We start from the raw sequence: 68,121 nt of genomic DNA, 5'->3' as shown, positions 1-68,121 counted from the left end.
GATGCTACCGTCTCTTATGACCGATAATAGCTTCTGGATATCAGAACAGCGACTACTCGCATCAAACTGGACAAAGATTTTTTTCTTTAAGGAGTCCGACGCGAAGGATGTACTATTTCTCTGAGACCAAATCCAAGTCATTCACGTGAAGAAAAGATGGAGGTACAGGAGGTGGAGATCGGGGTGCCTTGTGAGAATTTGTCAGCGAGTGAGTAACCCGGCTCTACCATCTGTTCTATTGGCCAACGTGCAATCACTGGAGAATAAACAGGATGAGCTCCATTCAAGACTATCCTACCTGTTAGGGGTGTGTATTGGAGGCTCACTTTTTATTCCCGTCCAAAATGACAGCACAAAGTAACATAAAATGTGCCCAAACACGGAACATAGACAAAGAGTGATGCGTGTAACAATATCCACAATTCCAAAATACACAGAACACAAACAATCTTACACAAAGACATGATGGGGAACAGAGGAATAAATACATATGGATTGGTTGGGGAATGAAAACCAGGTGTGCAGGGAACAAGACAAAACAAATGGATACATGAAAAATGGAGCGGCGATGGCTAGAAAGCCGGTGATGTTGACCGCCGAAAGCCACCCGAACAAAGAGAGGATCAGACTTCGGCAGAAGTCGTGACACTACCAACCGATAATATACAGTTGGCTGGGCTTTCCGTGCATCAGCAGGACAGAACAGCTACGTCTGGTAAGACTAGGGGTGGGGGTGTTTCTATTTGTCTAACAGTCTAAGGAAGTCTCAAGGTAGAGTACCTCATAATAAGGTGTAGACCAGCGGTCACCAACCTTTTTTTCATCACTAAGCCAAGGACCCTGGGACTTAATGGGGGCCCCTCGGGTACTCCCTGTTCACCCACGACTGCGTGGCCAAGCACGACTTCAACACCATCATTAAGTTTGCTGATGACACAACAGTGGTAGGCCTGATCACTGACAACGATGAGACAGCCTATAGGGAGGAAGTAAGAGACCTGGAAGTGCAGTGCCAGGACAACAACCTCTCCCTCAACGTGAGCAAGACAAAAGAGCTGATCGTGGACTAAAGGAAAAGCCCCCTCAGGAGACTGAAAATATTTGGCATGGGTCCCCAGATACTCAAAAAGTTATACAACTGCACCATCGAGAGCATACTGACCTTTTGAATCACCGTCTGGTATGGCAACTGCTCAGCATCAGACTGTAAGGCACTACAGAGGGTAGTGCGTACGGCCCAGTACAGCACTGGGGCCAAGGTTCCTGCCATCCAGGACCTATATATTAGGCGGTGTCAGAGGAAGGCCCAAAAAATTGTCAGACTCCAGTCACCCAAGTCATAGCCTATTCTCTCTGCTACCTCACGGGAAGCGGGACCGGAGCGCCAAGTCTATGTCCAAAAGGCTCCTTAACAGCTTCCACCCCAAGCCATAAGACTGCTGAACAATGAATAAAATGACCAGCTGAAATATTTACATTTAATACCCCCCATTTGTTTTTACACTGCTGCTACTCACTGTTTATCGTCTATGCATAGTCACTTTACCCCTACCTACATGTACAAAATACCTTGACTCGCACATTGACTCTGTACAGGTATATAGCTTCGTTATTGTTACTTTTTAATTTATTTTTTACTTCAGTTCATTTAGTAATATGTTCGTAACTCTATTTCTTGAACTGCATTGTAGGTTAAGAGCTTGTAAGTAAGCATTTCACGGTTGTATTCGGTACATGTGGGAAAAAAATGATTCAATTTTTTTTTTTAGCTAACCCTTCCCTAAGCCTAACCTTAACCCTTTAAGGTAACCCTAACCCCAAGCGTAGCTAATGTTAGCGAGCTAGCTAAAGTATTCAGACCCCTTCCCTTTTTCCACAAAATAAAAAACATGTCTTATTTACACAAGTATTCAGACCCTTTGCTATGAGAATTGAGCATAGGTGCATCTTGTTTCCATTGATTATCCTTGAGATGTTTCAACTTGGAGTCCACCTGTGGTAAATTCAATTGATTGGACAGTGCATGTCAGAGCAAAAACCAAGCCATGAGGTTGAATTAATTGTCCTTAGAGCTCCGACACAAGATTGTGTCAAGGCACAGATCTGGGGTCGAGTACCAAACCATTTCTGCAGCATTGAAGGTCCTCAAGAACACAGTGGCCTCTATCATTCTGAAATGGAAGACGTTTGAAACCACCAACAGTCTTCCTAGAGCTGGCCGCCCGGCCAAACTGACTAATCAGTGGAGAAGGGCCTTGGTCAGGGAGGTGACCAAGAACCCGATGGTCACTCTGACAGAGCTCCAGAGTTCCTCTGTGGAGATGGGAGAACATTCCAGAAGGACAACCAAGCCACTCCTCAGTAAAAGGCATTTGACAACCTGCTTGGGGTTTCCCAAAAGACACCTAAAGCACTCTTAGACAATGAGAAACAAGATTCTCTGGTCTGATGAAACCAAGATTGAACTCTTTGGTCTGAATGCCAAGCGTCATATCTGGAGGAAACCTTGCACCATCCCTACGGTGAAGCATGGGTGTGGCAGCATCATGCTGTGGGGAGACTAGTCAGGAACGAGGGAAATATGAAGCACAGTATAGAGAGATCCTTGATGAAAACCTGCTCCAGAGTGCTCAAGACCTCAGACTGAGGCGAAGGTTCACCTTCCAACAGGACAATGACCCTAAGCACACAGCCAAGACAATGTAGGAGTGGCTTCGGTACAAGTCTCTTTGAATGTCCTTGAGTGGTCCAGCCAGAGCCCAGACTTGAGACCCCAAAAATTCCTGTGCAGCAACGCTTCCCATCCAACCTGATAGTGCTTGAGAGGTTCTGCAGAGAAAAATGGTAGAAACCCCCCAAATAAAGGTGTGCCAAGCTTGCAGCATCCTACCCAAGAAGACTCAAAGCTGTAATCGCTGCCAAATTGGCTTCAACAAAGTACTGAGTAAAGGGTGTGAATACTTAGGTAAATATGATGTTTAAGTTTTATATTTGCAGTAAATTTGCAAAAATGTCTAAATCTGTTTTTGCTTTGTCATTATGGGGTTTTGTGTGTAGATTGAGGAAAATAAACTATTTAATCCGTTTTAGACTAAGGCTGTAACGTAACAAAATGTGGAAAAAGTCAAGGGGTCTGAATACTTTTCAAATGCACTGTATTACGCATTCTGCAAATTATTAACATATAATACAAATTGTCATTCATAACATATCATACTAAATGGGCAATGGACATCCACATGAACACATACCATATGAAACGTAGCATACACTATATATACAAAAGTATGTGGACACCCCTTCAAATTAGTGGTTTTGGCTATTTCAACCACATCCGTTGCTGACAGGTGTATAAAATCGAGCACACAGCCATGCAATCTCCATAGACAAACATTGGCAGTAGAATGGCCTTAGTGAAGAGCTCAGTGACATTCAACATGGAACCGGCATAGGACACCACCTTTTCAACAGTTCAGTTCGTCAAATTTCTTCCCTGCTAGAGCTGCGCCAATCACCTGTAAGTCCTGTTGTTTTTAAGTGGAAATGTCTAGAAGCAACAACGGCTCAGCCACGAAATGGTTGCTTCCAGAACGGGTGCTGAAGCGTGTAGTGAGTAAAAATCATCTGTCCTCGGTTTCAACACTCACTATAGAGTTCCAAACTGCCTCTGGAAGCAATTTCAGCACAATAACTGTTTGTCGGGAGCTTCATGAAATGGATTTCCATGGCTGAGGAGCCGCACACAACCCTAAGATCACCATGCGCAATTCCAAGCTTTGGCTGGAGTGATGTAAAGTTCACCGCCATTGGACTCTGGAGCAGTTGAAATGCATTCTCTGGTGATGAAACACGCTTTAGCATCTGCCAGTATGACGGAAGAATATGGGTTTGGCGGATGCCAGGAGAACACTAAGCCCCTTAGTTCCAGTAAAGGGAAATCTTAACGCAACAGCATACAACAATTCTGTCTTTCCAACTTTGTGGCAACAGTTTGGGGAAGCCCCTTTCCTGTTTCAGCATGACAATGCTGCCATGCACAAACAAGGTCCATACAGAAATATTTTGTCGAGATCGGTGTGGAAGAACTTGGCTGGGCTGCACAGAGCCCTGACATCAACCCCATCGAACACCTTTGGGATGAATTGGAACGCTGACTGCGAGCCAGGCCTAATCGCCCAACATCAGTACCCGACCTCACTAATGCTCTTGTGGCTGAATGGAAGCAAGTCCCTGCAGCAATGTTCCAACATCTAGTGGAAAGCCTTCCCAGAAGAGTGGAGGCTGTTATTGCAGCAAAGGGGGGACCAACTCCATATTAATGCCCATGACATTGGAATGAGATGTTCAACGTGCAGGTGTCCACATGCTTTTGGTCAGGTAGTCTATCATAGTAAATTAAGCAACTCGGATTTACGTACAGAATAATACGAAATTCTCTGAGACCAGGTTATATGACAGCTGAGAATTATTATTAAATATATTGTCAGATAACGGCAACATTGCTTCCTTGAGGAAATCCATGTTTATTTTATGTCTAATTAACAGGCTGGTGCGTCAGCTATAACACGTCATGATGTAGCTGTAATGTCTTGTGTGTAGGTGGCAGGGAAGTCAGGCACAGGAGAATCAAACTTGGTATAAATGGAGTAGTTTAATAGCCTTTAACAAAACTCCAAAACCAAAGTACATAATAAATAAAAGTGGGTACAAGAACCCGTCATGCACCAATACATTGTTCACGAACATACAAAACAAACAATCTCCGACAAGGACATGAGGGGAAACAGAGGGTTAAATACACAACATGTAATTGATGGGATTGTAACCTGGTGTGTAGGAAGACAAGACAAAACCAATGGAAAATGAAAAATGGATCAATGATGGCTAGAAGGTCATTGACATCGACTGCCGAACACCGCATGAACGAGGAGAAGGACCGACTTCGGTAGAAGTCGTGACAGTAGCCTACTGTGCATGCAGTTATTGTCCGTGAGCTATAAGATGAGGAGACAGTGGCTGCAGGAGGCACATTATTACACCAATAAATATTGCATACAGAAAGATATTAGGTTTAGTTTGGAAAACTCTTCATGGACTGAAAATACAAAATATACTGTAGCTGCATTATTGCCTGGTTATGAAAATAAAGACATACTTTATTTGTTGCATAAGTTAACCTTTGAAATGCCTAACTAAGGGGCGATAGGTTGCCTAGTGGTTAAGAGCTTTGGGCTAGTAACCAAAAGGTTTTTCACTGCGTTTCTATGTTTTGTGGGGGAAAAAGATAGAGGGAGGTAAGTGTTTCCAATGATATCATGTGATTTTAACCAATTATGAGTAGGTATCATGCGTAGGTATCATGAGTAGGTATCATGAGTAGGTATCATGAGTAGGTATCATGAGTAGGTATTATGAGAAGGTATCATGAGTAGGTATCATGAGTAGGTATCATGAGAAGGTATCATGAGAAGGTATCATGAGTAGGTATCATGAGTAGGTATCATGAGTAGGTATCATGAGTAGGTATTATGAGTAGGTATCATGAGTAGGTATTATGAGTAGGTATCATGAGTAGGTATTATGAGAAGGTATTCCCCACTAATTGTAATTTGTTGATGTGATTGGAAACCCTTATTTTCCTTGTGTCTATTTGACTACAAAACATATAAATGCGCAATTTTCACATATGTTGATGTTGGGGTTGTGCTGGAAGGGATGAATATGAAGTTGAAAAATTGTGACATTTCTCTTTAAGACCTGCTGCAAATTATCACCCTCATACAAAGACTGCTGTCTGTTGACATTTTCTAATTCAAAATGCATTCAAAATGTGTTGATTTGTCTGTCTTTTTATCTCATGGACACACGGTCATGTGTGGCTTTGTTTGATTCTGTTCTGTTTCATAGCTTCCCTTTGACCACTTTCCATTGGCGCAGGCTCCAGCAGGTTGCACCCTTTGACCACTTTCCATTGGCACAGGCTCCAGCAGGTTGCACCCTTTGACCACTTTCCATTGGCACAGGCTACAGCAGGTTGCACCCTCTGACCACTTTCCATTGGCACAGGCTCCAGCAGGTTGCACCCTCTGACCACTTTCCATTGGCACAGGCTCCAGCAGGTTGCACCCTTTGACCACTTTCCATTGGCGCAGGCTCCAGCAGGTTGCACCCTTTGACCACTTTCCATTGGCGCAGGCTACAGCAGGTTGCACCCTTTGACCACTTTCCATTGGCACAGGCTCCAGCAGGTTGCAGGCGACACCCTTTGCTTGATATCCTGCCAAAGAACCTGCAAGCCCGAGCAACTGTCATTAAACCATACTGAAATGTAATTAAAGTGATGTGTTCATAATTTTCAATAATTTGGAGTAGTAATGAAGGCCATTGAATGCTTTAGTTGACAGCAGGACTGGTTGTAATTGCAAATCTGCCTCCTACACTCAAAAAATATTTTGGCTGCTCTCAAAGGAAAACTCCACCCAAAAACGTTATTTTGGTATTTGTTTCATTAGTCCATTGTTTAATAGTCCCAAAATGTTTTGCATGTCAGCAATAAAGTTTTCAAGATGTATAACTTCAAAATACAGAAATAAAGCTGGTATCATGCAGCTCAAAACGTAGTATCATATGTTGCGAAATGCTTCATACCGGCTTTGCATCGATATATTTTATGAATCTAAATCAAGAGTGTGTGCCAGACCTGATTTGAAAAGTGCTGTGGCAAGTGCCGCCTCGCCACACATTTTCCGGCGGCCCTGTTCACATTTACATTCTGGTAATTTAGCAGACAGTTTTATCAAGAGCGACTTCAGTCAGTGCATTCAACTAGGTAAGGTAGATAAACAACCACAGGTAAAACGTGGTTTTGTTGTTGTAGGCCTAGTTATACTGATCTGTTGGTTCGTTTGCTCCTTCCTACCTTAAAGGGACATTTCAACACTGCTCTATTTCCCTATATGTCCATTAATATGTTATTAACATATGTGTCATAACATTTTTGGATTTCCTCATTACATGCAAATATGAGCATTTCTGCATCTCACCGGTGGGAAAGGGCCAGCTACATATCCTGGTTGTAAGCAAACCACAATAACCAGAATTCATAGTGATTTCAGGAAGTAGTACTACCCCGTGGAATGAGAAATATCAACATGTCTGTGGTTGTAGCCAGCATTGTCATCCAGAGGATTTCGAAACCGAACTGAAGTCTCAACTGATAGGGTTGCCATGTCATCGACTGTTAAAAAGTGATGCTATTCAATCTATTTTTACCCTTCACTTCAAAGAGGAAGGCATCCAATCAGCCAACATCAGAGCAACAGAAAATAAGTCAAACTGAGGTCATGTAGCTAATGTTACCTAGCTAACTAGCTATCTAGCAAACTACATTTTGTTTATCTAAACCAAAATCTAGCTAGCTAGCTTTCATAATATGCTGGCTAGACATTCCAAAGCATATCAATGTAATTAGCCAGCTGCTATCTGGGGATGTGATTTGTAAGTTTGCAAGCTAACGTTAGCTTTGTTTGGTTACATTAGCAAACTGTTATCTAGCTAAGCACCTAACTACCGCAGAGGCTAACGTGACTATGTGTTCTGTTTAGAGTTAGATCCCATCAACATCAAGCTCAGCACCAGGAACTAGTGTAAGTCACCTTCTAAATCATACTAAAATCTACTAAGTCTTTCAATGACTCCATGATGAGCAAATATATATATATACACACACACACTGGAGCTAGGCATAAACTTGGTCCTTGTCTTGTTGTACAAGTAGGCATGGACTTCTATTGTAGTTTTCTCTGTGTTATGGAGGTTTTGTTGATAGTTCATACAAGGCTTTAAGTCTAAATTGGAGAAAAGGAGGTAATGTTAAGGAGGGAATGGTGTGGGTGATTGACTGGTGTCTGTTGGGGGTGGGTTTTGCGTGTTAAGGTTACTATGCGTGATCAATTGACATGAGGGGGGTGGGTAGATATAGTACCTCATTTGATTGTGTATTGCAAACTTAAATCTGTTATACCTCATTTCTACCAGCATGTTACATGTTCAACCAGTGGAAAAATAACTCTAAACCACCATTACTCCACACACAGAGACGCATACAAAGCTGTCCCTTGCCCTCAAAGGCAAATCTGACCGTAATTCTATCCTCCTGCTTACATGCAGGAAGTACCTGTGACTGGCTTAATACGGAAGTGATCAGATGGCGCGGATGCTACCCTACAGGACTGTTTTACTAGCACAGACTGGAATATGTTCTGGGATGCATCCAATGGCATTGAGGAGTATACCACCTCAGTCACCTGCTTCATCACCTGCTTCATCAGTTCATCGACAACTTCGTCCCCACAGTGACCGTACGTACATATACCAACGAGAAGCAATGGATTACAGGCAACAACCGCAACGAGCTAAAGGCTAGAGCTGCTGCTTTCAAGGAGCTGGACACTAATCCAGACGCTTATAAGAAATACCGCTATACCCTTAGACAAACCATCAAACAGGCAAAGCGTCAATACAGGACTAAGATTGAATCCTACTACACCGGCTCTGATGCTCGTCGGATGTGGCAGGGCTCGCAAACAAAGGTAACCTGGCCAAATGACTACTGCCCTGTAGCACTCGCATCGGTAGCCATGACGTGCTTTGAAAGGCTGGTCATGACTCACATCAACACCATAATCCTGGAAACCCTAGACTCACTCCAATTCGCATACCGCCCCAACAGATCCACAGATGACGCAATCTCAAATGCACTCCATACTGCCCTTTCCCACCTGGACAAAAGGAACACCTATGTGAGAATGCTGTTCATTGACTACAGCTCAGTGTTCAACAGCATAGTGCCCACAAAGCTCATCACTAAGCTAAGGACCCTGGGACTAAACACCTCCCTCTGCAACTGGATCCTGGACTTCCTGACGGGCCACTCCCAGGTGGTAAGGGTAGGCAACAACACATCTACCAATATGATCTTCAACACTGGGGCCCCTCAGGGGTGCGTGCTGAGTCGCCTCCTGTACTCCCTGTTCATCCACGACTGAGTGGACAAGCACGACTCCAACAACATCATTAAGTTTGCTGATAACACAACAGTGGTAGGCCTGATCACCGATAACGATGAGACAGCCTATAGGGAGGAGGTCAGTGACCTGGCAGTGTGGTGCCAGGACAACAAACTCTCCTTCAATGTAAGCAAGAAAAGAAGTAGACAACAGGAAAAGGAGGCCCACATTAACATCGACGGAGCTGTAGTGGAGCGGGTCGAAAGCTTCAAGTTCCTTGGAGCCCACATCACCAACAAACTATCATGGTCCAAACACACCGAGACAGTTGTGAAGAGGGCAAAACCTTTTCCCCCTCAGGAGACTGAAAATATTTACCATGGATCCCCAGATCCTCAAAAAGTTCTACAGCTGCACCATCGAGAGTAACCTGACTGGTTGCCTCACCGCCTGGCAGAGGTGTGGACTCGAGTCACATGACACATATTGACAGATGCGCTGCAGACTGTTTTTAATAGCATCATTTTTAATATTTGGGTTTGGGGAGGGTGTCAAGTCAGGTCGAGACTTAAGGCTCAAGTCCAAGTCAAGTCATTGGTGTTAAAGTCAAAGTCGAGTTGCAATTCATCATATTTGTGACTGGAGTCTGACTCGAGTCCAAACGTCTGGTAACTACTGTCCAAAACTGAACTAAGTAGATCCAAATACTTATTTTTTTTTATTGTGGACAGCTGGAGATGACAAGTTCAGGGCCCGGTTTCCCAAAAGCCTCTAAATTCATTTTTAGAAACATATGGTTCTAAGATTAACTTCAACCTCAAGATGCTTTTGGGAAACCGGGCCCAGGCACATAATAATCTGTCTTTCTGCCTAGGAACTTCAAAATGCATGTCTCTTCTGCAGAACAAATGACAGGACCTGTTTTCTAAAGAGGACCATTTGTGAAAAAATGTACAGAAAATAGTCCAACACAAAGGATGCATTGTTGAAAAGGTTTTCAGAATTTTTATGCTGCCAAGATTATTTTCATTGCTCAAGTGCTCAGCTCGTTTGAAGTACATAACTGTTCATCAAAGGAAAATGAACGAGTGTGGTAGAATGGGGGGATAAATAGATAGAGCAAGTTACTTTCTTCGACAAGCGTCTACCCCCAATCAGTGGCTGACTGCTGTCAGTCCCAGCTAGGCTCCTGTGGAGAATCTGTCTTGTCAATAGCTGTGTGTGGTTCAATAGCTGTGTGTGGTTCAATAGCTGTGTGTGGTTCAATAGCTGTGTGTGGTTCAATAGCTGTGTGTGGTTCAATAGCTGTCTGTGGTTCAATAGCTGTGTGTGGTCCAATAGCTGTGTGTGGTCCAATAGCTGTGTGTGGTTCAATAGCTGTGTGTGGTTCAATAGCTGTGTGTGGTTCAATAGCTGTGTGTGGTTCAATAGCTGTGTGTGGTTCAATAGCTGTGTGTGGTTCAATAGCTGTGTGTAGTTCAATAGCTGTGTGTGGTTCAATAGCTGTGTGTGGTTCAATAGCTGTGTGTGGTTCAATAGCTGTCTGTGGTCCTCTTCGTCTTACACAAAATGTCCAATATGGACGTGAGAGGCGACTGACTGACATCCCTGCAGTTTGCAGTGACTAGTGTGTTTGTGTTGTGCCTACGTAGGGGTAGGTGTGTGAGAGTGTTTGTGTTGTGCCTACGTAGGGGTAGGTGTGTGAGAGTGTTTGTGTTGTGCCTACGTAGGGGTAGGTGTGTGAGAGTGTTTGTGTTGTGCCTACGTAGGGGTAGGTGTGTGAGAGTGTTTGTGTTGTGCCTACGTAGGGGTAGGTGTGTGAGAGTGTTTGTGTTGTGCCTACGTAGGGGTAGGTGTGTGAGAGTGTTTGTGTGTTTTTAGGAGAGAGATTATTTATGTGTTGGCTTAAATGTGTATTTCGAGTGTGATGTGTATGTGGATTTACAAACAAACAAGTGTCTAGATCAGGGGTGTCAAACTCATTCCATGGAGGGCCGAGTGTCTGCAGTTATTTTCTTTCAATTAAGACCTAGACGACCTGGTGAGGGGTTCCTTACTAATTACTGACCTTAATTCATCAAACAAGTACAAGGGTGGAGCACAGACATTTGGAACACCGTGGAATGAGTTTGACATGTGTTCTAGATTTAGATAAATCACCCTTCCGCTGCAGTGTACAGTTTGCATGTGAAATGAAATGATGCTATGTTGAATCACGTTTTCATTCACTCTGGCTGACATGTCATTTGTCCTCACCAAGCCAGATTAGACAGCACTCTCGCTTTGCTGCTTGTGCTGCAGTTCATTGACCTTGGTCTCTAAAAATAAAGATGTATCAAGAATCGATGAATTCCATTTCTTACCTGCGAGCCATAACTGTATTTGGCATCATCCAATAAGTGTCCTAGCTCTTCCTCTCCCTCTACAGTTTAAACGACAAAGAGTCCTCTGTTTATTATTGTCTTACGTTACATCTTCTGCTCCCTGTGGATCGTAAGGCTGCCCGGTATTTATCAAAGCTATTGAATTTCTCCTGTAAAAGAAGGGCCATAAACTGATGAAAGTTGCTGCTGATGTTGTTGACTATGGCACCTCTGAGTCACTGCTCTCTCTCTGTGACCTGAGTGGTGGAAAAGGCTAAATAGCCAATCAGAGACAGACAGTGAAGTAGAGATAAAGGGTGACCTCAGAAATGAATACCCTGACCTCCAGTTGAACTTAATGGAGTGTTCAGAGAGAACTGAGACCTGTAAGGGCAACTGTGAAACACACTGACACTCAATGACACTCAATCTTCTATCAAAGATCTGTCTTTAGATGTTATGCAGTCCATGCTTTTGTAATCAATTAAATGAATGAAACAGGTAACACATTAAAAAAAGTATATATATATGTCCCCAAAGTGCTTTGGGATTTGATTTCTTAGGTAATCCTTATCAGTTATTTACTTGAAACAAATTCGAATTTCAAGCTTGGGATGATGGTGTTTTATTTTCGAAAGGCAAAGCGTTTTGTTCCTATAAGAATTTTGAAGTGAATTATTCATTGTTTTCTATTTTGAAAGCGAGCAGCTCAGTAGCCAGAGAGTAGCGGAAATGGTGCCGGCTGGAACATTGGCTTGAGAGAAAAACATTAGCTGAGGGAGGAGAAGGTAATTATTTTAATGAAATACTCTGTTGCTTTTATCTCATACTGTGTTTCAGAGAACAAAACACTGGGCTCCAGTAAAGGGCAATTTGACAAAATTACAGCAAACCACGTGCATTGTTTTCTGCATTTTAATCCAACTAAAAGCAGGCTTTAAATTACAGTAATATTAATCAAATAGGGCTGCCTTAAATATGTTTTAATGAATCAGGTGCTAACTCTCTATAGGCCTTGTGAGAATTTTCAAGTCTTTTGGATTTACTACTGTGTAAATCCCAAGCCCCGGATGCTATAAATTGGTATCATTAAACTGTTATTGCTGCTACCAATCCAAACAACTCCTCGCCTCATCCACCCCGGCGTGAGAGAGAGGCGGACGTTTGACAGGTTTATCAAAACACATCAGTCATGTTTCTCTAAATCAGTTCTCGCATTTTAATTTTGCACTTAATTTTGGTATATTGTGGCCTGTCTGTCCCGCTGATCCCCACACTACTTCCTGGGAAGGAACACAATGGCTGGGAACATCACACAGGATCTTAATAATGACATATTAAACATGTCTCAAGGGTGTGGGTGGGCTCAATCTTGCTTTCTCTCTCGCTAACTCTCGCTTTCTTGAGCAAGGCACTTAACTCATTGCTCTTGTAAGTCGATCTGTATAAAAGCTTCTGCTCAATGACTAAAATGCTTGTGTGTGTGTGTGTGTGTGTGTGTGTGTGTGTGTGTGTGTGTGTGTGTGTGTGTGTGTGTGTGTGTGTGTGTGTGTGTGTGTGTGTGTGTGTGTGTGTGTGTCAGATGTTTTCCAAATCATTGTTCAATGTTCAGCTAGGACCTACAATAGTTTAAAAATGAAAGTGTGAACATTACAATTGGACAGACATGTATTCTGGGAGCATTAGCCTGTTTTTACCAGGTCATTGAGCTGGCTGAGGTATAGAAACAGAGGAGAGGAAGGAGTGAGGCTGCATGGTTGTGCATGATAACTGTTTAACTCTCTTCTTTCTTTCTTTCTCCCTGGCTGAATCACTGTAGACTCTAGCTAACCGCCATATACTAAAATATCCACACAAGCCACTAGCGATATATGATGAGTTAGAAGATGATGACTATGAAGATAAATCACAATCAGTAAAAAAAAAAACGAGTTAGCTAACTAGCGGATTTACATCACTCATGAACATCAATGATCAACTGACAGCCTACCCCCTTTTCCCGATGTCAATCATGTCTTTAGAAAGCACCATAATTAGCTTGCTTACAATATGTGATGAGTGAGTGTGTTGTTGCATAAATAAATAGGCCTATGTAAAAAAGTAGAACATCACCACAAAATATTTTCATTTTGAGCACCTGCCCTCTGAAAGTTGTGCACAGCCCTGCACTGACGCCAGATGCCAGAGCTGACAGCTTGGTTAATATGGTAATCATGAGATCAATGGGAGCTAAACAATTCAATGAGATAGACGTCCATCATCCTGCTATAGTTCCATAGGGGATAGCTAAAATAAGATATACAGTGCATTTGGCAACTATTCAGACCCCTTGACTTTTTCCACATTTTGTTACGTTACAGCCTTCTTCTAAAATGGATAATATAAAACATTTACCCCATCAATCTACACACAATACAACATAATGACAAAGTGAAAACAAGTTCTTAGAAATTTTTGCAAATATATTAAAAATGAAAACAGATACTTTATTTACATAAGTATTCAGACCCTTTGTAATGAGCCTCGAAATTAAGGTCAGGTGCATCCTGTTTCCATTGATCATCCTTGAGATGATTCTACAACTTTAAAATTCAATTGATTGGACTGTCCAAAACTTCTGAATACTTATGTATATGTGATATTTCAGTGTTCATGTTTTTATATATTTGAAAAAAAAACTAAAAACCTGTATTTGCTAGGGTTAATCAAGTTAATCCATTTTAGAATAAGGCTGTAATGTAACAAAATGTGGAAAAAGTCAAGGGTCTGAATTCTTCCAAAATGCACTGTATATCATAGTCAGCATGGAGATTTTTAAAACATTAACATTTATATGATTTTAGCAAATTGTCCTAGCTTTAAAAGTACCACTGGTTAGGAAGAGCTTATGTTAAACAAGTGATTTAATGTTCATAACACACTAATAATAGCTACTATGAAGTATAAACACGTCCTATTGAATGTTCATAATACACTAATAATAGTTACTATAAAGTATACGCACGTCATATTGAATGAAAAGAGCATTGACCTCTGATCCTGGTCAGATTTGAAAAGTGCATTTATCTATCGAATATTCTGTCATATTCTTATCCAGTCTTATCTCACACACAAATCTCTCTTCCCTCAACACCTACCTACTTCCTGTCAAGCAGGATGTGTGTCACACAGAGATAGAGCCTCAGGGAACTAAGATGCCCACCTTGTGACCCCAGTCAGTCTGATGTCCCAAAGTTCTCCCTGCTGTCCTGTCAGTGATGGAGTTGGGAGGCCGCGGAGACAGTGAGATGTAAGGAACCCTGACAGGGACAGAGAGTGGACCTGGAGCTTCCTCACCCTCCCTCCTCCTCCTTACCCCCCTTTCACCCCTCTCCTTCACCCTTCTCACCGTCAGTGTGTTAAACACAGAGACCCTGCCAATGTTGTTAACACTCTGCACAGTAGAGATGAGCACAGCACCGCTTCACAGGAGGTATTACTGTCAATGTTGTTTTCTGGACCACTGACACATAAGCCCCGTTTGTACTTGGCGCTAACATGCAAACTTGATTTTTTTTTCCACATTCTGATTGTGCCCTCATTTTCACACAGGTTTAGATGACCTCATAAATGCTAGCCAGCTAGCTAATAAAAAAATGTAATAAATAAAATGTTTGGTTCGACTTTTGCTAAATCATTTGCAAGCCCTTTAGAGTTGCTAGCTAGATAGCTACAGAGCTACAGTAGTCATTCACATTTAAATGTAAATGTAGATGCACAACGTGTTTGGAATTCCTTGATCCATTCCATGATGGAATCATGGATGACTCCATTATCAGCAATACAAAAGCTGCATGAACTATCAAGTCGAGACACAGCCTAATTCTATGCATCTACTGTGCATTCACAATGTATTCGGTCCCCTTGACTTTCTCCACATTTTGTGATGTTACGTTCCCCTCATCAATCTACGCACGATACCCCATTATGACAGGGCAAAAACAGATTTTTATACAATTCTTTAAAAAAAACTGAAATATCACATTTACATACAGTAAGTGTTGAGACCCTTTACTCAGTCCTTTGTTGAAGCACCTTTGGCAGTGATTACAGCCTGGAGTCTTCTTGGGTATGACGTTACAAGCTTGGCACACCTGTATTTGGGGAGCTTCTCCCATTCTTCTCTGCAGAACCTCTGAAGCTCTGTCAGGTTGGATGGGGAGCGTTGCTGCACAGCTATTTTCAGGTCTCTCTAGAGATGTTCGATCGGGTTCAAGTCCGGGCTCTGGCTGGGCCACTCAAGGACATTCAGAGACTTGTCCCGGAGCCACTCATGCGTTGTCTTGGCTGTGTGCTTAGGGTCGTTGTCCGGTTGGAAGATGAACCTTCACCCAAGTCTGAGGTCCTGAGCGCTCTGGAGCAGGTTGTCATCAAGGATCTCTCTGTACTTTGATCTGCTCATCTTTCCCTCTATCCTGATTAGTCACCCAGTTCCTGCCACTGAAAAACATCCCCACATCATGATGCTGCCACACCCATGCTTCACCGTAGGGATGGTGCCAGGTTTTCTCCAGACGTGACGCTTGGAATTCAGGCCAAAGAGTTCAATCTTGGTTTCATCAGACCAGAGAATCATGTTTCTCATAGTCTGAGAGTCCTTTAGCTGCCTTTTCGCAAACTCCAAGTGGACTGTCATGTGCCTTTTACTGACGAGTGGCTTCCGTCTGGCCACTCTACCATAAAGGCCTGATTGGTGGAGTGCTGTAGAGGTGGTTGTCCTTCTGGAAGGTTCTCCCATCTCGACAGAGGAACTCTGGAGCTCTGTCTGAGTGACCATTGGATTCTTTGTTACCTCCCTGACCAAGGCCCTTCTCTCCCGATTGCTCAGTTTGGCCGGGCGGCCAGCTCTAGAAGTAGTCTTGGTGGTTCCAAACTTCTTCAATTTAAGAATGATAGAGGCCGCTGTGCTCCTGGGGACCTTCAATGCTGGGGGAATGTTTTGGTAGCCTTTCCCAGACCCATGCCTTGACACGATCCTGTCTTGGAGCTCTACGGACAATTCCTTTGACATCATGGCTTGGTTTTTGTTCTGACATGCATTGTCAACTGTGGGACGTTATATAGACAGGCGTGTGCCTTTCCAAAAATGATGTCCAATCAGTTGAATGTACCACAGGTGGACTCCAAGTTGTAGGAACATCTCAAGGATGGTAAATGGAAACAGGATGCACCTGAGCTCAATTTCGAGTCTCGTAGCGAAGAGTCTGAATACTAATGTAAATAAGGCCTTTCTGTTGTCTATTTTTAATAAATTAGAAAAATGTGTAAAAATCTGTTTTCGTTTTGTCATTATGGGGTATTGTGTGTAGATTGATGAGTGAAAAAACTATTTCATTAATTTTCGAATAAGGCTGTAACGTAACAAAATTTGGAAAAAGGTAGGCAGTCTGAAAACTTTCCGAAAGCACTGTATCTCTCTGGAGGCCTCTGTTGCTACGGTATCTCTCCATCTGTCCTACCTTTCATAATCACATCTGGCCTGTCACACAGACAGAAGAAGGGAGATGGGGCTCATCCAGAGGCTGGGGACCAGTTGTGTAAAGTAAGTCAAAATACTTTAAAGTACAATTTAAGTCATTTGTACATTGTCATTTGTATTTGTACTTTACTATTTATATTTTTTACTACTTTTAATTTTACTTCACTACATTCATAATGAAAATGACTTACTTTTTACTCCATATATTTTCCCTGACACCCAAAAGTACTCTTTGTATTATGAATGCTTAGCAGGACAGAAAAATTGACCAATTCATGCCGTTATCAAGAGAACTTCCCTTGTCATCCCTACTGCCTCTAATCTGGCGAACTCACTAAACACAGATGCTTCGTTTGTAAATTATGTCTGAGTGTTGGAGATAGCCCCTGGCTATCAAGAAATTAAATAAACAAGAAAATTGTGCTGTAAGGAATTTGAAATGATTTATACTTTTACTTTTGCTTTTGATACATAAGTATATTTAAAACCCAATACTTTTAGACTTTTTCTCACATAGTATTTTACTTGAGTCATTTTCTAGTAAGGTATTTTTACTTTTAGTTTGACAAATGGGTACTTTTTCCTCCACTGCTGGAGACCAATCATGTCTTCAATACCCAGTCACAACACAAACTCATCCATCCACTCCATGCCCATTGGACACCAGTCAATGTCTTTCAAGCTTCTGTGGTGGAAATAGCTTACTGGGCAATGTTCCCTTGATATGACAACCTTACCTGAGTTCTGAAACGTGTAAGCTTCTAGAGGCTTTAGCTCAACAGGCTTGATACCCAGTCAGCTATACTTCCACCATGGACAGTGTGATGCTTTCTGTCAGACTAAATTGAGAGAGTAAATCTGTTCACAAAGTTCATAAAGTATTTAATAAAAGTACAAGTTACTTACCCTGCCAATCACTCTGCAAATATGTAAGGAGTCCACCACCTCCTAGCAAATCAGCCTGTAAAGAGAGGTCTGCAGTTATGCTCAATCACTTCCGGAGAAAATGTTCCATTCCCTGCTGACTTTTAAAGTCAGTTCATCACTGCATGAACATAGGGGAGGGTATACCGTCACACACACAATGGGCCTCAATGGAAATGCTAACTAACAGGGATGTAAACAAATTTGTGCACACAATTTAAGAGAAATAAGCTTTTAGTGCATATGGAACATTTCTGGGTTCTTTTATTTTAGCTCATGAAACATGGGATCAACACTTTACATGTTGACTTTATATTTTTGTTCAGTGTAATTATTTAATCGCAAATTTGCTCAGAGATATTTAGATTTGTTTCATGTTCAACAAATCTGAATACGAGAAAGGAAATTACACCTTTTTCTGAATTCCACTGCTTTTTTTTGTCCTGGCTTGACTGTTTCAGCCACGTTAGCCAATAACATACTGTCACTACATCTTGAGCCTTGCATGGATTACTTTTTGTACATTTAGACAACGTTTTTCATGACTCTCTAATAGGGGTGAATGGAATCTTTCTCTGTGGTGTTTTTGTGTCCTTGGGTCACCTTGGGTCACCTTGAGGGGAAATAAAAGCTTTTAGCTTTTGGGCTAGGTGTTCCGCTAGCGTCCCACCTCGACAACATCCGCTGAAATTGCAGAGTGGGAAATTCAAAATACAAAAATCGTAATATTAAACATTAATGAAAATACAAGTGTCTTACATTGTTTAAAAGCTCAGTGTAACGACGTTCTTCTGTTGAAGGAGGAGCGGACCAAAATGCAGCGTGGTGGTTACTCATGTTTATTAATGAAAATACGACTAGACATGAAATAACTGAATGTACAAAACAACAGACGGAACGTGAAAAAATATACAGCCTATCTGGTGAACATAAACACAGAGACAGGAACAATCACCCACGAAACACTCAAAGAATATGGCGGAAGGCTCTGGCACCAACACAGCACCAACACTCTCTCCTCCAATTTCCCCATTAACTCCTTCACAGTCTTTGCTTCGCTCACCTCCAACACCGGCTCTGGTCTCCTCCTTGGCTCCTCACGATAAACAGGGAGAGTTGGCTCAGGTCTGACTCCTGACTCTGCCACACTCTCCCTGAGCCCCCCCCTCCCAATACATTTTTGGGGCTGACTCTCGGGCTTCCATCCGCGTCACCGCGCTGCTTCCTCATACCAGCACCTCTCAGCTCTCGCCGCCTCCAGTTCTTCTTTGGGGCGGCGATATTCTCCAGGCTGATCCCAGGATCCTTCTCCGAGCAATTCGTCCTCCCATGTCCATTCCTTCTCCTGCTGCACCTTGGGGCGGCTACACTCACCTGGTTTAGCCCAGGGTCCTCTCCCGTCGAGGTTTTCCTCCCAAGTCCAGAAAGTCTTGTTACGCTGCTCCTGCTGCGGCTGTTGCCTGTTACCACGCCGCTTGGTCCTGTTGTGGTGGGTGATTCTGTAACGACGTTCTTCTGTTGAAGGAGGAGTGGACCAAAATGCAGCATGGTGGTTACTCATGTTTATTAATGAAAATACGACTAGACATGAAATAACTGAATGTACAAAACAACAGACGGAACGTGAAAAACTATACAGCCTATCTGGTGAACATAAACACAGAGACAGGAACAATCACCCACGAAACACTCAAAGAATATGGCTGCCTAAATATGGTTCCCAATCAGAGACAATGAAAATCACCTGACTCTGATTGAGAACCGCTTCAGGCAGCCATAGACTATGCTAGACACCCCACAAAACCCCAAGACAAAAACACACCACAATAACCCATGTCACACCCTGGCCTGACCAAATAAATGAAGATAAACATATATTTCGACCAGGGCGTGATACTCAGTTTCTTGTTAATCCAACCGCATTGTCAGATTTCAAAAAGGCTTTATGGCGAAAGCATACCATGCAATTATCTGAGGATTTGAAAATGTTTTGAGTTCAATTGTGTGCCAATTTCTATTGAAGTGACTGCTGACTGTGATGGCTGAGGGAACCCAGATGCATTTTATTAACTTCTTGTAACTAGGGGGCAGTATTTTCATTTTTGGATAAAAAACGTTCCCGTTTTAAGGCTGACGAATGCTTAAGGCTGATGAATACTTACTGTAATGTTACACACCTCTTTGGGGCCCTATGTCAGACATATGTGTATAGGTGGCAGGGAAGTCAGGCGCAGGAGAGTCAAACGGAGTGTAAAATGGAGTCTTTTAATAATGTCCAAGTAACATACTCCAGAACACTAAATAGAAAAATGAATATAAACAAATATGGGTACGAAGACCCGTCGCGCACCTATACAAAAACACTACACTGACTATAAACAATCTCTGACAAAGACATGAGGAGAAACAGAGGGTTAAATACACAACAGGTAATGAATGGGATTGAAAACAGGTGTGTGGGAAGACAAGACAAAACCAATGGAAAATGAAAAATGGATCAATGATGGCTAGAAGACCGGTGACGTCGAACGCCGAGCACCGCCCGAACAAGGAGAGGCAACGACTTCGGCAGAAGTCGTGACACCCTAACTTACATATTATAGCTTATTCAGGGTTTTTTTGTCTCCAATATTGTGTGCGTGCGGATCTGTGTTGTGTTTTGGCTGCGCCCATATATAAACAGTAGATGTGTTTATGTCCTTATAATGCTAGATTTGGTTGTGGTTCATAGAGAATGAATAAGAAGTCATTGAAGTGTCTCTGGTCCAAAGCATTTCCTCCTGTGCGCGACATTCATCCCTCAAACTTACTCAACAGCGACCCCAGTGTTCAGCTGAGTGCAATTGTATATCCGAGTCACAGCACCATTATAATGGATGTCATGCTGCTTGCTTAGCGAGTATCACTTCATCCTGATCCGACTCACTCTGAGGCTCAAACTCAGGACCTCTTCCTTGCTAGCACACATAACCGGTCTCCCAAGGCCTCTTACCGGTTGGCGCCACCGAGAAGTTCCTGCGGGTTGCTAGCATTTGTGGATCATATTAAGCTAATGTTGTGCAATAATTTGTAGCCTATTTGAATCATTATGGAAGTCAGTGTCACGCTCGTCGATGGAAGGATCGGACCCAGGTGCAGCGTGGTAGGCATACATGTCACGACGTCTACCGAAGGTAACTCCTCTCCCTGTTCGGGCAGCGCTTGGCGTCGCCGGTTTACCATCCGCCACCGATCCCTTTTTCCTTTTCTGGTTGTTTTGTCTGTGTTCCTTTTCACCCCTGGTTTCATTTGTGTTTATTTCTGTGTATATAGGGCACCTGTTGCCTGCCTTAGTTCATGCGGGATTAAGCTTGTGTGTATTTGCGCTCGATTATCTTTGATGTTTATTGTTTTCACTATTACGCACGTGTCTGTAAGTGTCGGAACTGTGGTTGTTCCTCCGAGTTTCTGACTATCGAGAGTGTCGTTTTTGGATTTCTCTATGTATTCTATTGTTTGTCGCCAAAATTTGAGTTAAAGTTACACCGTATTTAAAGGGATGGCTTAAGATAAATTAACTGAAACCCCTATTGAATGAAAACTGCAATCAAATCTGTTGGCCAGCAAGTGGGAGGGTTTTCAGTGGTTGAATTAAGTGTATTCAGAGAGCGCAAGGGGGTCACACCTGCAGAGAGCATTACGCGACTGAATAAGGTAAGTCTGAAAACCAAGTATTGAGAAGTGCATAGGAAAGGCATGAATTCCTGTCGGAATCGGCCCCATAGCGAGTACCACTTACTCAAGATTTGGCTCAAACCGAGGCTCGAACTCAGGACCTCTGCCTTGCTAGCACACGTGACCACCCTCCCAAAGTGTCTTACCAGTCGGCTGCGCAAGTGGCAAAACTGCAGGCTGAGGAGTAAGTTTCACACATCCTCATGTGCCACGCACACACACACACATCTTCTGTCTAAGATACATTTACAGCAAAGCACCTGTACGTATTTCTACTACAAGTGACAATGTCAACTCTGACTCTGACTCTCACTCTGGGCGGACTGGCTCTGAGGCAGATGTCAGTTTGAACAGGGAGAGAATATCAAATGAGTCAGGGACATTGTCATGATGAATATTGGTGACAACAGCAGGAGCTGGAGGGGAGAGCAGGGATAATTGAAAGTGTAAACTCTGGAAGTAGAAAATCTTAAGTCTTTCCCACTATGTGGTCCTGCTGCTGGAGAGGATGCTGTGATGAAGTAGGCAGATCACACGGAAGAGTTGGGCCCTTTTTAATCAATCTGTTTCTCTCTCTCTGTCTATCACTGTGCTTTGGTCTCTCTCCCACCACTTTCTCTGGATCTGGCCATTTGTCTCTCCCATCACATACTCTGGATCTGCCCGTCTGTCTCTCTCTCCCACCACATACTCTGGATCTGGCCATTTGTCTCTCCCACCACTTTCTCTGGATCTGGCCATTTGTCTCTCCCACCACTTTCTCTGGATCTGGCCATTTGTCTCTCCCACCACTTTCTCTGGGTCTGGCCATTTGTCTCTCCCACCACTTTCTCTGGATCTGGCCATTTGTCTCTCTCACCACTTTCTCTGGATCTGGCCATTTGTCCCTCCCATCACATACTCTGGATCTGGCCATTTGTCTCTCCCATCACATACTCTGGATCTGGCCATTTGTCTCTCCCACCACTTTCTCTGGATCTGGCCATTTGTCTCCCCCATCACATACTCTGGATCTGGCCATTTGTCTCTCCCACCACTTTCTCTGGATCTGGCCATTTGTCTCTCCCATCACATACTCTGGATCTGGCCATTTGTCCCTCCCATCACATACTCTGGATCTGGCCATTTGTCTCTCCCACCACTTTCTCTGGATCTGGCCATTTGTCTCTCCCACCACTTTCTCTGGATCTGGCCATTTGTCTCTCCCATCACATACTCTGGATCTGGCCATTTGTCTCTCCCACCACTTTCTCTGGATCTGGCTATTTGTCTCTCCCATCACATACTCTGGATCTGGCCATTTGTCTCTCCCATCACATACTCTGGATCTGGCCATTTGTCTCTCCCATCACATACTCTGGATCTGCCCGTCTGTCTCTCTCCATGACTTTCTTTCCTCTGTCCCTCTCTCTCAGTCTACATTTTGCCCGTTGGTGTGAGGGCAGTGTGAGGAAGTAGCCCCAATACCATCCATCTGCCCCCTCTCAGAGCGATCCTCTCTTAATGAACACGGCCACTCGTTAAATCTTGAGAAATGGACACTCCAGCTCTTAACGAGGAGAGGGGTCGGCATTCATTACCGGTCGCACATATTCACTGAGCTAATGCTAATATGAAGAAGGCTTTAATGAGGGTTGCCTTGACAATTTAAAGGCTGTTATACAGCGTCCAATAGCCCAACACGAAATCATATCAATGCTGATCACCTCTCTCTCTCTCTCTCTCTCTCTCTCTCTCTCTCTCTCTCTCTCTCTCTCTCTCTCTCTCTCTCTCTCTCTCTCTCTCTCTCTCTCTCTCTCTCTCTCTCTCTCTCTCTCTCTCTCTCTCTCTCTCTCTCTCTCTCTCTCTCTCTCTCTCTCTCTCTCATCTTGTGTGAAATGAAGACAATCGTGCAAAAAGCACAACCAATGCATGTCATTTTCTCTCCATCTATGTCATGAAGCAGCATTTCATACATACCAACCCACTTTTCCTTCATGATTAAAAGTCAAGCTCACAGGGTCATACCACCCTGAATCCTTCACACCCACACAAAGCCCTGACCCACACAGTTATTCAGGATGAAATTAATTAAAGTGGCCCTCTGATGAAACTGGCACAGGGTTTGAGCCAAGATGGTAATCGCTGGTACGGAATGAGAAGTAGGTCAGCAGCTGGACAGAGGGAGAGGACTAGAATAACAAGATCCTGCTCTGGGTTGATTGATCCACCCTTCCTGAATGGAAAGGCTGTCAGGGGGACAGGAAGCTCCCTTCTCTCATTTGGGTGTTGAGAGAGGGGGAATGGACAAGGACAGGGAGTCCGGGATAGAGACTTGAAAGGGACCTGTCCAATGGGGGCCATAATTCCAACTTCTCCCTAACTAACAAAGAGAGTCACCTAGCTATATCCTCTCTAATTAACTAGCACTCCAACCACTCATACTGAACATTAGTGATTCATACTGATCAGTCTTTTAAAAACAGGACCTTAATTACAGCAACTGGTATTTTCTCTCTGCTACCCACACTGTCTAAAAATGAGTTTTTAGTCACTAAAGTCATGGGTTTTTAATGAGTGACTGTAATTCCACTGGCCTTACTATGTATCTCAAACATCACCTAATCAGTCCTATCAGACAGGGCTGTTTAATCTAGTAATTACTTAAAGTTGTAGCTGCTTTTTAAGAATTCTGCAGCCAGGAAACAAGGACTAAATTACCATTTGAACCTATTGTAATATATTCATAAAACTGCCTTGAGCAAATGAGCACTGATAGCCTTAGGGCCCCTCTACCTCTGTGAGGCGCTCTACCCTTGCCTGCCGGTAACATCACAATGAACCCAGTGTGGAAGGGACAGCAGCCAATTAGAAAACAGTATTATGCCTTTATTATGTATTATGCCTCTATCTTTTAAAGAGAGAGAGAGAGAGTTGGAGGGAGAAAGAGAGGAGGAGAGAGAGAACAAGAAAGAGTCAGAGGAAGAAAGAGAGGACGAGAGAGAGAGCGAAAAAGAGAGCAGCAAGATTTGTGTCTTGTTGCCATGAGAAAATGGCAACCAGTGGAGCACAAACAACATTGTAAATACAAACTATATTTATCTGTTTATTTAACTACTTGCAAATAGTTACAACACTGTACATAGCCAATAATATAACATTTGAAATATCTATAAATATATATTAGTAAACTTTTGTCATGTTTACTAATGTTTCCCTTACTTATTTCCCTTTTGTTTATTGTCTATTCCATTTGCTTTGGCAATGTGTTCCCCATGCCAATACACCCCTTTGAATTGAACTGTATTGAGAGAGAGAGAGAGAGACAGAGAGAGAGAGAGGGAGAGAGAGAGACAGAGAGAGAGACAGAGGGAGAGAGAGAGGGAGAGAGAGAGAGAGAGAGAGAGAGAGAGAGAGACAGAGACAGACAGAGAGACAGAGACAGAGAGAGAGAGAGAGAGAGAGAGAGGGAGAGACAGAGACAGAGACATAAAGAGAGAGAGAGAGAGAGAGAGAGAGAGAGAGAGAGAGAGAGAGAGAGAGAGAGAGAGAGAGAGAAAGAAAGCTATAAGTGGTACAGTGTGTTGTTCCTTCCAGCTGTTGTAATGATTCATTCAGCGGGAAGTACTCTGAGTCTCTTATGTACTGAGACCACTTAATGCAGACGGAGAGACTTGCTGTGTTATGGCATCTCTTTATGATATATGAGAATAATAGTGGGTAGGTTATGTCTCTAAGGTAAATAACACAGTAGGGCACTAATCTTTTTTTGTATCCACACTACAAAATGGGTAGATCAGTGTAGCAGTGAAGCAGTGTACAGTAGCATAACTTGTAGCTTGAAGTGATATTAAAGGCAGTAGAGGAATAGCAGGTTTAACTTAATAATTTTTTCCGTTAATTGATAATGTAAATCAGTAGAGATTGGTGTGACTTTTTAAAATTGCCCTGGCTATTCAAGAGGCCAGTACAGTAAACTCACACCGAAACCCTAATTGCTCCTTGTAAGTTGCTCTGGATAAGAGTGTCTGCTAAATGACGTAAATCACAGGAGGTTGGTGACACATTAATTGGGGAGAACGGGCTCGTGGCAATGACTGGAGTGGAATTAATGGAATGGTAAAATATACATCAAACACATGGTTTCCAGGTGTGCTGTTCCGGCCACTATTATGAGCCAGTCTCCCGTCAGCAGCCTCCTGTGACGTAAATGGAAAAATACTTGTTCTGCAAATGACAAAAATGGGGAATACTAGATGCCGAAGAACATATGCAAACATTGGATCAGCTCAGTGATGGCCGGAATTGACTGTCCCCTCATAAATAACCCATGCAGTGCAGTAATGATAATTCTCCATTACTCTGCACAACACAAAAGGTAGATCTAGTCTTGTATGATGTCATAATTGACGCCTATCGACCGGGTGCGGACTCAGAGCAGGGTCATTAGGACAGAATCCCTGGTAGGGGCCCAATCGCAATACCATTAAAACGCAATTGTCCTAAATTAAAATGGCAAATCCAGAGCTGCAGTAGCCAAATAGGACTGTCTAGCAGACAACAATCTGAATTGGATGCCTCCCTGAAGATAAGCCTTTTTACTGCTGAACATGATGATGTCTTTATCGGCGTGACGATAAACAATAGGCTTTTCACAGCCAGGGGACGCAGACTAATTCAAGTCTTGAGGGAACATCAGGAAGATGTGCAGTGCTGCAGATCCCACTGGGACCAGACGGATGGGCCTTTAAAGGGTCTCTGCAAGTGAACATGAAAATAAGAATATGACCCAGGCCAAACAAAGGTGACATTCACTGTTGTTGTGTACAATTTACTATCATTGTGTTTAGCCTATTTTTGTTTCCCCAGCATTGCAGTTATCATGTAAAGTATGTACAGTCCTTGGGAGAACAGTCTCAGAGTATGTGTTTATTCTGGCTCTGAGACCAAGCATCTCTTCAAGGAGACCCAAGAGCAGTGCTGAACAATAAAATATGTTTAGTGGTAAATTGCAAGGTTTGTGTTAAATCCATTCCCCACTCCTTAAAAGAAGAAAAGGTTCCTTCCTTTCTTGTCTGTTCTTTCCCCACCTAGGTCAATTGTTTCTGTGAAGGGATGTTATGCCATTGTTCAGCCATTGTTTCCTTGTACTGTGCCTTCCACTGGATCCCTTCAGTACGTCACTCGGACATCAAACCGGTTTCTTTTAAGGTGACATTTAAACCACAATGATAGATAGAATCCTCGGGGTTGTCTTGATGACATGTCTATTCAGATCTATTCAACTCTTGACAGGTACAAAATATGAGTACCAATAGAACAAATAAATTGCACAATTGTGGTGACGTGGTTGTATTGTGAGGTGTGTCTTTAAGAAGAAGTTCTCGTCCGTCCGACCAGGTGTCATGCTTTGTAAGCACTTCAATTAAGTAGCTTTGTTTTTCTTAATCCTCTTCCTCCATCTCTTTTCTGCTTACTTTATCAAATTCGATACCTGTTTTTGGAAGCCTCTTGCTAAGTACCCTTGTGAAATGCTATCAGCCAAAGATAAGTTTGGCGAAGGGAGAGTATTTGAGGGGGGGGGGGGGTTGGGGGGGATGGGGTTGGCGTACAAAAACAGTGATAAAGGCGAAAAGCACTGTTTGTGTGTGTTCCAACTTGATGAGATGAAATAGGGGGTGGGAGGAGGAGTGGTGTACTTGTGTGTGTTTGTTGCAAGCTGTGTTATACATTGGTAATGGCCAGTCTAGTAATGGGTAGCTGTTTATGTGGTGTATTTTGGGGCCTTTTCTCCTGAGGCCATTTGCTCTGTGTAATTAAAGAGCCCTGTGCTCAGAGCACCTAAGTGGAACGCCAGGTGCCATTAATCTTGAAGCTTCGCTATGTGTGTGTATGCTCATTTGTGTGTGTTTAGTATCATGCTGTAGAAGACTAGCCGTGACACCCCCCTTCCCCTCCTCACACAGGTAGATACAACAATACCATTAAGGAGACTCTCATTACGCACATACACAGACACACTCTCTCTCAGACACACACACACAATCCTCCTGAAGTTGTTACACCTGTATGGTCAGATGGTCTCAGTAAGGGTGACATCCTCCCAGCAGATACAATTAAGATGAAATGTATTTCTCATCTTCCTCACCTTGCTCCTGCAAGCAGAATCACTTTGCTACCACAAACAGAATATTTACAATATTGGTTTACTTCCACAGATAATTCCTTTACAAATTGTAGAATTATACATTTTCTCTCTTTTTTTCCCATCTCTTGCAGATTAGTGATCTCATTGTAATTGTTTTTACATCTGTGCTGCTGTTTCTCAGCACAACTAATAATTCTCCTTTCTGTACGAATCTGTCATTTGTTTGTGAAATGAAGACAGTGAATTGTATTCCGCCGGTATGTTTCAGTTAATTGCGCCATGTGACATTTAATTATGCAATTCAGCCAAGTGGAATTGAGTTTTTTCAAATAAATCCATGTTTGTGTGTTGGTGCTTTGCAGCGCTTGGTTCTGATAGTAGATGTGTCCGTAACAGTGCATATTAACACAGTTACAACAACATGTAGGCCTGGAATTATTTATAGACACACATATGATCCAGTCACACTGAATTAAAGCACCCAATCGGTGTAAGGTGGGTTTGAATTAATCCCAGGTCTGACGGTAAAAATCTTGTGGGAAGTGAGCTGACAACCGGGAGTGAGCTGGCAACCGGGAGTGAGCTGGCAACCGGGAGTGAGCTGGCAACCGGGAGTGAGCTGGTAACTGGAGGGTTTCTCGTATCCTTCATGCCATTGCCTGCTGTTGTGCTCTTGAACAAGGCACTTAAGCCCCACAACAACAGCTCCCTGGGCGCCCAGTGTGGCAGCCCTCTGTACCTCTCCACCCCCCCAAAGAATCCAATAAAGTTATATTCTATATGTAAGTATCTGTACAGTAAGTCTCAAGCCTGTCTCAAGGCTGAAAAAATGCTCTTTACCTGACTCGCTTTTCAAAGGACGCCGAGAAAGTACACGTTTGTGCTCTTGTGGGAGGCAATCACTCCCCTATTGCTGACTACAAATTATCTATAACTAGGTTAATAACTCATTAACTAGCAGAGGATATGAACAAAATGTGCACAGGTGGCTACATGCAGGTCTCGCTTTGATCTCAAAACAAGCGCATCTACTCACAACCACTCATGCTGTAAACACAGTCCAGTTCAAAGTAAATGGCACAGATCCATATATGGCAATGGTCTATTTGCATATAGGCCTACTGCAGCTGTGATTGTTTATACCGCACCGGTCTGTGTAGATTATGAGCTCAGTAGTGCGTGTCAATGCAATAGAATTCTACTCCAATACCAGGTATGTAGGACTGGCCCACCCGCCACGTAGGTAGGTCCGGCCAGCTGAACAACCAGGTAGGTAGGTTTGGCTAGATAGGACCGATGCCAAGCCAGATGGGATGGGCAGGCCGACATGCCGGGTAGGCGGGTCCGGCCGCTGGCCTGCCAAGTAGACCTAAATGTCCGATTTGCCAAGTAGGTAGGTCTAGCTGGCTGACTGGCCCAATATGGTCGGTTGGGCCAATCTACCAACCTGACCTAACATACCTAGCCAGCCGTTCGGAACAGCTGGCCAGCTAAGTAGGCAGGTCCGGCAGGCCGGCCGGCCAGGTATTTAGGTCCAGCCGACCAGCCAGAGAGCTAGGTCCAGCCGGCTGGCCAGAGAGCTATGTCCGGCAGCCTGGCAGGCCTGAGAGCTATGTCCGGATGGCCGGGCAGAGAGCTAGGTCGGGCCAGAGAGCTAGGTCTGGCAGGCTGGCCAGAGAGCTAGGTCCGGAAAGAGAGCTACGTCCGGCTGGCTGCCCAGATAGCTAGGTCAGGTCAGAGAGCCGGCCAGATAGCTAGGTTCGTCCGTCCTGAACTACCCGTCTGGCTGGCCTGCCGGATCTACCTGTCTGGCCGGCAAGACCTACCTATCCGGACCTAACTGTCTGGCCGGCAAGACAGGTAGGTCCTTCCGGCCAGTCAGATAGCTAGTTCCAGCCAGCCGGCAAAAACACTTAGGTCTGGCCAGCTGGGCAAATAAGGCATTGCGCATGGTGATAGAAGGCTTGTGTTCTGCTGCTCGGTCATGGAAACCCAATTTATGAAGCTCCCGTCGAACAGAGGCTGTTTGGAATTCGGTAGTGAGTATTGCAACTGAGGACAGACAATTTTTACCTCCTTCAGCACTCGCCGGTCCCGTTCTGTGAGCTTGTGTGGCCTACCACTTTCCGGCTGAGCTGTTGTTGCTCCTAGACCTTTCCACTTCATAATAACAGCACTTACAATTGACCGGGGCAGCTCTAGCAGGACAGAAATTTGATGAACTGACTTTTTGGAAAGGTGCCACGTTGAAAGTCACTGAGCTATTCAGCCATTTTACTGCCAGTGTTTGTCTATAGAGATAGCATCGCTGTGTGCTCGATTTTATACACCTGTCAGCAAAGGGTGTGGCTGAAATGAATGAATCGTGAATAATGATGAGTGAGAAACTTATAGATATATAATATCATACCTCAAAGAAATGCTAACCTCGACTGTTATTGTAATGGTGAGAGGTTAGTCTAGTTTTTTCAGGTGGGAGATAACAGACCTAGCTATGGGAGCACTGCCTCAGCTAGGTAATGATAGGGGAAACAGTGCTTGTTGCAGGTGGGATGCCTTTGAGAGCTGGTATTCTTCTTCACCAGATCCAGGACTTCATTGGTGAGCAAGAAGAGTTGGGGACGACAGCGAGGATATGTTCATCATGGGTCAACGTTAAACAATGTACAGTATGTGCAGGCCTGAAGTACAGTACACTAAGTATTTTTCCTCAGTAGCTGTCTCAGTAAGCATGGTGTGGTACTTTAAATACCACACACTCAAAATACAACATTTGGTTGGGTGTAACTCTGTAACTAAACATGCGATTGGTTGCGTGTAACTCTGTAACTAAACATGCAATTGGTTGAGCATAGCTAAACATACCATTGGTTGGGTGTAACTCTGTAACTAAACATACCATTGGTTGGGTGTAACTCTGTAACTAAACATGCCATCGGTTGGGTGTAACTCTGTAACTAAACATGCCATTGGTTGGGTGTAACTCTGTAACTAAACATGCCATCGGTTGGGTGTAACACTGTAACTAAACATACCATTGGTTGGGTGTAACTCTGTAACTCAACTTGCCATCGGTTGGGTGTAACTCTATGTAACGTAACATTCCATTGCAGTGAACATGCAGTAGATGTGATTGATGTCGTTGAATGGTCTGAGGAGTTTGAGGGAACCTGTCTGAATTATAGTGTGTATGTGATTGTTTGTGTATAAGGTTGTTTGTGTATCTGTTTATGGTCCAACAACATATTTAAAATAATCATTCTACCTTGCGGATCTGTTTGAACTATTTGCACATCCAGATCAAAATGACTGTTCATTAATATCATCAGCCTTTTGAGTTTCTTTGCCCATGGGAGAAGTATTTCTTAAGAGAAAACTTGATGTGCGAATGCATATACAGGTCTAGCTGTTTGAGAAAGAATGCAAAATTAAGCAAGAATAGGGAGATTTGATTAACCAATGTCAAGTCCTTGCTGATGGCGCTCAGATACACCCCCCTACCTTGAAACACACACACGCTGGTCCCCCGTTGTGACCATTTTCTCAAGCATCTCCGTGCAGTCAGACCTTTTGATTATTTTGTGCTACCAGGGCCACAATCCTTTGCCCCCTCTCTGATTGTCTGAGTGTGACCCTCTCCCCATGGGTTACTGCAGCTAGTGTTGCTAGTACTGCCATTACCTGGATGGGGGCACTAGGTATAAGGTCATCAAGGTTCTCATTAGCAGCTTTGAGAAATCCCTTGTATATTCGCTCACTCATATGGGTTCTTTCTCTTTGTTGGACCAACCCTGCCAGGCAGGCTCAGGCTCTTGAGGGGGCAGTGCTGCTTTAGTGGGTCTCTGACCGCATTCATCTTTCTGTCTTGGCTGTATATAGTCTACTTGCAGTAGGCCTATAAAACAGATAAGGACTTCTCCTTAGTGTGTGGGTCGCTCAGGTAGGTGTCTAGGGTATATGTTTGGGGACCCGTTCCATCATGATAGGACAATAAATAAATAAACTATATTTATAATCTATTTTAAAATGTGTATTCCATATCTGGCTCCCAAATTTGCCAACGATTGTCACGCCCTGACCATAGAGAGTGCTTGGGGTTCTCTGTGGTGTAATAGGTCAGAGCGTGACTAGGGGGATTTTCTAGTTATTTTAGTTCTATGTTGATGTGTGAGTATGGTTCCAAATTGGAGGCAGCTGAATATCCTTGCCTCTAATTGGGGATCATACCTAGTGTGTTCCTTTTCTCACATGCGAGGTGGGATATTGTTTCGAGTTAGTGCCTATGTGTGCTATGTATTTGCACGTTCGTTAGTCTTTGTTGTTGTGAAGTTTCACTGTAATAAATATGTGGAACTTCACTCACGCTGTGCCTTGGTCCGATTTATTTAAACGACGGACGTGACAACGATTGGGCGCTCATATCGCTGGACTCTCTGTCTGAAATGGTGTACAGGTTCAAGTTTGATTCAATTTTGATTTTGTCGACAGTATCATCTGGGATCTGTTGCGCTTTAAAGAGGAATTCTTTCACCATACTTTCAGAATCTTCACCCTCATGTTCTTTAATACCAGTAACTACCAGATTTTCTCACATGGATCTAGTCTGTATTCCAAGTAAGGCTTCTTTCAGAAACATGTTCTCCTTTTTAAGTTCTTTAATGTCCATTTCAATAGTATTGACTGTAGCTTTTAGCTTGTTTGTTTCTTTCTCCATTGTAGCAGATTTTTGTCACTAATTCTATATTTCTTTACTGACAAGTTCAAGTACACCCAGTTTATACTTTATTGATTTTAGCAGGTTGGTTTCCATTCTTACTGTACCAGGTGGTGAAAAGCATAAATCATTGGTGTCTGTCGAGGAATCTCATAGTTTTCTCTTGGAGTTCTGTTATCCTTTATTCCCCCTGGTTCCACGCTGACATGTTTTGGCCTTGTGCTCCTAATATTTATCAATGAACTTCTGTAGCCTTATATGTTTTGGGGGGGGGGTTATTATCCAGCTTGACTGTTATTGCCTACGAGTAAATGGAAATGCTACTATTTAGTCCGTTTTAGAGATAATTAATATTGCGATTTCTCAGGAGGCATTCTGCACCACCAACTTCAGTCCTCCAACACACTTTCTCTTCCTCTCTGGCTATTGGCTACTTAGCTTATTTAAGCCTTTCTCAAAATACACATTGCACCTTTAAGACAAAAAAAAAAAAGCTCTTTACCTGACCCGCTTTTCAAAGATGTCTAGAAATGTACACATTTTGTGCTCTTGTAGGAAGCAATCACTCCCCCATTGCTGACTACAAATTATTTATAACTGGGCTATTAACTCACTAACTAGCAAAGGATATGAACTAAATGCGCACATGTGGCTACATACAACTCTTGCTTTGACCTTAAAACAAAGGCATGTACACAAGAACACAGTCCAGTTGAAAGTAAATGGCACAGATCCATAAATGGTTGATTTGCACATAGCCCTAGTGCATCTCTGATTGGTAATGCTGCACCGGTTTGTGTAGAGTACAGGCTGAGTCCTGCCCAGTAGAATCCTACTCCGATGTGTTTTGCCTAAAACAAAATCTATTGCATAGTTAGTTTTGTTTCTGTATGTTGAAAGAGGCTAACACTGGTTGATTCGATCACAATTGCCACAGTAGAGGGAAGCATTGATAGTGTTGTTAACTAACAGGGAAAACTCTAGAAGGTTGAATGAAGTTCAATCTTGAGCTTCTCTCCATGGGCTGATATCTCTTCTGTGCCTGCACGGCGGTCTTGGGAGCTGCATGGCATCCTCGGGTTACTGCTTGCCCAAGCACAGGAGCAGCTTAGAGGGAACATTGCCTATCTGGCAAGCCGACTTGTCCTATCTGGCCAGACAACAGGTCCTATCTGGCCTGTTAACTGGTCTTATCTGGCCAGCCGGCCAACCAGTCATATCTGTCTGGCCAGATAGGACGAAGACTGGGTTGTAGCTCCACTGTGGCTCCACTGTTATTACCTTACTCAGTCAAGTAAGAATCAAATACAACTTAATTAAATATCACAGAATGCTTTTGTATTTGAGTGTTATCTCAGTGAACGTTACTACTCGCTAGCACTGTCACATAATGTTATTGTCATATCTCTGTGACACCACTCAGGTTGCCATGTGAGGGAGGGCGGCTAGCTAATGTTATTGTCATATCTATAGGAAACTTGTTGAAGAGGTTTTTCCTGTTCTCTTGTATTGTTACAGATCTCCTGGTCCAGCCTGATATTTCCCTGACTCAATAGGAGGGGTCTCCAGGGGCCACCAGGAGCCTGAGGTGTTCAGGGGCCACAGCTTCACCCTCACTTATTCCACTCAGCCACAGTACCCAGGAGGCTCCTTCCTCCTCACGTTCACCAGCTCCAACAGAACCCAGACAGCTGTCAATCACTCTGCTGCCTTCCTCTTCCCTGCTGTAAATGACTCACACCAAAGGAATTACAGCTGTGTTTATGAGAACTATGTTTTCTCTCATAACTTCTACTCTGAGAGTGAGTTCCTCTCCCGCACAGGTAACTAAATTTGAATCAGACATAACTTTTTCATTGACAGATTTCCCACAGATCTATCTGATGATGATCAGTCCCTTCATCAAACGTGTTTCCGTTTGCAGCCTCTCCTCTGCCCACCTTCATCATCAGACATGTTGTAGTGCTGCTGATCCTACTGACAGCCATCACTGCCTTCTACCTGTACTTCAAGGTAATTACATTTACTCAGACGCGACAAGTCATTTGAACTAGAAGGGGGGGGGGGCATGGGGAGAGGGAGAATGAGAGGGAGAGGTCTGACTCTTGGTGCTGTGTCTCCCTAGACCACCAGAAGGCAGAAGAGTGAGTGACTCACAGCAAGGTCTGACCAACACAGAAGGAAAAAACAGAATACACAAATACCAAAAAGTCCTATTTTTTTATTTAGTTTTTTTTAATACATTTTTTAAATATTAAAATCATCTGATCTTTTAAGGAGCTCTTCTGATTGGCCGAGACAGAGTCCAAGCAAAGAGAAAGCATGAAGTATTGACCAATTCCATATCGAGATGCGTCACAAGATGGCGGGTACGCCCGAATGGTTGTCGGACTTAGAGATGGAGTCAGGGGAACCCATAGAGGATGATAAGAAGGTGGGAGGAAAAAGGGAAGAAAGTGGAACATAATAAGAGGAAATGGAGTGCTGCAGAAGAACATAACGAGAGTGAGGATGAATTAATTGCGGTGGCAGGTGCGGTGAAGAGCGCTGAGTTTGAGCCTCATTCAGATGGTGATAAATATTTTTTTTTCCCAGTGGGAGTGAGACTTTTGTAGAGAATGGGTCCTTGCCTTCTGGCTGATCTATATGTGGTGTCAGGTTGGTTGGGGAATGTTGGGTCGGTGAAAGTGACTCGAAGTGGAATCGTGTCGATTTTTGCATTTCTGCCGTCCAGAGGGAGTATGTGCTCTCGCAACACACCACTGGGAGACTGTGACTTGCTTTCCTCTCTGGAGCAGGGCACCATTGAAAGCACTGATAACTGGAGTGGCATTAAAGGGGAATTTCACCCTGGGGGAATCTGGCCTTTTTTCATCATATGAGGCATTTCTAGGTCAGTGAAATGTGTTTCACACATAATTGCCCAGGAGGAATTCTTTGCACACTAAATGATACACCAAAGGCGGCTTCCAGTGTATTGATGGGAGGCTTTTTTGAAATGGAGGGGGACACTAACAACACAATCCATTGGGAAAAACTGAAAGTACTGACCAGACCACAATGGCTTCAAGTGATACCTCTCAACAACACAAATTCGAAGATGACATTCAACCATACGTTTCAACCTGAATATAGCGAAGAAGATTTGAAAAAAGAGTTGGATTTAGCTAGAAGCTCAGCTAAAGCTGATGCCGGTACCTAGAGGGCAGATGACAAATAAGGTGGCTAGCTAAGTAAGTTATTCTTCCTGGAAGCTACCTAGATAGCTAGCTAACTTGAGTTTATTTACTGAAACCTATATTGTGTATTGCTGGCTAACATACTACTGTGTTACAGTGGGGATAAATCTAATTCTAAGTAAGTAGGTAGGTAGATAGCTAGCTAGTCTGGCTAAGTTAACTAAACAACTACAGGTAGCCATATCTAGGCCAAAAAATAGAAGGGGTTTTACAATCAGAGATCTATTGTATCTTGATTCTAAAACCTCTTCTCTTTTCAATTGTATATATAGCTATTAAACAGCAAGCTATAACGTTACAACCAGCCACCTAAAGGTAGGTTACCAGTAAATGTTAGCACATGACTGGAGTTGGCTAGCTAGTTAGCCTGTGCCAGGCCTCCCGTTTGTAACTTCTTAGCAAATGTAAATAGTCAGCAACTGTAAATAGTTTTACTAGCTAGCTATGTAACATAATTGACAAGGGTTGACGTTGATTATGATTATGACCGTTGATGGATTTCAAAATCACAAAATTATAGGCATGACGCAATATAGGATTCCAAACCGATGTAAAAAACAATTATTGACTATCCAGCAAGCTAGCTAGCTAAGTTAACCATCTAACAGTGAGGATAAACAATAATACAAATATGTAACTGTTGTAAATCTCTAAAACTGATGCTGGTTTTACTATAAAATATTTACCTCAGCATGCCTGTTAGACATGGCTGTAGCTAGATACTGTCTGCCTACCTACCTAGGTATATATGTACAGCCTGGTCACTGTGCAAAGCTTGAGGGTTATGCCATATTTCTTTCTATTAGGCTATATATTGTTCTAAATGTCATCTCTGTGCCTATGCACATGTATTCATGTTCAACTAGTCTACCCTAATGGTGTTATGCTGGCACAGTTCACCTGTCTTGATCAATAAAATACTTTAAATAGACAAGATGGCGGCGTACACACTGTTGGATTACTTCCAGGAGCAAAATAATTAATTTCTAAAATCAAACCCTGCAACTGGACACAGACATTTTATGAGACTCCTGTTTCCAAGACAGCGTCGCCAAGCTAAGGTTGGTCAAATTCTCTGTGCTACACCAAACAGTACCCATCCTGTAACTCCAATTAATGGATACTAAAAATCTTAGGTTGAATCACATTTCACAGTTCTCTGCACTTTACTACACCTGAGACGCACTGAACTGTACTGCACAGTTCATACTGTATTTTTTGTATGTTACTTTTATCATATAACATCCTTGTTGAGTACCCAGTTATTTTTCAGTTAGCATTAAATATTGTAGACTCCGTATTTTAGTTTGACAAATACACATTCTTTGGATATCTCTGAATGGCTAACATCTGTTTGATGCTACATAACCCTGTACGGCTTATAGAAATACCTTCTGTAAATCTATAGAGGCAGACACATTTTGAGGATTGATCGAAAATATCCATATTAATTGTTTTGGTCCTTTTTCTGCCAAGGGTGGGCTGTGGAAGCACAGTGCTTGTGGCAAATGCTCTTGTCCCATCTGAGGTGTACAGCCAGCTGGATAAGCAGCACCAACTGTTTGGACCTCTTCCAGAAGATTTGCTGGTACTGCACGTGTCCTGGAAAGACATGGTTGTGGTGTTAGCATTTGACACTTTTTGTGGAAGGGTCGTAGGGCAACACACCTTTGTTGGTAAATATGTCAACCGATCGGTACCAAAGTGTTTACATAGACTAGTGCACTGTTTATGGACAATAAGGGACATTGGGAGCTGCTTTGAGAAGAAAGATTAGTCAACAAAGGACTCCAGATAACTTGAGTGTTACAAAGGGAAAAGGTAAGAAGAGAAAAGGTGGAGACTAAATTGATTACATGTTCTGGAAGGTACTCTGTGGTCCTCAGGCTACATCTAACCGCCTGTAACCCCATAACACAAAAAAACAACTTACAAATACTACCCAAATCCCGTTTATGCCATGCTTACAGTAAATTTAGCTATTTTAACAGTCAGCTTGTAAACATTTTTACCAACTTACCTTCACCTTGTGCAGAGCTTCAGGATGGAAACACATGTTGGTTGAATCAGATTATGTACTACCTCCAATACAACAAAACGCACAACAATACACAATTTTAGCACCCCATTAGTTGTATTGATCTCTATTAGACTGGCTAGCTTAGCACATCTAACAAGGACATTTCAATATTTCCAGCTTGCTGTTAGCTAGTTAGCGCGATTGCTAGCCAGCTAAATTGGCATCAAGATTGCTAGCCAGCTGAAAACCAACTAACCAACCATAGACAATATATACAGATTAATCATCACTACCGTCACACCAAGAGTGTCACACCCTGATCTGTTTCACCTGTCTTTGTGCTTGTCTCCACCCCCTCCAGGTGTCACCCATGATCCCCTGTGCATTTATACCTGTGTTCTCTGTTTGTCTGTTGCCAGTTCATCTTGTCAAGCCTACCAGCGTGTTTTTCGTACTCCTGTTTCCTTGAGCCCCTGTTTTCTAGTTATCCCGGTTTTGATCATTCTGCCTGCCCTGCTGAGCCTTCCTGCTGTCCTGTACCTTTTGCCTCTGCCTGACCCCGACCCTGACTGCTGTCCTGTACCTTCTGCCTCTGCCTGACCCCGACCCTGAGCCTGCCTGCTGTCCTGTACCTTTTGCCTCTGCCTGACCCCGACCCTGAGCCTGCCTGCTGTCCTGTACCTTTTGCCTCTGCCTGACCCCGACCCTGAGCCTGCCTGCTGTCCTGTACCTTTTGCCTCTGCCTGACCCCAACCCTGAGCCTGCCTGCTGTCCTGTACCTTTTGCCTCTGCCTGACCCCGACCCTGAGCCTGCCTGTTGTCCTGTACCTTTTGCCTCTGCCTGACCCCGACCCTGACTGCTGTCCTGTACCTTCTGCCTCTGCCTGACCCCGACCCTGAGCCTGCCTGCTGTCCTGTACCTTTTGCCTCTGCCTGACCCCGACCCTGAGCCTGCCTGCTGTCCTGTACCTTCTGCCTCTGCCTGACCCCGACCCTGAGCCTGCCTGCTGTCCTGTACCTTTTGCCTCTGCCTGACCCCGACCCTGAGCCTGCCTGCTGTCCTGTACCTTTTGCCTCTGCCTGACCCCGACCCTGAGCCTGCCTGCTGTCCTGTACCTTTTGCCTCTGCCTGACCCCGACCCTGAGCCTGCCTGCTGTCCTGTACCTTTTGCCTCTGCCTGACCCCGACCCTGAGCCTGCCTGTTGTCCTGTACCTTTTGCCTCTGCCTGACCCCGACCCTGACTGCTGTCCTGTACCTTCTGCCTCTGCCTGACCCCGACCCTGAGCCTGCCTGCTGTCCTGTACCTTTTGCCTCTGCCTGACCCCGACCCTGAGCCTGCCTGCTGTCCTGTACCTTTTGCCTCTGCCTGACCCCGACCCTGAGCCTGCCTGCTGTCCTGTACCTTTTGCCTCTGCCTGACCCCGACCCTGAGCCTGCCTGCTGTCCTGTACCTTTTGCCTCTGCCTGACCCCGACCCTGAGCCTGCATGCCGCTCTGTACCTTACGGACTCTTCCCTGGACTACCGACCCCTGCCTGCCCTTGACCTGTCCTTTGCCTGCCCCTGTTTATGTAATAAACGTCCGTCATTCGACCTGCATCTGGGTCTTTCCTAAGCCGTGATAGAGAGGGAGTTAGCTATATCGACAATTGATTTTTCATAACAGTGTTTTCCAGACAAGAGTAGAATAGATGGCTACCAGATTGAGTTACTCATATTTGCTCAAATTAGCCAGCTTACGTTTGCTACCGTTTGTCAAAGTTATAACGAACAGACAAACATGTTTACTCTGCTGAAGGTAGCTACTGTACCAGTCTAGCAATGACTACCAGGACTGTAACGTTAGCTAACATATCTAATTTACCTAGTCCAGCTAACATTGTGACGTCTAACTGAGAATTGCACCACTTATCAGCTGTCATTGTTTATAATTAGCACAGCCAAACAGAACACCACACAGGCATGTTGACAAACATTAGTGAAAAGCAAAACATTTTCAAAATAAATGATGAGATTACAATGGGCTGGTCATTTGAACTAAACAATACCATGAACCAAGCTTGTGGTTCATAGCAAACTGGCTCTCATTAGGATCGCCACAGGAATGGAAGACCCAGAGTTACCTCTGCTGCAGAGGATAAGCTCATTAGAGTTACCAGCCTCAGAAATTGCAGCCCAAATAAATGTTTCACAGAGTTCAAGTATCAGACACATTTCAACATCAACTGTTCAGAGGAGACTGTGTGAATCAGGCCTTCAATTGCTGCAAAGAAACCACTACTAAAGGACACCAATAAGAAGAACAGACTTGCTTGGGCCAAGAAACACGAGCAATGGACATTAGACCGGTGGAAATCTGCCCTTTGTTCTGGAGTCCAAATCTGAGATTTTTGGTTCCCAACCACCATGTCATTGTGAGATGCGGTGTGGGTGAACGGATGATCTCTCCATGTGTATTTCCCTCCATGAAGCATGGTGGAGGAGGTGTTATGGTGTGGGGGTGCTTTCCTGTTGGCACTGTCTGTGATTTATTTAGAATTCAAGGCACACTTAATCAGCATGGCTACCACAGCATTATTCTTTGGTTACTACATGTGTTAGTTTTGATGTCTTCACTATTATTCTACAATGTAGAAAACAGGAAAAGAAAAACCCTTGAATGAGTAGGTGTTTTGACCGGTAGTGCATGTGTTGTGATAATTGTGTTGTTTGCTCTGTAACAGGGGTTCCCAGACATTTTTGGCCTACGACCCCATTTTTATTTCTGAACATTTTCACAACCCCAACCACAGCTCCGTGGGTGCCCAGTGTGGCAGACCTCCGTACCTCTCAAAAAAAACTGTATGTATCTGTATGTATCTGTGTCTTTCGGAGAGGTTGGGTTATAAGCGGAAGTCAAATTTTGTTTGGACCTGTGTGCAATTGACTAATAAAGTAATCTTAGTGTTTGTTGTAGAGCTGCTGAGCAATGTTAAATGAGTGTTTGTTGTTGGTCTTCCTATTCTAAGAGCTATTCAAAGACATACCAACCACTGATGGTTATTTACATTTAGAGCAAAAACACTCGTTAACCCTAGTATTGTATTAATAAGGAAACAGTCCCCAGCTTGCTAGATATAGAATTCTCTCTAAATAATCTAATTTGAAAATAATAATATTGATACACACCTTTAGGTACAACCCACTGGGCACACACTGGTTGAACCAATGTGGAATAGAAGTTGAATTGTCTGTGCCCAGTGGGAAGGTAGTTTACATCACACTGCAATAACTGTATCAGACATGGACTGGCTGGCTGTCTGGCTGTCTGTCTGGCTGTCAGTTGTTCTGGTATGGAGTAATATATGCTGATCAATGACGGCACATGTTGTTAAATCTACTCTTTAATCTCTCTTATGCACGTTACACTGTTTTAAAGAGTCGATTGACCAGCCCGCAAGTCAATCTACTGAACATAATTACAAAAATCCCCATTGAAATCCGTCTGATTAAGCTAGAGATACGTTTGTTTGTATGGGCTGCATTTCAAGGCCTATGTTGGCTTACCACGTATGTGGTGGAATGTGGCAGAGCGAGCCGAGAGCGCTGTTTGTCAGATCAGTACACTTCCTGGAAATCGGTCTTCTCATGAAAACCTCTGTAACATCTGAACGGTTTGGGCTACACACTAATATGACCACTCTATGGAAAGATGAGACTGTCTTGAACACGATGGTGTTCTTTGTTTTGCTCCCCACAAGTGACATGTGACTCTGAAGTCTGAAGTTCTAAAGGTCAGTAGCGGTGCGTGGGTAAAATCACTTGGGATGGCAGAAAAAAAAGCCATATTACAACCTGTGTTGTGATAATTGCGTTGTTTGTTCTATAACAGGGGTTCCCAGATTTTTTTGGCCCACGACCCCATTTTGAAAATTCTTGCGACCACAACCATGAGAATTATTTTTTTAATTAACAGCCCATGTTTAATTTCTTATTTGGTGTTATGGCAGTCAATTGAAAACCTTTCTAACAATCTTCTCAACTCACCATCACAAGCCTTTAATGTGGGGCTATGACAATCAATAGCAAATTAGTCTGACATGGTATATCTTATCTCACCACCACCAATGAGATGGGTGTGTTAGATCCATGTCACTTCAGAGCTTCCCTAAGTCAGGGGGCGTGGTCGACAGTGTGCACATCATATCTGCTGTCACATCCAACCTGGTTCGATATTTGGTTTTAATGCAGACGAGAGCACTGAGTGTGCTTTCAATACAACTGGGAACTCTGAAGTCAAAATCATGACATGAGTGGACGAGGTCAAATCATGACATGAGTGGACGAGGTCAAATCATGACATGAGTGAACGAGGTCAAATCATGACATGAGTGAACGAGGTCAAATCATGACATGAGTGAACGAGGTCAAATCATGACATGAGTGAACAAGGTCAAATCATGACATGAGTGATCTTCAGGTAGGAAAGTTGGCGCTCTATACCTGAAGATCACTCATGTCATGATTTGACTTCGTTCACTCATGTCATGATTTGACTTCAGAGTTCCCAGTTGTATTGAATGCACCCTCAGTGCTCTCTTCTGCATTAAAACCAAACATCGAACCAGGTTGGATGTGACAGCAGATATGATGTGCGCACTGCAGCCTAAATCCAAGAGGCCCCTGAGTTCCCTAGTTGGATTTCCGAGTTGGATGACCGTTCAAAACGAGTGCCCAGTTGTCTCGAACGCACTGAAGTTGAAAGTCTGAGTTCCCAGTTGTTTTAAAGGCAGCATTAATGTTGTCAGAAACCAAAAATCCTCCGCTGTAACCCTTGAATTCATTTGGTCACATGACCTGCTCGATCAGCTTTTCGATTTCACTTACCGCTATGTCAACTGAGCCAGGATCACAGTCAAACAAATCAAAACAATCAGATTTTGGTTTGGGAAGAGGTAGTGCTCTTCCAAGCGTTGGAGGTGAGCAGTCATCACTCGTGTGGGACACTTACTGATGCTGTTATCTGTTAGAAACATGCACAGCCGAGTGAAGGGGGCATGGTTCACTTTTGAAGACTCACTCCAATAAGGATTTTTTCATCTGGATGCATGATTTGGTCACTTATCTGTAGAATGTTTTGTATTTGCCCTGCATGTTTGTGTTCAGTTCGTTCAGTTTCTCAAGTACGTTTATTACAATGGTAAGGAGACACATTTTCTGTTCATTACACAGAAAGTCAATCAAGTCTCTTTATTATTATTTTTTTTTTTACATCCATTGTGAATGACAACAGCTTCTATCTCAATGCGAAAAATCTTTCCAACACCCCCCCCCCCCCTCGATAACCACCAACCCTTGGAGTGAAAGAGAACACAGTTATTTTGCCTCCAGTTGCTCTCAGTGTATCATACAATAGAGAGGGAGACACATTCATATCCAGAGTGCAGAGGCCTGCCCGCCATCTCTTGCTCCCACGCTCTCTCACCCCTGTCTAATCATGACCCATCTTGTCTCTCCTCTCGTCCAGATTACTGAAATCAATCAGGCAGCTTGTTCAAGAGATCTCCTCTCTGGACTCATACCACTATCACCACCACCACCAGCACACAGATGGGTCTCACACAGTAAGGTAATATAGAAAAAGTATCTCTGAACCAACCCACAGATACATGTTGCTGTTCAAGTCAATAAATGCATTTTCAAGTGTGGTAATTCATAACCGTGTAATACTTTTTGACACTTTTATAGTGGCATATTTGTTATGAGAGATGTCATCCTACGTACATCAACAGAACTTCTGATAAACTCTCGAGTTGTGACGTCTTGAGTGTATCTCCCATCAATCTCTCTCCCCGCACAATACATTAAGTAATTGAAAGCTTCATAGAAAGTAGTCAACGGGCTTCCGCTGTAAACTCCAGACAAAGATCTGCGCTCAGCTCACCCACTCTACACCTACGGTGTCTATCTAATTGGAGAGAGGAGGCGACAGAGGCAGCAGGCTTTTAATATAGCCTAAAACGTTGTCTCTTATCGAACGCTGCTCTGTTCTGTTTCTATACATCCCTCTCTTAGAGACATATAGTTGTGATTAAAGACCATCCTCAGTTCCCACGACAACCCTCCATTGTGCTTCTGAATACAGTTAAGAAATACAGCAAATACAATACAATCACTTACAGTGCTGTCTGGGTCTGAAGCATGGGGCTGCACAGGCGGCTGGTCTGGTTACATTCGGCTGTTTATTAAATAAAGAGAGACGGAGTAGAAACCTGTTCATGATGGTTATATAAGGCCTTGGATCTCCAGAGCTCTTGTTTAAGTGCCCAGGGCTCTGGGCTGTAAAGGGCTGAGGAGCGTCTCCCTCTAATGTGTTTGTGATGTTGTCACAAACTCTCTCTCTCTGTCTCTCTCTTTCGGGGTGGGGGCATTAGATTGGAGGAGCTGGAAGAAGGGCCATTGGTGAGCAGAGAGAGGATGAGAAAGAGAAGTGGCTGTCAGAGCAGGGCACTGAACCAGCCAAACCATTCCTCAGCGCTGGAAAGGAGATGGCTATTAGAGTGAATAAGTGCCAGGTCACTGCTGAACTGTGACAGGCGTGCGGGAGGGCTGAAGTGTTTACTGGCCTTTATAGTCAGGCCCACTCACAGGACGCTGCGGGGTCCTCACAGGGATGACTGGTCAAATTATAAGAGACAGATTTACTACGTGTTTACACTGGGCAAAAGTTCTCACCTGGATTTTTCGGTTGGAAATATATCAAATTTGTCTAAACTGATATATTAAGGCTAAGAGAAGGATTGAGACCTCAAATGGAGGTAAGACTAAAGAATTGTTTGGCTTTGTTTTTTCATTATTTTTCATCTCTGAAAACAAACTTTGGACTGGTGCAAAAGCTTAATGTTCCTATTGGTAGTTTGGAAGAGAGATGATTTTGGACAGGGAGGGTTCTGAGAGTACTTTGAGTCTTCTTAAACTTGGCTCTCAAAGGTCTTCTGCTCAGAACAATCATTAATGGCTGAAGTAAACAAATCTATTTTCTTACAGTTCTTGTCAGGGAGTTTCAGTTGGGTGCAAATGATTTTTGAGTACCAAAGACGGACAGGCAGGCTTTTATAAAGAAACACAGCGGATATATCTAGCCCTCAGAAAGGGATAGGATATTGTGCCAAAACATTGCATAAGAGACAAGGAAAGGAAAACATGTTTATTGATGTTGAAATGTTTGGGACCGATGGATATTGGTGGAATATCAAAATTGTTTGTACAAGCTGGTAGTAGAATTTTAAGTGTTGTTTTCCATTAGTTTACTCCAATTAGGGGAGGGTTGGTAGGGTGAGGGGGAAATATATATGGGGGATAGGAAATGATGTAGACAATTACATTGATGGAAGCCACAATCTATCTGTAGTATTAAAGCTGATCTGCACCCTAAAATAGTATTTGTGTTATTCCTCCACCATGAAAGAACAACGGGGCCTCCACTCATGGTTTCATATCCGAACACTGAGCTGAGGTCTCTATTCATACTCCTTTCATTTGCTGCACATCACTGTTTTAATCTCTCTCTTCCCCCCCATTAGTTAACGAGTTCAAACACAGCCTCTCTCTTGGCAAAATTGCAATATTTGTTTTGCGTCACAGCCCTTTCTTTTCTGAGTGTGCCAAAGCGTAAAGGCTTTCTCGGCTTCTACGATCACATGGGTCCTACGGCCCATTGTGTGAGGAAGATGTGCCATTTATCGTGCCCGCTGAAGCATGGCACCAAACACATTCTAATTTTCTGCCTGTGGCGATGCCAAACTAAATTAACCGCAAATACACAAAACAAGACAGTCATCAGCCGAGCCATTTTCAAAAGCAACCAGCGTTCTTGTGTTTCCTCTTTGTGGCTCTGCTCTCACTAATATGCTTTATAAATCATGGTTGTTTTCAGAATATACTGTGAGAACAGAGAGTGAAGTACACCAGAGATGGAGAGGAAAGAAGGAGTGAGAGACGGACTTAAAAGGAGAGAGCCAGGATAGAGAGAGTGAAAAGAAGAAGAGAGGATGAGGGGACGTTAAGGGGAAGGAGAGGTTAAAGAGGATGAGGGGATGTTAAGAGTGAAGGGGAAGGAGAGGTTAGAGAGGATGACGGGACGTTAAGAGTGAAGAGGAAGGAGAGGTTAGAGAGGATGAGGGGATGTTAAGAGTGAAGGGGAAGGAGAGGTTAGGGAGGATGGGGGGACGTTAAGAGTGAAGGGGAAGGAGAGGTTAGAGAGGATGAGGGGACATTAAGAGTGAAGAGGAAGGGGAGGTTAGAGAGGATGAGGGGATGTGAAGGGGAAAGAGAGGTTAGATGTGATGCTAAGGGGAAGGAGAGGTTAGTTAGGATGTTAAGAGTGAAGAGGAAGGGGAGGTTACAGAGGATGAGGGGGTGTGAAGGGAAAAGAGATGTTAGAGAGGATTAGGGGATGTGAAGGGGAAAGAGAGGTTAAAGAGGACGAGGGGATGTTAAGAGTGAAGAGGAGGGAGAGGTTAGAGGGGATGAGGGGATGTTAAGAGTGAAGGGGAAGGAGATGTTAGAGAGGATGAGGGGATGTTAAGAGTGAAGAGGAAGGAGAGGTTAGAGAGGATGGAGGGATGTTAAGAGTGAAGGGGAAGGAGAGGTTAGAGAGGATGGGGGGGATGTTAAGAGTGAAGAGGAAGGAGAGGTTACAGAGGATGAGGGGATGTTAAGAGTGAAGGGAAAGAGAGGTTAGAGAGGATGATGGGATGTTAAGAGTGAAGAGGAAGGAGAGGTTAGAGAGGATGAGGGGATGTGAAGGGGAAAGAGAGGTTAGGGGTGATGCTAAGGGGAAGGAGAGATTAGTTTGGATGTTAAGAGTGAAGAGGAAGGAGCAGTTACAGAGGATGAGGGGTGTGAAGGGGAAAGAGGTTAGAGAGGATTAGGGGACGTTAAGAGTGAAGAGGAGGGAGAGGTTAGAGAGGATGACGGGACGTTAAGAGTGAAGGGGAAGGAGAGGTTAGAGAGGATGAGGGGATGTTAAGAGTGAAGAGGAAAGAGAGGTTAGAGAGGATGAGGGGGTGTGAAGGGGAAAGAGAGGATGAGGGGATGTTAAGAGTGAAGAAGAAGGAGAAGTTAGAGAGGATGAGGGGATGTTAAGGGGATGGAGAGGTTAGAGGTGATGCTAAGGGGAAGGAGAGGTTAGTTAGGATGTTAAGAGTGAAGAGGAAGGAGAAGTTAGAGAGGATGAGGGGATGTTAAGGGGATGGAGAGGTTAGAGAGGATGAGGGGATGTTAAGGGGATGGAGAGGTTAGAGGTGATGCTAAGGGGAAGGAGAGGTTAGTTAGGATGTTAAGAGTGAAGAGGAAGGAGAAGTTAGAGAGGATGAGGGGATGTTAAGGGGATGGAGAGGTTAGAGAGGATGAGGGGATGTTAAGAGTGAAGAAGAAGGAGAAGTTAGAGAGGATGAGGGGATGTTAAGGGGATGGAGAGGTTAGAGGTGATGCTAAGGGGAAGGAGAGGTTAGTTAGGATGTTAAGAGTGAAGAGGAAGGAGAGGTTACAGAGGATGAGGGGATGTGAAGGGGAAAGAGATGTTAGAGAGGATGATGGGATGTGAAGGGGAAAGAGAGGTTAGAGAGGATGAGGGGATGTGAAGGGGAAAGAGAGGTTAGAGATGATGCTAAGGGGAAGGAGAGGTTAGATAGGATGTTACAAGTGAAGAGGAAGGAGAGGTTACAGAGGATGAGGGGATGTGAAGGGGAAAGAGGTTACAGAGGATGAGGGGATGTGAAGGGGAAAGAGATGTTAGAGAGGATGAGGGGATGTTAAGAGTGAAGACGAAGGAGAGGTTACAGAGGACGAGGGGGTGTGAAGGGGAAAGAGAGGATGAGGGGATGTTAAGAGTGAAGAGGAAGGAGAGGTTACAGAGGATGAGGGGATGTGAAGGGGAAAGAGGTTAGAGAGAATGAGGGGATGTTAAGAGTGAAGAGGAAGGAGAGGTTACAGAGGATGAGGGGATGTGAAGGGGAAAGAGGTTAGAGAGGATGAGGGGATGTTAAGAGTGAAGAGGAAGGAGAGGTTACAGAGGATGAGGGGATGTTAAGAGTGAAGAGAGGTTAGAGAGGACGATGGGATGTTAAGAGTGAAGAGGAAGGAGAGGTTGCAGAGGATGAGGGGGTGTGAAGGGGAAGGAGAGGTTACAGAGGATGAGGGGATGTTAAGAGTGAAGAGAGGTTAGAGGTGATGCTAAGGGGAAGGAGAGATTATTTAGGATGTTAAGAGTGAAGAGGAAGGAGAGGTTGCAGAGGATGAGGGGGTGTGAAGGGGAAGGAGAGGTTAGAGAGGATGATGGGATGTTAAGGGGAAGGAGAGGTTAGAGAGGATGAGGATAAATAATTAGGGAGGAGGAAAAAATAGTGTGGTAAATGACAGAATGAGTAGAAAAGAGGAGAGAGACTAAACAGAGGGCAAACAGAAACAGTGAGTTGGGAATAAGAGATAAGGAGAGTGAAGAGAAGGAGAATGAGGAAGACATTCTAGAGTCTGAGGAGAGAGAACATGGCATTTGTACATTAGAGGAGAGAGAGGGAATGAGTAGAAAACAGTGGGGAGAAAAAGAGAGAGAGAGTGGAGAATGAAACTTGTTCAAAGATGCTAGAGGCCCAGATTAGATCATTGATTCTGCAGAGGGAAATGAGAGTCTCATCTGAGCGATCTGGAATGTGACCAGAGAGACAGTACAAAATACTAAATTAAACAAGGGAAGAGGGAGGTGACAGAGAGAAGAGAGGAACTAGAGATGGAAAATGAGCAGAGAAGGAAGTAAGAAAGGATACAGAGGAAGAGTAGGATAAGGGGGAGAGGAGGAAAATGGGGGGACAGTTTTTTTTGGGGGGACAAGTTTAAATATGACATGCCAAATCTGTTCTGGAAAGAGACTCACATGGTGGTAGACCATGTACAACCTTGACGATAACTTGATGTAGAATCTCAATTCAACGGCTCAGACACAAGAGGCATGTGGCAGGGTCTACAGTCAATCACGGACTACAGGAAGAAATCCAGCCCAGTCACGGACCAGGATGTCTTGCTCCCAGGCAGACTAAATAACTTTTTTGCCCGCTTTGAGGACAATACAGTGCCACTGACGCGGCCTGCAACGGAAACATGCGGTCTCTCCTTCACTGCAGCCGATGTGAGTAAAACATTTAAACGTGTTAACCCTCGCAAGGCTGCAGGCCCAGACGGCATCCCCAGCCGCGCCCTCAGAGCATGCGCAGACCAGCTGGCTGGTGTATTTACGGACATATTCAATCAATCCCTATACCAGTCTGCTGTTCCCACATGCTTCAAGAGGGCCACCATTGTTCCTGTTCCCAAGAAAGCTAAGGTAACTGAGCTAAACGACTACCGCCCCGTAGCACTCACTTCCGTCATCATGAAGTGCTTTGAGAGACTAGTCAAGGACCATATCACCTCCACCCTACCTGACACCCTAGACCAACTCCAATTTGCTTACCGCCCAAATAGGTCCACAGACGATGCAATCTCAACCACACTGCACACTGCCCTAACCCATCTGGACAAGAGGAATACCTATGTGAGAATGCTGTTCATCGACTACAGCTCGGCATTCAACACCATAGTACCCTCCAAGCTCGTCATCAAGCTCGAGACCCTGGGTCTCGACCCCGCCCTGTGCAACTGGGTACTGGACTTCCTGACGGGCCGCCCCCAGGTGGTGAGGGTAGGTAACAACATCTCCTCCCCGCTGATCCTCAACACTGGGGCCCCACAAGGGTGCGTTCTGAGCCCTCTCCCGTACTCCCTGTTCACCCACGACTGCGTGGCCACGCACGCCTCCAACTCAATCATCAAGTTTGCGGACGACACAACAGTGGTAGGCTTGATTACCAACAACGATGAGACGGCCTACAGGGAGGAGGTGAGGGCCCTCGGAGTGTGGTGTCAGGAAAATAACCTCACACTCAACGTCAACAAAACTAAGGAGATGATTGTGGACTTCAGGAAACAGCAGAGGGAACACCCTCCTATCCACATCGATGGAACAGTAGTGGAGAGAGTAGCAAGTTTTAAGTTCCTCGGCATACACATCACAGACAAACTGAATTGGTCCACTCACACAGACAGCATCGTGAAGAAGGCGAAGCAGCGCCTCTTCAACCTCAGGAGGCTGAAGAAATTCGGCTTGTCACCAAAAGCACTCACAAACTTCTACAGATGCACAATCGAGAGCATCCTGGCGGGCTGTATCATCCCCTGGTACGGCAACTGCTCCGCCCTCAACCGTAAGGCTCTCCAGAGGGTAGTGAGGTTTGTACAACGCATCACCGGGGGCAAACTACCTGCCCTCCAGGACACCTACACCACCCGATGTTACAGGAAGGCCATAAAGATCATCAAGGACATCAACCACCCGAGCCACTGCCTGTTCACCCCGCTATCATCCAGAAGGCGAGGTCAGTACAGGTGCATCAAAGCTGGGACGGAGAGGCTGAAAAACAGCTTCTATCTCAAGGCCATCAGACTGTTAAACAGCCACCACTAACATTGAGTGGCTGCTGCCAACACACTGACACTGACTCAACTCCTGCCACTTTAATAATGGGAATTGATGGGAAATGATGTAAATATATCACTAGCCACTTTAAACAATGCTACCTTATATAATGTTACTTACCCTACATTATTCTTCTCATATGCATACGTATATACTGTACTCTATATCATCGACTGCATCCTTATGTAATACATGTTTCACTAGCCACTTTAACTATGCCACTTTGTTTACATACTCATCTCATATGTATATACTGTACTCGATACCATCTACTGTATCTTGCCTATGCTGCTCTGTACCATCACTCATTCATATATCCTTATGTACATATTCTTTATCCCCTTACATTGTGTATAAGACAGTAGTTTAGGAATTGTTAGTTAGATTACTTGTTGGTTATTACTGCATTGTCGGAACTAGAAGCACAAGCATTTCGCTACACTCGCATTAACATCTGCTAACCATGTGTATGTGACAAATAACATTTGATTTTGATTTGATTTGATTTGTTGGCTGACAGTTTATGCACTCTGGGTTTTGGTCCACGGATGGTTAATAAGTCAGGTTTGGTCTCTACCCCGTTTGGACTGGCTAATGCATTTTTAAATGAGCCTTGGTCTGATGTCCAGTTTGGCCAGTGAGATCTAGCCTGGTGGACATGCCACAGTTCTGTTATGTGACCATGTCTCTCTGTGCCCAACAGCAAACATCCAGAGAGACAAGAGGAGATTGGCTGAACTTTCAACACTACAGATTTATTTAAGCACTCATCAACCTTGAGCATCCATCAACCTTAAGCATCCATCAGCCTTAAGCATCCATCAGCCTTAAGCATCCATCAGCCTTAAGCATTCATCAACCTTAAGCATCCGTCAAACTTGAGCATTCGTCAACCTTGAGCATCCATCAGCCTTAAGCATCCATCAACCTTGAGCATCCATCAGCCTTAAGCATCCATCAACCTTAAGCATCCATCAGCCTTAAGCATCCATCAGCCTTAAGCATCCATCAAACTTGAGCATTCGTCAACCTTGAGCATCCATCAGCCTTAAGCATCCATCAACCTTGAGCATTCGTCAACCTTGAGCATCCATCAGCCTTAAGCATCCATCAACCTTAAGCATCCATCAGCCTTAAGCATCCATCAGCCTTAAGCATCCATCAGCCTTAAGCATCCATCAAACTTGAGCATCCGTCAACCTTGAGCATTCATCAGCCTTAAGCATCCGTCAACCTTGAGCATCCGTCAAACTTGAGCATCCGTCAACCTTGAGCATTCGTAAGCCTTGAGCATTCGTAAGCCTTGAGCATTCGTCAGCCTTGAGCATTCGTCAGCCTTGAGCATTCGTCAGCCTTGAGCATTCGTCAGCCTTGAGCATTCGTCAACCTTAAGCATTCATCAACATTAAGCCTTCATCAACCTTAAGCATTCATCGGCATAAGCTGGAAAACACCTGTTGCTTCCACTGTATCCAAGGAATCATGTTACATGTTTTCGATATCATTCATCTCACAATTGTCCACCACTGAAATGTCCCAATTTCATAATCAAGGAAGGGGAAAAAACTGCAACCAAAACAGATGGTTATTGTTTTATTTAATACACTGCAGCTCTGTTTTTCATCTGGCCTTTACCACCTTTAGTAAATTGAATTCAGTACTGGCTGACATTTCCTTTTAGTTTTTTTGTTGCTCTAGTCTTGGCTGGTTTTCATCCTATGAATATGATGAATATGAACATGAATATCATATTGGTGTGTGAGAGTATTCATATGATTCATATGGGGTAGGAACTGACTTTATTTGGCCACGGTGGGGGCAGGAGCATCTGCTGTGAGACACACACACACACACACACTATTATTACAGCCCACTCTGACACGCTAATCTAATTCCGTTCATCCAAATGGCTGGCAGTCACAGCAAAAAAGGTTTCATTCTATTTGTGAAAAACCCCAGCCTTTATTTCTCTGCCTCACCCCATCCCTGGCCAGACGCTAGGTGACAGGGGTGGACGACCCTGTCTAGCCCCAGTGGAGCCAATCCATGGGAATCTCGTTAAGTTGTCAGATGGTCTACTTTTGGCCCTTAAACGGAGAACACCACCGGGTGACATTAGACTCCAGTTTTTCCTAATATCTGTTAGAGATGTGAGAGATGATGTCGTTGGTGAGAGTGACGTGTGCTCCGTCACAAGGTCTTTTGATTATCTCCACTCTAGTAGGCCTCTTACTGTGGGGCAGTGTGTGTGTGTGTGTGTGTGTGTGTGTGTGTGTGTGTGTGTGTGTGTGTGTGTGTGTGTGTGTGTGTGTGTGTGTGTGTGTGTGTGTGTGTGTGTGTGTGTGTGTGTGTGTGTGTGTGTGTGATAGGGTTAGGGTTGAGCCAGGATGTGAACATGAATCTAGGTTTAGAGTTAGAGTTAATGCCAATCATATGGTTAGGATTACCAACAACATAGTGATCATCAACATGGAAATAACACACTAACAACCCTAACCCTTAATTCTAATTCTAACCCTAACCTTAGTCCTAACCCATAGCCCTAAACCTAAGGCGATGTCCCCTAACCATAACCCTAGACTGGTAATAACCTGCTGTGTGTGTGTGTGTGTGTGTGTGTGTGTGTGTGTGTGTGTGTGTGTGTGTGTGTGTGTGTGTGTGTGTGTGTGTGTGTGTGTGTGTGTGTGTGTGAACACACTCATGTTTATCCAATTTCCTGAGGAAACCTCCAGCACAGCGCCATCAAACCTAATGATTTATTAATGAAATCTAATGGAAGCAATTCATCCACTCTCCCACATCTAATAAAATGGCTGCCAAGGATTTATATAGAAATAAATACAACCAGACGTAAACAGAAAAATATTTTCTTTAAGTGTATGGTAATACCAGCGCTTCAGTAGATGATGAGGGACATTGAGGGGCTTAAACAGATGAAAAATGGCTTCAAGCGGCTCAATAAAGGGAGTGGACAGAAGCAGAGGACATTTCCTTTTGTTTTTGTTTGTGTCAGTTATCGACCGTCCACCCTGCGGTACTTAACTCTGAGGACAAAGCAGTGGCCTTTTCAACAGGACATGACAGGTAAACAGTCATTCTGGAGGGTCGACATTTTGAGAGCATTATGATGTGTCCCTTTGTTGTGTTTGAAGGTACATTATCATATGAAATGGATCCCATTGGTTTTCCTGATTTCATGGTATCAAGTTGTTGTAGGCACTAACCCACTGGGCACAAACTGGTTGATTCAATGTTATTCAACGTAATTTGTCAATGTATTATGACGTGGAATATACATGGAAAATGTACATTGGATTTGAGAAAAGGAATCAACGTCAACTGACATTTCAACCACAGGATTATGTCATCATGGTAATCAAATATCAACATAAACAAAGCTTGTATAAAATATGTTGAATTTGTACCTTTAAAAACAACATTATAAACACTATTAGCAGAAAAAAACTATAGGCTGGCCAGAACCTCCTTCTGGAGAATGTATCTATCTACAGCTACCCTTTGGTCTCCCATCAGGGTTTTAACCAATCCCAGCCATGATATTTGTCGCTGACTATTACCAATGTGCTATTGTGACAATGATTGTTGAGAAATCTAAGTAGATTCCTTGTTGCTATCGAAGTCATTACAAAGTGTAGGTTTAATTGAGCAAATGAAATGTGATGATACTTTCTCACTCATCTATTATCAATGATGCTGTTAAGGCCTATATAGCAGTTACAAAGTCCTCAACAGCTATTAGTTCAATTCAACCCAGGATTCAACTATAAACAGATAACACATAGAGCTAGGGTTTCATGCTCTGCTTGATTTAAAATGGAATGATATTTAGTGATATTGAATTGTTGGTGGTCAATTAATAATTGACATGTTGGATTCATGTCTCCATCCCAACCAAAAATCTAAGTAAAAGAATAGGACTAAATCAAAACAAACTTTATTGAAAGTCCATTTTAAGTAGGATTGAACTTAATTTAGTCCTATTTTTTAACTTACATTTTTGGTTGAGATGGAGACTTGAATCCAACATATCAATTATTAATTTGTAGACAAACTGGAATTAAAGCCAGACTAAATCAGTGGCACAGATGGAACTATTCAAGCAGAAGATAGAACTCATTTAAATGTTGATATTCGGTTGCCTTGACAACCAAGCACAATGCAATAATACTTTTGTAGTACAATAAATAGACTAAAGTTAAGGCCTTGTCAACCAAACACAATTCAATTTGACTTTTGTAATACTTACAAGATAATATAGCATTCAACCTTAAAATGAGTAACACATCCATGGCCACATTTGAAGGTTACTGTAACTTTAAATGTCTTGTTATGTTCTCATATTAACCATGCATGTTGAAGATAGCATGCATAGGTCGTCACGTCTGTGGAGATCTTCACCAGTGCTGTAATAATGTGAGCAGAATCTCAAACGGCATCGATCACTTGCACCATGTCATTTTAATGTAATCTCAACTGCAATCCAGGTCATTTGGTTCGGCTATTAGAGCAGTGATAACACATGAATTGTTCAATAAATAAACAAAATATCTGACATTGTATTCCCATTTGAACTTTGCTGTGCTTTTAACCGGTTGAAAGCATAGTGATAACACAGTGGACATTCAACTAACTTTTGGCTGTCTTTTTGACTGGGTAAATATAGCTTGTAATCTCATTGATCAACTCTCAACAAAATATTACCCAATTATCCACGTTGAAATGATGTGGTGTGCCCAGTGTGTAGGCACTAGGCACAACCATTTCTACATAGATCTAACGCTATCCTGCCTTCGCTTTGGGTCAAAAATAAAGACACTACATGATGTAGCTAGCACACTATTGACCCACAATAAAACGGTATGCTTTAGTACATCAAGAGTAATGGCTTGAGAGATTCATTTGTACAGTCTGAAGAGCACTGTGGGATGCTACAGGGTATGAGGAGGCCATAGAAACAGCATCTATCACTGGAATGTTAGAGAAGTCTGGGGAATTGCACTGTGAAGGCTAACATGAAACCATCAACCCCTGTTTAAAAGGGTGAGTTCAGAGCACAGTAATCTCACACACAGTGATCAACTTAACCATGCTATCAGAAGCAGGTGGCGGAGGATTGGAGGACATAGAGAAGATAAACTTGCACTGGAGAATAAATATGAAGTCAAACCATTGGAGCTCTGAGTCACAGATTGGTTGGAATAACTGGCTAAAACTGTCCTGTGTGTAATGTGCCTGTCTTAAAGAAATGCAGGGGTGCTGTTTCCCTAGGATTCGTCTGCCTTGGACAAGACGGAGGACTGTTCTGAGATCTCCGCCTGGCTGCCTGTTTTAGACAGTAACAGCCCATTACATGGTTCGTCAGCTCGGGTTAAAGACAGAAAATGTCCACGTAGTTTAGAGAAACAGTGCGTAGATTCCCACAAAAGAGAGTGATTTGGAATGATTGTTTTAGAGACTGCAATACAGTGTCAACAAATGTTGGATCTGAGGCTGTGCAGATAAAATCCTCATTATTGTGATGAATAGGAAGACTAAGAGAGAGGAGGAGGGGAGAGAGAAACAAAATGAAACAAAGCAATCTGTGTTTTGCGTAGTTTGGCGCTGATCCACCACAGTAAATTGGATTGTTAGGGTTACACCTCAGGGTTTCCAGAAAGCACTCTCTTCCCTACAGACCTAACCTCATAGGTCCCATCTCATATGTTCTCCAAAATGCATCATTTGTTATATTTAAGTGATCCAAAACAAAAGGGGAGTCTGTAAGTGGTATCACCACAATAACTTTGAACTACTGAACCCTCGGAATTTGGATTTAAAAGGAATTGATTCGAAACGGGCAAAAATTCGAAACAATAATTTAGCAGACGCTCTCCATCATTTGTTTTGAATACACTGTATATGATTATTGTTTAGTGGAGGCGTTTGTGAATTTGAATTACAATGATTCATGTGTCTGTGTCATCATTTGAATAATAGAAAGTTGAGCAAACTGAGGGAACAAGAAAAGGCAGCGAGAAAAGTGAGAAATGGGAGAGGTGTGGAGTGTTTTTTTCCTTCTCCCTTCTGTGCATTGGCTTGTGTAAAATGGTACTGGTGGTGCATTCAAGACAGCTCCATCTTTATGCATAATACTCATGCTCTCTCCGTTTAAGGGCTCTATTGAGGGTTGCCAGGTCTAGCTAAAATTCCTAATACAATGACAACTCAAAACCCACCCACAAGGCCAGGAAACTAGCCCAGCAAGAGAGGAGTTGCCAAATGAGGTAGATGTGCCTTCAGAAAGTATTCACACCCCTTGACTTTGTCCACATTTTGTTGTGTTACAGCCTGAATTTAAAATGGATTAAATTGACATTTTGTGTCACTGGCCTACACACAATATCCCATAATGTCAATGTGGAATTATGTTCTTACACATTTTTACAAAATAATTGAAAACTTGAAATGTCTTGAGTCAATAAGTCTTCAGCCCCTTTGTTATTGCATCCCTAAATAAGTTCTGGTGTAAATATTTGCTTAACAAGTCACATAATACTGTAAGTTGCATGGACTCACTGTGTCCAATAATAGTGTTGAACATATATTTTTTAATGACTACCTTGCCTCTGTACCCTACACGTACAATTATCTGTAAGGTCCCTCAGTTGAGCTGTACATTTCAAACACAGATTAAACCACAAAGACCAGGGAGCTTTTCCAATGCCTAGTAATGAAGGGCACCTATTGGTAGATCTGTAAAAAAAGAAATACAGACATTACAAATTCCTTTGCGCCTGGTGAAGTTATTAAGGACTCTTTGGATGGTGTATCAATACACCCAGTCACTACAAAGATACAGGCTTCATTCCTAACTCATTGGCCAGAGAGGGAGGAAATAACTGTTTAAAAACATGTTTTCACTTTGTAATTATGGGGTAGTGTGTGGAGAGCGTTGAAAAACAACAACAATTGAATCAATGTTGAGTTCAGGCTGTAACACAACAAATGCGGTATAAGTCAAGGGGTATGAATACTTTCTGAAGGCACTTTAGCCAGCTAGTGCTGCTAGTTCATTGTTCCCACATCACTTGTCACAATGTGCTGGCGCTGCTCTCCTCTCATTCACTCAGCAGCCTGCTGAATGTAGCTCTCTCTCAACACACAACAGCCTTCCTCACTGCCTGCTAGTCAGCAGCCTGCTGACTGTAGCTCTCTCTCAACACACAACAGTCTGCCTCACTGCCTGATAGTCAGCAGCCTGCTGAATGTAGCTCTCTCTCAACACACAACAGTCTGCCTCACTGCCTGATAGTCAGCAGCCTGCTGACTGTAGCTCTCTCTCAACACACAACAGCCTTCCTCACTGCCTGATAGTCAGCAGCCTGCTGAATGTAGCTCTCTCTCAACACACAACAGCCTTCCTCACTGCCTGATAGTCAGCAGCCTGCTGACTGTAGCTCTCTCTCAACACACAACAGCCTTCCTCACTGCCTGATAGTCAGCAGCCTGCTGACTGTAGCTCTCTCTCAACACACAACAGTCTGCCTCACTGCCTGATAGTCAGCAGCCTGCTGAATGTAGCTCTCTCTCAACACACAACAGCCTTCCTCACTGCCTGATAGTCGGGGCGGCAGGGTAACCGAGTGGTTAGAGCGTTGGACTAGTCACCGAAAGGTTGCAAGTTCAAACCCCCGAGCTGACAAGGTACAAATCTGTCGTTCTGCCCCTGAACAGGCAGTTAACCCACTGTTCCTAGGCAGTCATTGAAAATAAGTATTTGTTCTTAACTGACTTGCCTAGTAAAATAAAGGTAAATTAAATGTATGCCATGGTGACCGCAGTGCAATTTAGAAGTAGCCCCAAAACCTGCAACCAATAACATTTTCACACACAACATTGTTTTCAAAGTAGCCCAACTTGCCAGAAAACAGCGTACATGGCAACCCTGGCTCTATTCAATCTGTGAAGCTGAAGCGTTACAGATTCTGCAATATAAATGTAAAGGTAATGTCCAATTGAATCAACAGCTGCACCATTTACCGTGAATGCAACCCCCGCTAAAGGGGGAACATTTTCTTTAAAATTCAATCACGCTGTAAAGCTGAACTTCCGCAACGCAGATTGAACAGAGCCCTAAGTAAGTTTGCGTGTTCGTGAGGAATTGGGTCATGTTTCAGAATAGGCAGCATAGGAGTTCATTCATTTAGAAACATTAGTACCCTAGGGGTTCTACACATTGAAGCACAGTGTTACCAAACTACCAGTTAAAGCCTTAGACCCAACATGTTCATCCTCTGTCTCCAAGAAACCTCTTAGGTGCTTATGTAATGCTTGAGACCAAGAATACCCAACACACACACATGCACACACACACAGAGTGGTGTAAAGTACTTAAGTAAAAATACTTTAAAGTACTACTTAAGTAGTTTTTGGGGGTCTCTGTACTTTACTTTACTATTTATATTTTTGACTACTTTTGCTTCACTACATTCTTAAAGAAAATGATGTACTTTTTACTCCATACATTTTTCCAGACACCAAAAAGTACTCGACGGGATCGATGGGACTGCAGTGGAGAAGGTAAAAAGCTCCTCAGTGTACACATCACTGACTATCTGAAATGGTCCACCCACAATTGAGAGCATCCTGTCGGGCTGTATCACCGCCTGGTACGGCAACTGCACCGCCTGTAGCCGCAGGGCTCTCCAGACGGTGGTATGGTCTACCCAACTCATCACTGGGGGCACACTGTCTGCCCTCCAGGACACCTACAGCACCCAGTGTCACAGGAAAGCCAAAAAGATCAACAAGGACCAACCACCCGAGCCACGGCCTGTTCACCCCGTTATCATTCCGTTGGCAAGGTCAGTACAGGTGCATCAAAGCTGGGACCAAGAGGCTGAAAAACAGCTTCTATCTCAAGGCCATCAGACTGTTAAATAGCAATCACTACTTACACCCAGTACGCTGCCCTGAACTAAGTCACTGTTGGTAACCGGCCTCCACCCAGTACCCTGCCCTGAACTTAGTCACTGTTGGTAGCCGGCTACCACACGGTTATATAACCCTGCACCTTAGAGGCTGCTACCCTATGTACATAGACATGGAACACTGGTCACTTTAATAATGGAACACTAGTTACTTTAATAACGGAACACTGGTCACTTTAATAATGTTTACATACTGCTTTACTCATCTCATATGTATTTACTGTATTCTATTCTACTGTGTTTTAGTCAATACCACTCGGACATTGCTGGTCCTAATATGTATATATTTCTTAATTCCATTCTTTTACTTTTAGATGTGAGTGTATTGTTGTGAATTGTTAGATGCTTCTGCATTGTTGGAGCTAGAAACACAAGCATTTCACTACACCCGCAACAACATCTGCTACATATGTCTATGTGACCAATACAATTTGATTTGGAAAGTCCTCCTCATAGTTATCAGACTCCAAAACATCCACGTTGTATTGTTTTCCTCTTGAATAGTGTTCAATACACATAGTAGATTGAGTTTTACAATAAATTTGGCTCAATTCACAGTGGTTTCAGAATTTGACTTAATTTGACTTGTACATTTTTTATGCTTAGCAGGACAGGAAAATGGTCCAATTCATGCACTAATCAAGAGAACATCTCTGGTCATCCCTACTGCCGCTGGTCTTGCAGACTCACAAAACACAAATGCTTGATTTGTAAATGTTGGAGTGTAGGAGTGTGCCCCTGGCTATCTGTAAATTAAAATGATTTCCTTAATATAAGGAATTTGAAATGATTTACATTTTTAATTTTGATACTTAAGAATATTTAGAACCAAATACTTTTAGACTTTTACTCAAGTAGTATTTTACTGGGATTTCTCTTCAGGTATCTTCACTTTTAACCTTAGTATGACAATAGGGTACTTTTCCCACCACTACACACACATTTACATTTGCACGTACAGTAGCAAACACACAAACGGCAACACGCGCAAGAAATTAAGCACACACACGCAGACACACACGCACGTGCAAACACATACTTGACACAGTTGACAGGTAATCTTGGGGGAGCGAGACAAAGGTCACTCAACGTGTATTTTTGTCTCTGCTTCCTCTGGGATTCGCCTTTGTCTGTATAAAGATGAGGAATCATTTTTGTCTGAACCTGGAGGACCCAGAGGCTCTGTATACCTCCAGTAGAGAGAACATACACAGCTTACATCTGTGTATGCTGGGGGAGGGGGGGGGGGTGAAATGAGCTCTATCATACACAGCTTACATCACTGCATGGAAAGGGAGGGGGGTTGAAATGAGCTCTATCATGATTTGACTTTTTAAGGTACATCATTCACAGTCCTGTCATTGTCCCCTTGTTATTCACAGTCCTGTCATTTTCCCCTTGTCATTCACAGTCCTGTCAGTGTCCCCTTGTCATTCACAGTCCTGTCAGTGTCCCCTTGTCATTCACAGTCCTGTCATTGTCCCCTTGTCATTCACAGTCCTGTCATTGTCCCCTTGTCATTCACAGTCCTGTCATTTTCCCCTTGTCATTCACAGTCCTGTCATTTTCCCCTTGTCATTCACAGTCCTGTCATTTTCCCCTTGTCATTCACAGTCCTGTCATTTTCCCCTTGTCATTCACAGTCCTGTCATTGTCCCCTTGTCATTCACAGTCCTGTCATTGTCCCCTTGTCATTCACAGTCCTGTCATTGTCCCCTTGTCATTCACAGTCCTGTCATTGTCCCCTTGTCATTCACAGTCCTGTCATTGTCCCCTTGTCATTCACAGTCCTGTCATTTTCCCCTTGTCATTCACAGTCCTGTCATTGTCCCCTTGTCATTCACAGTCCTGTCATTGTCCCCTTGTCATTCACAGTCCTGTCATTGTCCCCTTGTCATTCACAGTCCTGTCATGTTTAAAGTCATATTTACAGCAATAGCCCCTCCATCATATTACCATAGGCCTATTGCTAGCTTTCAGCATGGCTGCAGTATGTATCACCATGGTAATCACAGTGTACATTGCAGGGCTTTTGCATTATTGCTGCATTGTATTATTGCTATAGTCTTAGTCTTTTGGGAGCTATCATTAGAAGACCATCCTCTGTGTGATTACTAAGTCAAGATCTAAAACCGTTATGAAAAATATGGCCTTAGCTCAAATCTGCTCCCACACAAACAAGTTGACCAATTACACAGAGATGGAGAGCAAAACATAATTTTCGGTGCATATCTACACATGCACGCACGCACACAGAGACACACACACACACACACACACACACACACACACACACACACACACACACACACACACACACACACACACACACACACACACACACACACGGTAGAACTCAAAAACAAGTCATTAGCCCACGGACATCTGTTAGACTGAGAGAGGGAAGGAGGGAAGGAGGAAGCAGAGTGTTGCATCCATTCATCTCTGCCACACCACATTAGCATGAAATAGTCGTACTGGAACCACAAAAATGAACCGACCACATCCCAGCCTCCCACAACACATACTGGGCTGATCCCCAGGCCATTGTCCTAGTACTATTCATTTATTTGAAAACAGAACTACACTACACAAACAGACATAGGCTACACACATAAATGCATACCAACAAGCCCGTGTCTGTGTGGCACAAAATAAAACAACATTGGTGCTCTGGTGCTCTTTCATGCCGTCCCTAGGAGGGGTACGTCACTTGAGTTGATTGAGTCACTGATGTGATCTTCCTGTCTGGGTTGGCGCCCCCCCTTGGGTTGTGCCGTGGCGGAGATCTTTGTGGGCTATACTCGGCCTTGTCTCAGGATGGTAAGTTGGTGGTTGAAGATATCCCTCTAGTGGTGTGGGGGCTGTGCTTTGGCAAAGTGGGTGGGGTTATATCCTTCCTGTTTGGCCCTGTCCGGGGGTATCATCGGATGGGGCCACAGTGTCTCCTGACCCCTCCTGTCTCAGCCTCCAGTATTTATGCTGCAGTAGTTTATGTGTCGGGGGGCTAAGGTCAGTTTGTTATATCTGGAGTACTTCTCCTGTCTTATCCGGTGTCCTGTGTGAATTTAAGTATGCTCTCTCTAATTCTCTCTTTCTTTCTCTCTCCGAGGACCTGAGCCGTAGGACCATGCCTCAGGACTACCTGGCATGAGTACTCCTTGCTGTCCCCAGTCCACCTGGCCGTGCTGCTGCTCCAGTTTCAACTGTTCTGCCTGCGGTTATGGAATCCTGACCTGTTCACCGGACGTGCTACCTGTCCCAGACATGCTGTTTTCAACTCTCTAGAGACAGCAGGAGTGGTAGAGATACTCTTAATGATCGGCTATGAAAAGCCAACTGACAACTACTGTGATTATTATTATTTGACCATGCTGGTCATTTATGAACATTTGAACATCTTGGCCATGTTCTGTTATAATCTCCACCCGGCACAGCCAGAAGAGGACTGGCCACCCCTCATAGCCTGGTTCCTCTCTAGGTTTCTTCCTAGGTTTTGGCCTTTCTAGGGAGTTTTTCCTAGCCACTGTGCTTCTACACCTGCATTGCTTGCTGTTTGGGGTTTTAGGCTGGGTTTCTGTACAGCACTTTGAGATATCAGCTGATGTACTAAGGGCTATATAAATACATTTGATTTGATTTGTGTTCACTTGGTACAGAAATAAAAACAGCATTTATTCTAAATTACGGTAAAATATAAATTGCGTGTGTTGATGTGTGTGTAGAGCACCAGTCCCTCTCCTCTTGTTGTTGTAAACCCTAATGCACTGTTCAGATGGCTGTGCTCCAGTCAGTCTGTCCCTGTATGTGTCTCAGAGGCCTAGTCTATTGTTACTTCCCTCAGCTCTCAATGTTTAGGATTGGAGCGAGCTGCTCTGCCCAGAGAGGGACAAGGAGAATACTGGTGGAGAGAATACACCATGGCCAGAACACACTATCAGTACAGGACCAGTCAAAACATCCCATAATCATAAAACCTAAACCCTGTGTCCATAATGACCAGTTCCCTCTGCTGTGCTGTCATTGGCTGGATTACAATTAGGATTAGGATGGATCGGTTTAGCTGCTAGGCTGATTGAAATACAGTAAAAAAATAAATAACAATAAGGCTTTTTCATTGATGTGCTGTCTTTTGTGTAAACAGTGGTTTATACAGTGTCAGGTACAGATAATCCTACCAATTCAGGAGGATTACAGAGAATCAATAGTGACCCAGTCTTTACATGAGCAGACAAAATCATCAGGGATCTACCTTTCAGAGCAGAATTCTTTAACTACACCTTTTGTTTAGACACAGTAAGGCCTTTAAAATGCAACGTTAATAGGAAAGGCTGTACAGTGGAGTCTCGCCTGCTGGATGATAGCGGGGTGAACAGGCCGTGGCTCAGGTGGTGGATGTCCTTGATGATCTTTTTGGCCTTCCTGTGACATCGGGTGCTGCAGGTGTCTTGGAGGGCAGGCAGTGTGCCCCCAGTGATGCGTAAGGCAGACCTTACCACCCTCTGGAGAGCCCTGCTGGTGCGGGCGGTGCAGTTGCCTTACCAGGCGGGGATACAGCCTGACAGGATGCTCTCAAATGTGCATCTGTAAAAGTTTCTGAGGGTTTTGGGAGCATAGCTGCATTTTTTCAGCCTCCTGAGGTTGAAGAGGTGCTGTTGCAGCTTCTTCTCCACGCTGTCTGTGTGGTTGGACCATTTCAGGTCGTAAGTGATGTGTACGCTGAGGAAGCTTTCCACCTTCTCCACAGTGGTCCCGTCAATGTGGATAGGGACGTGCTCCCTCTGCCTTTTCCTAAAGTCCACGATCAACTCCTTCGTTATGTTGATGTTGAGGGAGAGGTTATTTTCCTAGCACCACTCCGCCAGGGCCCTCACCTCCTCCCTGTAGGGTGTCTCATCATTGTTGGTAATCAGGCCTACTACTTTGTGTCGTCTGCAAAGTTGATGATTGAGTTGAAGGCGTGCATGGCCACGCAGTCATGGTTGAACAGGAAGTACGGGAGGGGGCTGAGCACGCACCCTTGTGGGACCCGTGTTGAGGATCAGCGAAGTGGCGGCCCATCAGGAAGTCCAAGACCCAGTTGCACAGGGTGGGGTTCAGACCCTGGGCCCCGAGCTTAATGGGTACTATAGTTCCCACAGTTCCCATAAAAGCTACAATGCTAATATTTACATAAACTCTTCACAGTTATATTCTGTGGGTGTCAATGAGTAGACTGATACCCAATTTCATTGCTCCACATTCCAACACTTCAAACTTGTTCAACATTATCCAGTCTAAATATATAATTGTAACCTTCTGCGTCACTTTCAAAGGGACTTTTATTTTGCAGTCGAACCGCAAATTGCACTAGTGTGGCTAATCCTTATTGTGGCTAGCTTCACAACATGTCCGGTCAAGCCTCACTAGCTATATTAAGCTAGCTTGCTGTTTATAACGTTAGCTTTGGGCAACAGGGCTAAGTAAGTAGCTGGCTAGCTAGTTATTTTCATGAATTGAAGTTCGATTTCAATTGGAGAAAAACAAGTGGCTACCTAGCTAATACTTACTCACATGGATTCCTAAATCATTGCTAAGAATATTGAAAATGTTGTTTTCAGGGTGGTTGCATTGGTGCCAACTCGGTACCAAGCTAAAGCTAGCTAGCTACCCCAGAAGTTGCAAATAACATATGTATCTGCGCTTGGCTTGCACATGCAAATACAGCACACACAACATTCTATAATAGAATTGTGTTATTTGACTTATCTTTTAGTTTTATTTGATGCGTATCAAACGGCATTCTAAAAATTATTAAATGAAGGTCACAAAAATATTTCATTTAAGTGTGATGTCACAAAAGCAAGATTCCCATTATCGGATAGATGTGACAAAATGATGAATTGTTCGATGCATTGTTGATGTGATACAGAGAAAACCCCATAGTCACAATGACATTACTAGCAGAATATCATGTACTATAACTTGATGTCACAAAGTGTAGAATTGACTGACATAAATATAGATATATCTTTGGACATAAAGCTGTCACCTTTATTGAAAAAAAAGTATTGTTTTCTCACATACTGTATTACTGTACCTCAAATCTCTTCTGTGTCAGTGTCTAAAACAACTGCAGTATTTTCTCCAAAACTGAATTACTTTTCAGTGCAGCTCAGATAACTCACGTGTTACAAAGCCACACCGGATCGAACTTCTCATTGGAGAATCCACTTTCCAACTCCGTCTCTCCCCACTCATGCCATGCCATCACATGGTTCCCAAACTTTAAAAAAAGGAACTCAGTCCAGCTTTCAACTGTAGGCTGTCGTTGTAAATAAGAGTTTGTTCTGAACTGACTTGCCTAGTTAAATAAAGGTTGAATACAAAATTTAAAAAATGAAATACTCTTAAAAGTTGTAATAGGGTAGTGCATCATCAGTTTTCCTCTTGTCATGTCAGTCATTGCTGACCTTAGAGAGCTATTTGTAAATGTCCAGATCAACTATCCCATGTCAGTCATTGCAGACCTTAGAGAGCTATTTGTAAATGTCCAGATCAACTATCCCATGTCAGTCATTGCAGACCTTAGAGAACTATTTGTAAATGTCCAGATCAACTATCCCATGTCAGTCATTGCAGACCTTAGAGAACTATTTGTAAATGTCCAGATCAACTATCCCATGTCAGTCATTGCAGACCTTAGAGAACTATTTGTAAATGTCCAGATCAACTATCCCATGTCAGTCATTGCAGACCTTAGAGAACTATTTGTAAATGTCCAGATCAACTATCCCATGTCAGTCATTGCAGACCTTAGAGAATTATTTGTAAATGTCCAGATCAACTATCACATGTCAGTCATTGCAGACCTTAGAGAATTATTTGTAAATGTCCAGATCAACTATCCCATGTCAGTCATTGCAGACCTTAGAGAATTATTTGTAAATGTCCAGATCAACTATCCCATGTCAGTCATTGCAGACCTTAGAGAATTATTTGTAAATGTCCAGATCAACTATCACATGTCAGTCATTGCAGACCTTAGAGAATTATTTGTAAATGTCCAGATCAACTATCCCATGTCAGCTAACTTTTTTTAGCCAGGATTTTTTGCCCATAGATTTTGTTGTACTGTTTGAGTCACTCAAATAGCACATGAATACACATTAGACATGGCAAAATGTATAGAATTGCAAGAACATTTGCTTTAAAACAGCAACATTCTGTGCACCCAATGACAAATGTGTAGAATTGCAGGTATGTTCTCCATTCCCCAATGCTGCAAGGGTGGCCTGAGTGAAACGTTTGGTAAGCCCTGATCTAAAGGTAGTGCAAGCCATTGATCAAACTCAACCTTCTGATTGTATTCCTCTGCAATTGTAATCACAGTGAACGATGTGGCTGTTTACTTAGACAAATACAAAGAGAGTGCCTTTCAACATCAGTGGCTACTTTTTATGTTCTGGGCAGAGGAGGAGGAGGAGGAGGAGGAGGAGTGTGTTTCATTGCTGTAAGGAGAGGAAGACATATGTCTTCAAAGTGCACAAAGAGAGAGAGAGAGAAGTTAATGTTGTGGATGGATACGAACCATTAGGATATTGCTCTCATGCTTCCCAATCAGACTCTCAGAGCTTCCTAACTCACCAGCAGCCATTTACCGTATGGTTGGAGAGAGAGAGAGAGAGAGAGAAAAAGGCACAAAGGAACTATGGTAATCAGGATGCCTTAGAAATTAGTCTCACACGCGCGCGCACACACACACACACACACACACACACACACACACACACACACACACACACACACACACACACACACACACACACACACACACACACACACACACACACACACACACACCCTCTCTCTGAGGTCATTGTTAAAGAGAATAAGCAGAGTCATCTACAGAATGATCACTCGGCTGCTGTGTGTGTGCTCATTTGGAAGCAATACACCTTCTGTTCCTTTTATGTGTTTGTTGCTATTTCCTGGATGTAAATGTGTGTTCACTTTGACAAGTTCACCTCAATTAGACCTTCTCTACTCATGGTGCTTGTTAATTTAGACATGGAATGATGAATTCATTAGTTGCGTTTCATTTCACACTTCGATGTTACAATTTAACTTCCTGGTAATCATATTCAATTTGATGTCAAATCAAAGTATATAAAGTCAGTATACACAGTCTGACCTTCTGGTATTGAACTGTAGATTAACCTTCTGTTTGCATCATTACTCAATGAAATTCTGATTAACTGAATCATGTTTCATATTAGGTTTCTCAAGGAATCCTGAACTTCAGTGAACATTTGCAGACCAACGGCTGATGACCAAAATGTGTAAGACCAGGAGTTTGTCTTTGGGGCGGCAGGTAGCCTCGTGGTTAGAGCGTTGGGCCAGTAACCGAAAGGTTGCTGGATCGAATCCCTGAGCTGACAAGGTAAAAACCTGTCATTCTGCCCCTGAACAGGCAGTTAACCCTCCGTTTCCCAGTAGGCTGTCATTGTAAATAAGAATTTGTTCTTTAACTGACTTGCCTAGTTAAATAAATAATTGGCCATGTGATATCCCCAGGAAAAACTCTGGGCCTTAGTTGCGGAGTATAGGTCCTTAAAGGGGCAAGTATAGGTCCTTAAAGGGGCAAGTATAGGTCCTTAAAGGGGCAATCTGCAGTTGCTTCATCCATTTTCTGATATAAATTAATGATATTTCCCCATTCATTCTTAAATAATATAACTTATACACGCCCCATGAGCTTAGTTAAACTGTCATGCACGCACACACACACGCACACACACACACACACACACACACTGCAGTACTCATTAAATATCTGGCAGTATAGAGGGTATTGTTATATGTAGTCATGTGCTGCTCCACTTTAGTGCGTCCCGAGTCAGCAGAAATCAGAGTGCTCACAAGAGATGAAAAAAGAGCTGCTCCAGAAGCCCAACTATCCCCTCTAAACACT

General features: G+C 43.5%; 1 long non-coding RNA gene across 1 annotated transcript; it reads left to right on the top strand.

Moving 5' to 3' along the window:
* The first annotated feature begins 44,089 nt into the window (after positions 1-44,089).
* On the top strand, positions 44,090-63,434 carry LOC135557222 (uncharacterized). Its single transcript, XR_010458195.1, has 3 exons — positions 44,090-44,425; positions 58,713-59,042; positions 62,281-63,434. It is a non-coding gene; the product is annotated as an uncharacterized LOC135557222 (long non-coding RNA).
* Positions 63,435-68,121: the final 4,687 nt, after the last annotated feature.

Source organism: Oncorhynchus masou, chromosome 16 (genome assembly GCF_036934945.1).
Source record: "Oncorhynchus masou masou isolate Uvic2021 chromosome 16, UVic_Omas_1.1, whole genome shotgun sequence".
Lineage (NCBI taxonomy): Eukaryota > Metazoa > Chordata > Actinopteri > Salmoniformes > Salmonidae > Oncorhynchus > Oncorhynchus masou.
The sequence above is the reverse complement of the archived record's forward strand: the minus strand, read 5'-3'. Positions and strand labels throughout refer to the sequence as shown.